Raw genomic sequence first — 72,089 nt, 5'->3', positions numbered from 1 at the left:
TAGTTTGGTGCATGTTTTCTCTTACATACATACATATATACACCAAGCTAGTACCACCAAGCTAGTAGTTTGGTGCATGTTTTCTCTTACATACATACATATATACACATGCTCATGCACTCACAAACACACATCCCTTACACTTTTTGTGTTACTGTTCCCAAAAGTGGGTTATATATCATGTATTGTTCTGAGATGATTGTTTTATCTTGCTTAGCAATATGCCGTATGGAGCTTTGTATGTCATGTATAGACATTATTCATACACCAAAATATACTAATTCATGCCTCTATTGATGAAGTTAAGTACTTTCAAATTTTTCAATGGACAGCCTTTAATATGTCTTTTTTCTCCTGTGTAACTATTTCTATAAGATTGATTCCTATCTTGCTGAGTTATAACATATGTGCACTGAAATATCTTATATATATCCTGCCCTATTATCTTCTAAAAGGATATTATGAATTTATATACTCCCATTGACAATTTATGAGTCTGTTTTTCTACACTTTTACTCTGATTGAATACTGTTGATATTTTAAAATCTGTAAATATGAGCAAAATGTGCTACTTTATTTTAACTTATAATTCTCTATTTATTTATTTATTTATTCATTGAAATTGACCCAGGCTTTTTGTAGACATTTACTGTGTTTTGCTTCCCCCAATCCAAACATTTATCTGAAAATGTTGCCAAAAAGTGTGAACAAGACACTGCACAATGCCCAAGAAGGGTATCTCCTTCCTTGTGTTAGAGCCAAGAAGATTGGAAAAAAAGAGAGAAGTTTTCCATTAGAGAAGTTACATCCTTATTCTCTTTATTTATAGCTTTTGCATTCTTTCAATAGTTTGACTTGGCAATCCAGCATTTGAAATTGGGACTATTCTAATACTATCTTTTGAACAGTTTGCTTAATTACATGGGGAAAATCAACATCCAAATGCTCTTACCATGGCAAATTTCCTTAACGATCTCATCATCAATGCTCAGTGCTCATGGGAACATGAAGAAAGGGATATTCTGATACCCTGCTGGTAGAAATCCGTTGTGCTGCAGTCTTTAGGGGAAGCAACCTGTTAAGGCATCTGTTAAAATTAAAAGTATATATACCCTTTGCCCCAGAATTTTACTCCTTGAAATCTAACTATAGAAATGATAACATTAATATGAAATGGCATATATACTAGGTCACTACTCAGTCTTCAATGTCAGTTTGAATTTCCTGGGGATTCAATTCAGTAGGCTGGGATAGAACTTAGATTCTGCTTATCGAAGAAGCTCCCAGGTGGTGGTAATGCTGCTGGTACATGGACCACACCCGACTGGCAAGGATGTTACCTGTGGTATTGTTCATTAACAAATTAAATTAAAAAGCAAAAACAATGAGTGAATACTCATCAGGAGGCCCAGGAAATTATCAAATATCCACATCATTGAGTATTATGCAGGGATTTAAGGTAATGAAGTAAAGGTTTATTGGTTGATTTGGAGGGAGTTTTGTGTGTGTGCATGCTTGTGTGTATGACTTTATTATACAGAAAATATGAGAAAATATTAGTCAGGTTGTTAGTCACTTGTGGAGGGGATAAAGGTAATATAGCAGGAAGAAGATAAGCAAAAAAAAAAAAGGGGGGGAAGGGAAAACTCCAAAAGTTTATTTACTGAAAATAGCATAGTTGTAATCATATATACATTTTTTTTTTTTTTTTGAGATGGAGTATTGCTCTTGTTTCCCATGCTGGAGTGCAGTGGCACAATCTCTGCACACTGAAACCTCCACCTCCCGGGTTCAAGTGATTCTCCTGCCTTAGCCTCCTGAGTGGCTGGGATTACAGGCATGCACCACCACACCCAGCTAATTTTGTATTTTTAGTAGAGACGGGGTTTCTTCATGTTGGTCAGGCTGGTCTCGAGCTCCCGCCCTCAGGTGATCCGCCTGCCTCCACCTCCCAAAGTGCTGGGATTACAGGTGTGAGCCACCACACCTGGCCTATAATCATATTTAATGGACACTAACATATATATGTAAGTATATGTGTCAATTTTAAATGCTTAATACAAAAAAGTTAAAGAAATAAAAAAAAAGTGATAAAATTAAACTAGATCAAAATCTAGGTTCTGATCCATGCTACAGGAAACCTTGAAAACATTTTACTAAGTAAAAGAAGCCAGTCACAAAGGACCACCAATTGGATGATGCCATTTACATGAAATGTCCAAAGTTAAGCAAATCTATATATAAAGTAAGTAGATTGTTCCTTGCCTAGGGCTGGGGCAGGCGAGAGTAGGGATGAGGAGGTTAGGGGATGAGGTGGTGGCTAAGAGGTACAGAATTTCTTTTGAGGGAGATGAAAATGTTCTAAAATTTATTGTGGTGATGGTTGCACATATCTGTGAATACTAAAAACCACTGAACTGTACATTTTAAGTGGCTGAATTGAACGATATGTGAATTATATCGCCATAAAACTATTTAAAACTTCTGTGGGTGAAAACTATTTTTCTAATGTGAAAGAGCAACTAACTCCTATTTCTTGAGATTTTTTTTCCTAATTGTTGACTTAATAATTTCTCTCCTTCGAAAGGCAAAAATCCTAACTTTATCAGGAATTTTTACTCATTTTTGACATAGTTTCTGGTGCACGTGCCAATCTAAAAAGTATATAATGCTTTCACTATAAACTTATGCTCACCAACCTTAACTGGACCCTGGAAACCACACTATGTCTCACTCACCCATTCTCCAGGAAACCCTCTCCAAGCCTTCTTCACTTCCCTCTATCCTTGTACCCCAATGCAATGGAAAAAAAGAACAACCATCAGTGGGCTATCATGTAACCTGTCTACATCTGTTTCTGTCCTACTTTTGTTTCTTCTGAACCAAAAATAATCCCCTCTTCTGTGCTTTGGGCCCCATTGTCTGCCATTTCTTAGATTCCTAACACTAACAATAATTGTTTCTTACTCCCACAGATTTTATTAATGCCCACTCTGCTTCATTTATATCTACCTGGTTTCCATAGTCATTGAAGCTTATGATGCTTGCCTTATGTTATAATAGTGTTGTATATAACTTTGCATACTTTTTTCCACTTACATAATATAAGTATATTTAACAGGAAGCTCTTCATATTGTGTTTTACAAAATAAAAGGGACTGTAGAGTTAAAATATTCTTTTAATCCATTCATCTGCTGATGGACACTTAATTTGTTTCCAAATCTTGGGTATTTGGAATACTGTTGCAATAAACATGGAAGTGCAGATACATCTTCTATATATTTACTTTTCTTTTGGGTATATCCCTAGCAGCAGGATTGCTGGATTATAAGGAAGCTCTGTTTTTAGCTTTTTGAGGAACCTCCAAACTGTTCTTCATGGTAGTTACACTAATTTACATTCCCACCAACAATGTATCAGGGTTCCCGTTTCTCTACATCCTTGCCAGCTTTTATTGCCTGTCTTTTTGATATGAGCCATTTTAACTGGGGTGAGACGATATTTCTTTGCAGTTTTGATGTGCAGTTCTCTGATGAAGGATGTTAAGCACTTTGTTACGTACCACTGACCTTTTGCACATCTTCTTTTGTGAAATGTCTATTCAGATCTTTTGCTCATTTTTAAATCAGATTATTAGGTTTTTTCCCTATAAAGTTGTTTGAGGTCCTTGTATTTTCTGTTTATTAATCCTTTGTCAGAAGGGTAGTTTGCAAATATTTTCTCCCATTCTGTGGGTTGTCTCTTCACTTTGTTGTTTGTTTCATTTCCTGTGCAAGAGCTTTTTAACTTGATGTGATCCCATTTGTCCATTTTTGCTTTGGTTGCCTATGCTTGTGGGGTATTCCTCAAGAAATCTTTGCCCAGGCCAATATCCTGGAGTGTCTGCCCAGTGTTTGTTTGTTTGTTTGTTTGTTTTTAGTAGTTTCACAGTTTCTGGTCTCAGACTTAAGTCCTCAAACCATTTTGATTTCATTTTTGTATATGGCAGGAAATAGGTGTTTAGCTTCATTCTTCTACCTATGGATGTCCAATTTTCCCAACACCACTTACTGAAGAGACTATCCTTTCCCCTCTGTATATTCTTGGCATATTTGTCAAAAATGAGTTCACCTGTAGATGTATGAAATTATTTCTGGGTTTTTTGTTCTCTTCCATTGGTCTACGTATCTGCTTTATTTGTCAGTACATTGCTGTTTTGGTTACTATAGCTCTGTAGTATAATTTGAAGTCAGGTAATATAATTCCTCCAGTTTTGTGTTGATATGCTTTGTTTTGGCGTTGGCTGTTCTTATTTTGTTTGTGTGTGTGTGTGTGTGTGTGGTTCCATATAATTTTTAGAATTTTTTATTCTATTTCTGTGAAGAATGTTCACTGGCATTTATTTACTTATTTTTCTGTGTCTAGCTTATTTCTTTTTTCTTTTTAATTTTTGTGGGCACACAGTAGGTGTATATATTTATGGGTTACATGAAATATTTTGGTACAGGTATGCAAAGCATAATAATGATATCAGGGTAGAGTATCCATCACTTCAAGCATTTATCTTTTGTGTTACAAACAATCCAATTATACTCTTTTAGTTATTTTTAAATGAAAAATTAGATTTTTTTTACTGTATTTTCCCTGTTGTGCTAGCAAATACTGGGCATTATTTATTCTTTCTAAATACTTTTTGTACCCATTAACCATTCCCCCTTCCCTCCCATCCTACCACACTACCCTTCCCAGCTTCTGGTAATCATCATTCTACTCTCTATCTCCATGACTTCAACTGTTTTAATTTTTAGCTCCCACAGATAAGTGAAACATGCAATGTTTGTCTTTCTGTGCCTGGTTTATTTCACTTAACATAATGATCTCTAGATCAACCCATGTTGTTGAAAATGACAAGATCTCATTCTTTTTTACGGCTGACTAGTATTCTATTGTGTATATGTATCACATTTCCTTTATTCAGTTGTCTGCTGATGGACACTTAGGTTGCTTCCAAAGTTTGGCTATTGTGAATACCACTGCAATAATCATGGAAGTGCAGGTACCTCCTTGATACGCTAATTTCCTTTCTTTTGAATGTATACCTAGGAGTAGAATTGGTGTATCATATGGTAGCTCTATTTTTTATTTTTTTGAGGAACCTCCAAACTTTTCTCCATAGCAGTTGTACTAATTTACATTCCCACCAACAGTATACAAGCACTCCCTTTTCTCCATATCCTTACCAGCATTTGTTATTGCCTGTCTTTTGGATAAAAGCCATTTTAACTGGGGTGAGATGATATCTCATTGTAGTTTTCTTTTGCATTTCTCTGATGATCAGTAATGTTGAGCACTTTTTCATATACCTGTCTGCCATTTGTATATCTTCTTTTGACAAATGTCTACTCAGATATTTTGCCCATTTTTAAATTGGATTATTAGACTTTTTTCCTATAGAGTTCTTTGAGTTCCTTATATATTCTGGCTATTAATTCCTTGTCAGATGGGTAGTTTACAAATACTTCCTCCCATTCTATGGGTTGTCTCATCACTTTGTTGATTGTTTCCTTTGCTGTGCAGAAGCATTTTTACTTGATGTGATCCCATTTGTTCATTTTTTGTTTTGGTTGTCTGTGTCCATGGGGCATTGCTCAAGAGATCTTTGCCCATTCCAATGTCCTGGAGAGTTTTACCCAGTGTTTTCTTTTATTAGTCTCATAGTTTGAGGTCTTAGATGGAAGTCTTGAATAGGAAAATTGGAAGTTCCTCTACACGCTATTAACACTGCACATATTGCCACTGTTACATATTTCTCGATCATTTGCATTTCATCCCCTGTGAATTGCCAGTTTGTATGTTTTTCCCACTTTTAAATTGGACTGATTTTTCTGTCATTTTATAAAAGGTTTTTGTACATTACAGATACAAACCCTTCTTCTAACAAATGAGTTCCAAATATATTTCCTTTTGGTCATGAAAGTTTTTATTTTTGTTATGGTATCTTCTCAACAGAAGTTTTTGAATATTTATGTTGTCAGATCAATAATTTACCTTCATTTTTCTGGGGTTCTTGTCTTGCTTAAGGAATTTTCTTTGATTTCAAAGTTATATAAATGTACCTCTGGATTATCTTCCAATATTGTAATGATGTTATAAAAACATCGTTTTATACATGCAGATTTTTAATTCATCTAGAATTTGTTTATGTATCATATAAACTAGGTAAAGACCTAATTTTATTGCCTGATTCAAATCTTAGCTCTACTATTTAATAGCTGTGTAACTTTGGACCAGTTACTAAATCTCCCTGTGTTTTAGTGTTCTCATTTGTAAATAGGAATAATAATAGTATCTATCTCAAAGGGCTGCTATGAAGATTGAATGCATGAAAAGCCCTTAGAATAGTACCTGGCATGTAGTAAGTGCTAATTAAATGCTAGCCATTAGCTGACCCAATCCTGATACCATTTATTAAATAATTTTTATATCAATAATGCCCCTTTTAGCAAAATAAAGTTAGCATATATACCTAGATCTGTTCCAGACTCTATTGTGTTCCATTGATGTATATCTGAATACCACACTGTTTTATTATTAGCTTTATAGCACACTTTAAAATCTAGGGGTAGAAATCCCTCTCCCTAATCCTTTTTCAAAACTTTCTTGGCAATTTCTCATCTATATAAGCTTTAAAATAATCTTATCCCATAATATTTATCTATATAAACTTTAAATAACTGAAAAATAATTTTGGATGGGGGAAGAGAAATAAATTATCAGCTCCACCTTGTCCAAAGGGAGCAAGTGCCAAACTTAGGACACTCTTCCATTATAAAAATCTAAAAGTTTACACTGTGAGAGGGCACACAGGCAAAACAAGCCACTGAGAGGCAACTATTTCACCAGATTGCTCTTAATCTGGAAAAGTGTTAGCTTCTTCCTACACTCTACCCATGGGGTACGACACAAGGATCCTTGTGTGTTTTCTTTAAACTGTGTTTGGCACATATGCTTTCTAGGATAAAATAGTTTATCTGGATTTGCAAAATCATTTCCTGTCGTTCCAAGATCAAGCACCATCTTGACTTGTAAACATGTACTCTTCTGTCCGCCCAAGCAGCTTAGAGGGCACCAATTCAGGTTTCCCTTCTGATCGTGACCAGGAAGAAGCCCAATAAATATTTCAAACATAAAAGGATTGTTATAACAAAGGGGTCTTAAAATCCTCCTGGGTTATCTGAACAGCTTTCCGTTTCATTTTGTTTTCACCTCTATCCCCTTGAAATTAGAAGAGATTTTTTTCTCAGAATGAAATACAAGTTTATGTACAAAATACCGAAATTATAAAAGAAAACAAACAACAACAGCAACCAAAAAAAATGTGGGGCTCTCATAAACGAAGGTATAGATATTAAGGGGGAGAGAAATGTTATGTCAGGAAGACAATCTGACCACAGGCCAGCCTTGGTAATCTTATTCAGGATGTTACTCCTGATAGCAAGCAATTCCTGCCTCAGTGACAACTCCATATATATGTGTTATAAACACAAACCCTATCAGAGCATGCATTACATACACCTTACCGTGACATGGCAGATGGTGCCTGGCTTCCAAGATAAGCTTTATGGAGAGTGAAGAAGAAGGGACAAAAGAAGGTGAAAGGTGAAGGAAAAAAACACTTGCCTTAATCTTTTGATGTTACCAAAGTGATTCTTGATGAAAGAAGCATCAGTCTTACTTTTCTCCCTTTCCATAGATTGAAATCGGAGGCTAAATATCATCAAAAGATGGCTCCCTTGGAGGATACAACTTCCTAGAGGCCTCAAGCCAAAACCCAAAGCAAACAACAGTGGATACATTGGCTAGACATAATTGCAAGGCATTTGTCCAGCTTTATTTCTTCAAAGTCACTCACAATGAATGCCACACCGAATGATCTCAAAGAGACTTTATTCTTTGACTCTTACATGGATTAAAAAAGGCAAGTGATAACCCCCTGGAAATTGTTACAGAAGCCTGGCAACCCAAGGTAATTTATAAGAAGTTTAAATTCACAGAAAGTACAACTCCACAGTGGAATATTTAGCTAACTTAGGTATCTGACCCAAATGCAGCAAATTACATTACAATGAAAGCAATGGAACAATTAATCAAGTCATCAAGTCAAAAGCATATATTATGAACAACTTTGGGCTCAGTTCTGTGAAAGGCACTGGGAGGAGAAGTGTAAGAATAAGCCCCACAACCTCACCCCTCTATGACTGTCTTTCCGGTTACAATAATACACAAGCAATAAATTCAAGTGATATGAGGCAATACATGATTACACTTTTACAAGTATGCAGAGACCATGCATGCAATTAGATTTCCAGTAAGGGAGAAAATGTTCTTTGAATTTCATTGTGATGAACTATAATGTAGAACTCAAGCTATAGGGTCAGTTCTTTAAATGTATGAATTACTCTGATTAAATACTTCTTTTTTGTTTTTTTGGAAATACAACTCTGGGCTTTTTCCTCCTCTTAGCTCTGTGATGTAGTTGTTTGGGGAGGAATTTTCTCTTTAGAGTTCTCAAGTTTATGTACATATTGAATATATTTAACTTTATTTAACTATTTGAAAATAATCTGACCTCAAATAAAGTAAATAATAAAATCAGATTTTCCCTGCTGAATAAAGTTAGTCTCACCTTGAACTATGAGACACCCTATTAAACTGTTTAATAATGTTTAATTACAGCTCTAAATAATAATGAATTAGGTGTGGGACATAACATGGAAACAAAGCCAATTCATCATAACACAGATGGCTTTTTCATCATAAAAAATGGAAGGTTGACAAGCAATCATGAAGAAAACGAAATGAACCACTGGAGATGTGTCAATAATATATCCCCAAACCTCTCAAAGCTGTTGATAAAATTAGATAGGAGGTTCATGTTATTCAGATCACTTGTCTACACTGATTACATCAGATAGACAACTCCTTGTGATAGGAATCATTCAATACATTATTAATGAAATTGCGCTAAATAATTATTCAACTCTCCATTTGGGATATACTATAAATTATGAGTAGGTGGAGGAATAAATTTGAAATTCGTTTAATAATTGCTAATGTTTATACCACATTTGATCATACATAAAGAACTTTCACTCATAAAAATTGCCTCATTTGGCCGGGTGAGGTGGTTCACCCCTGTATTCCTAACACTTTGGGAGGTTGAGGTGGGTGGATCACCTGAGGTCAGGAGTTCGAGACCACCCTGGCCAATATGGCAAAATTCCATCTCTACTAAAAACACAAAAATTAGCCAGGAGTGATGGTGCAGACCTGTAATCCCAGCTATTCGGGAAGTTGAGGCAGGAGTATCGCTTGAACCTGGGAAGTAGAGATTACAGTGAGCCAAGATCACACCATTGCACTCCAGCCTGGGAGACAGAGTGAGACCTTGTCTCAAAAAAAAAAAAAAAAAAGGAAAGGAAAAAAAATTGCCTCATTTGCCTCTAAACAAGATTCTGGGAGGTAGCTAAGGGGTTATTGTCATCCTTACTTTTTTTTTTTCTTTTCTTCTTTTTTTTTTTTTTTTCTGTGTACTCTTCTATAAGCATCTTCACTTTAAAGAGGAAGAAACTGTGTCTCAAAGAGATTAAACAACTCTACTCATCTGAGGGAACCCAACAACTGAGTCCAGCTGTCATGACACTACCAAGAACTCTGGCTAAGTGAGTCACAAAAGCAACCCTTAGATTTCACACGTTCTGCATGGGTAATGGTTGAGTGAAGGATCTCAGTGGATCCACAGTGCAGATACATGAAACGTTTGTCCTTCAAATAACTGCTACCAACTGCTTTGTAGACAGCCTCCCTCCACCTTTCCATCCGGAAAGAGCCTCCACTTAATCACTTCTCAGCCTGATTCTGTAACTTCTCATTACTTTTTGGTTAATAAAATCTAATTTCAGTTAGCTCCCTTCCTTCCTAAAACAGGCAGTCTGGGATGGCCCTGGGTTTGGAGTTGGGGCGCGAGGCCAGGTGGCGGTCTCCTTCTCTGGGCTGTCAGGGCTGCGGGCGGCTGTAACCTCCTGGAGGAGGTCTCGACAGAGGGGTCCCAGGCGCAGCGCCCCAGGGCTCCTCTTGCCTCAGCGGAGCGTACCACTGCAGGCCCGGACGCGCGCCTCTCCCGCCCGGCCCCGGCACGCCCAGCGAGCCTGCAGCCTGGGATCCTCCGCTCCAGCACCCCGACTTGGGATGGGTCCCGGCTCTCTACCTCACGCCGGCGGGGCTACCCTTTCACTCCGCCTCCATCTGCTCTCTGGTCTGCGCTCGCTCCTGGAGCTCCTGGAGTATACACTCCAACTGGGACAGAAGATGTCAGCCTCGCTTTCTCTCAGACGCCCGCGAAGTTGAGACTGCATTCTTCTGAAGATTCACTACTCCCTGGTTTAGGGAGAAGTACCAGCCAGTGCGCTCGCCTCCCACCGCCTTTCCTATCCTCCCTGCGTCCTTGACCCAGGCGGACATCTGTGTCATATCTGGGGCCCGCCCTGGGGCTCCACGTCTTACCTGCATCACTTTTGAACCCAGTGCTGATCTCTATTTCCCGCACACCCCAGCCCTACCGGGTAACCTCTGAGAGTAGAATAAAAAAAAGATCTCAAACTGTCTGCAGGACAACCATAAGGCAGCATACATGAATATGGACGTTGGCTTAGGTCGAGGGCTTACTTTTGCCATTTATTATTTTAGCTTTGTTTTTTTGGTCTAGCAATGTGCATTGCACAAAAGAGGCTCTCAAGAAATTGTTGCTTTTTTTCTTGTAAACCCAGGTCAGTTTTGTATAGCCTGTTTTAAAAGAATGTGACATAATTGCAATCTCTCTTTTTAATCCTACATTTTTTTAGACCTTTCACGGTGAATTTAAAGCAGCTCTTTAAATAGTAGGTAACTGTTTCCAACTTTCTAAAGTAAAAATTAATTGCATCAGATATTATTAAAGTTAAGGTGATGTAAACCACAAGTTTCAGGGTGTGGATACAGTTACTGCTGTTGTTGTTGTTTTAATTTTTTGTAGAGATAGGGTCTTGCTTACTATCTTGCCCAAGCTATTCTTGAATTCCTGGCCTCAAGTGATCCTCCCACCTCAGCCTCCCAAAGTGTTGGGATTACCAGCATGAGTCACCATGCCCTACTAGATACAGTCTTACTCAAGTGACAAAGTCATAAGAGCTATTAAAACATATTGCAATAATAGTATCATAACCTTACACCCACCCCCATAGTCCTTACTGTGTGCCAGGCTCTGTTCTAAATGCTGTAAGAATGTTAACTGAGTTCTACAGGTTTTCTCAAAGCAGGATTTGACTCCAGGATGAGTGCTCTTAACCACCGCACAATATTGTCTCTCTGACTTTATGTTTCTGGAGAATATGAAAATAATACCTTACATAAATTTCTGTGATTTCAATCACAGAATTACCAGCATTTTTTAAAGCATTACCTTTTATACAGCCACTATGTAACAGCTTTGAGAGTATTATGTCATTTTATCTCAAAGTCTACCCCTTCCCAGCCCACCCAAGAGGCAGACATGGAAACCACAGCTCCGTTTTACAGATGTGAACACTGCAACTCAAAGACATTAAGTTTTTTGGCCAAGGTCATGACATTAGTAAGTGGCAAAGCTAGGCTACAAATCCAGGTAAACCTGACACCAAAGTCTATGCTCTAAACCACAACACTCTGGGTTCTGTTCAAAGTGAACTAAATTAGGTCTAAACACAACCCCATATTTAGTCACCTGGCACAATCATGATGTTGCATCAAATCAGAGGTTGCAAACTGATGACTCCTACTCCTGGGCTTACAGCCTCTCTGCGAAGTGCTGAAGATCTGGCAGCACAGGGCCCATGCTGCACCAGCAGGCACAATTGCCTCAGCTGGGGCTGAATAGTGCCAGCTCATTTCAGACATGCAGGCACTCAGGTCCCAACCAGTCCACTTCACCGAACTGTGCCAGTGGCCCCCACAGGCATTTGAGTTTTTGCTCCCTGTCCTAGAAATGTTCAGACCAGTGCTGCATCTCCTCTAATCATTGCAAACTGGTGCAGATTTTGAAATAAATTTATGCCAGTTGAGCAGGGGTTTCCTACAGTGTAAAGCTAGACATCTGGAGTTTGGGAATTCCAATTTTAATGCCCTCCTGGCTTTAGGCCAACTTTAGATTTTACAATCCCACATCAAGGTCTATGATATGGCTCCCAGCGACAGATGTGTGCACTAGCTCTGCTCGCTGGGGAAAATAATCTGTCTGACATAGGGCTAAATTCAACCTCTGTTCGCCATTCACAGTCTCAGCAGTCTCATTTCTCTCTGTGTAGATTACCACTGCATATCTAAGTCTTTCAAGTTTTCTCTTTCCCTCAGAACCTAGAAGGTCCCTGGAGGGTAAAGACTGTCTGCAAAGTCAGTGTGAGTCATGTTTTAGTTTCTGAAAAGAGAAATTTGGCGTCCATAGAGCTGCAGATAAGAAACGGGATGTATAGTATGAAGACAAAAGAGGCAGAAGGGACACCTAGTCTTCACAAAACAGAGATACAGCTGTACATAATAAGGTTGGACAGATAGAGGATTTGCACAGAAACGTTGGCTATCTGAACACCATGTGGTTGTCAGAAATACATTTGGGAAGGAAGAGAAAGAATAATGTGATTTCTCTTCCTAACGTATGTTGGAGACCAATCAAATAAGGAAACAGTCTCATTGCTGAGATATTTTTCTTTCTTCAACACCATGAAAGTTAATGAAATATGATAACATTTTATTTATCTAGGCTATAAATTTGTGTATTGATAGAGTCTTCTTTTCTGGTGATATGATTTGAATTTTGTCCCCTCCGAATCTCATGTTGAAATGGGATTCCCGGTGGTGGAGGTGGGGCCTGGTGGGAGGTGATTGGATCATAAGGGTGGATTGCTCATGAATAGTTTAGCTCTGTCTCTTTGGTGATAAGTGAGTTCTCACTCGGTTAGCTCAAGCTAGATCTGGTTGTTTAAAAGGGTCTAGGACATCCCCATTCTCTCTCTCTCTTGCTCTGTCTCTTGTCATGCAATGCACTGACTTCCCCTTTGCCTTCCACCACGAATCTAAGCTTCCTGAGCCTCACTGGAAGCAGACACTGGCACCACACTTCCTGTACACCCTGCAGAACCATGAGCTAATTAAACCTCTTTTCTTTATAAATGACCCAGACTCAGATATTTCTTTAAAGCAATGCAAGAATGGACTGACACATCTGGGTATAAAATACTTAGATTTTAGATTACTGGAGATTAAAAAGCTCAAACTGGCTTGAACAAAAACAAATGAACTTATTTATTCATATAAGAGACATCCAATTTAGCTTCAGATGTGGCTGCATCCAGATATTAATATAGAGTCATCAGGAGTTAGTATCCATCTCCTGGCTCTTTTTTCCTATATATTGGCTTTGTTCTCTGGCAGGCTATCCTGTGGTGGCAAGATGGCCTCCAGCAGCCCTAGATATACATTCTGCCAGGTTATCAATCCCAACAGAAAGAAATGATCTCTCAGAAGAATTTGAGCAAAATCCCCAGGACTGTCTCTGTTTGATCTGGCATTGGTCATGGGCTCGCCCCAGAATTCGTTACTGTGGCCAGAGGGATGTGATGATGTGGTGTTCTCATTGACTGGTGCTGAGTCCCCACTAAAGGCAAGGGGTAGGGCCATCTCCATCCAAATCATAATATCAATGTCAGAGAGATGTGATTTTCAAGACAGAGAAAGGGTGGGGCAGGGATTCTGTGTGCAGAAGGGCAATGGGCAGGCCAAACCACAGATGGTCAATAACATTCTTCACTCAGACCTTGAGGCAGAGGGAAGGATGAGCTTTCATTAAATGAGTTTTTTCCTAGTCCTTTTGAAAAAGGACTCAGTATTGAGTTTCTCAGCTTCTAGGTCCAACCCACAAATAAACCAGAAGAGTAAAAATTATTATTTTCATTGGATCACTGCACCAGATACAATCAAACAGAAACCAATATATCAGCAAAGGAACTCTTTTCATGAAATATCCTGGCTATCCTTAGTGAACCAATAGTTACCTCCAGGTAATATTAAGCATCAAAATGTTATTCACCCAAACTCCTACATATTAATTCTGAGGCTCCCACATTATTGGCATAGAGCCAACTCTTAATTATTGGCAGACGTAGAATATAGAAATTATGGATCAAGCCTAAGGTCTCGTTTTGGCCAAGAGATTCAGACTCTTTTCCAGATAAACCTTTACCCCAGCTGCAGCAAGCAACAACACTGACTAATTTGACTTTCATATCTGGCAAAATGGCTCCCACACATACCCAGATACGGATGTGGGTCATACACTCCTCAACCCACTTCACAGTGTCTAATGAATTGATATCAACTCATACCAAATGCAAAAGGGGAGCATTTTCATGATTTTGGCAACAAGATTTAATTAACCAAGAACTCAAAAAGCCAATGGTGAAAATCAAATCCAAAGCTGATATTTTCAACTTAATTCCTTCCTGCCCTACCCCCATCTAAAAGGTAGAGAAGACCCTCAACCATCTTCCCCACCAAAACATAAAATTTCTTCTTTCTCTTATATTCTTAATTATTCTACAAGTTTCTATAATTACCTAAGCATAAATCTTCAGGGAGAAACTGTAGATGAGAAACAGAAAAAGTTGAAGATAGAACCTTGAAGGCAGGAGGGGTAAAGGAATCAGCTCAGAAAAACAAGGAGTGATCAGAGAAGCCATGGGAGACATGGAGGGGTTTTTACAATGGAGGCCAACTTAGAAGGAGCTGGCCAGTGGTGTCCTGCTTAGGGGTCAGTTTTATTTCATCTTAAACTCTTCTCACTCCACCCACCCCAACTGCTGAATAACTTTCTTTTATTCACTAGAAGCTTGCTCCATGCTCTTTGAAAATCTTCATATGGACCACACCTTGGACCTGGCTTGATCACTAGCTACATGTCCAGTCTTGAAGGTGGCTTGTGCCACTGCCAACACTATCCGCTGATGTGTATCCAGGCCTCCTGTGTGCCAGGTATTGTATCAAATGCCATGCATGAATTATTTGGTTTAATTTTAAAAATAATTCCACAGAATAGGACACTTTTATTATCCCCATTTTCCAGATGAGGAAATTTGGCTTAAAAATGATAAAGTATCTTGCCCAAGGTTAACCCATTAGTAAGTATCAGAGCAATAGTATGTCATAAAAAATGGAGGGAAGAAAGAAGAAACCTGGGAAATCTACACATTTGTCTATTCTATTATTACATGGCCATACTGTGTTTATATTTAAGTAAGGCTATGATTCTTTTTTTAGAATATTCACCAAGCAAATTCTTGATGAGAAGATATAGATTGTATTCTTTAACATAAAGCATGCTAAAACATGAGAAATAATTAAAATTATGGAAATCATTTTTCAGGATCAACACATTCTAGTAACACAGAGCTCCAAGGAATACTTGGGTTTTGTTTTGTTTTGTTTTCCCTAGGAGCATAAATCCCTCTTTGATGAGAGAGAGCCCTATGGTGGTGACTTTCTTGGTGGTTTACTCTTAATTCTGACTCCCAGGAATAAAACACACAAAAGAAAACCCATTCTGATTACAGAACTAATAGCTAGTATGCAGTAAAATTCACACAGGACATGGAGTCAGGCTGAGTTGGGATTTTATGTACTGATTAGCTGTGGGATTCAAGACAGGTCCTTAACCTCCACAGGTTATGAGGACGATCACAATACATATGCTCACAGGAGTATCCTCTCTACATAAATGTGTAGGAATTTTAGTTAAACTAATTTCTAGGATAATATTTGAGGAGCCATGAAAGTTAAATATGATGATAAATGGGAATGGGAATATAGATCTGACACCTAGGAGATACTAAAAAAGGAAATTTAATTGAAATTTTAAATACACCTATTCTTTGACCCAGCAATCCCACTTCTAGGAAATAACTACTCAGAAAGGAAACCACAAGCAAAGAAAGGTACACGTACAAAGATATTCATTAGGTATTGAAATAGCAAAGAAGGAAAAATTAGAACGGCTGACCAAACAGTGGTCCACACATGGCAGTGGCTGCGAGTGTGGGTGATGGCAACCAATTGTGTGGGCAGTGGAGCTAAACTGTGTGAGCAACAGAGCCAAATGACCTCAGCTGGGATCCTGGCTGCATTAATGTTGTATGATTCTGGGCTAATTACTTAACCTCTCAAGGTGTCAGTCTCTTACCTCTGTAAAATGAAAATGATAAAAGTGATTACCACACAGGTCATTGTGAAGATTAAAATGAGTTCATACTTGTAAGGTATTTAGAAAAATAAGTAGTACATAATAAACTTTGCTGAATGTCAGCAATCTTGTAACCATTTTAATTTTAATTCTTAAGTTTTTAACTTAAGTTTTTGTTTCATCAAGGTATAATTTATATATTCGCCAACTCTAGGTATACAGTTTGACGAATTTTGGTAAATTCTACAACCAGTACGATCAAGAATTTTTTCACGGTCAAGAAAAGTTACCCGTGCCCTTTTGCAGAATATTTCCTCCTCCATTCTCAAGGAACCATTGATCTGCTTGTAGTTTTGGCTTTTCTTTTCTTTCTTTCCTTTTTTTCTTTTTTATTATACTTTAAGTTCCAGGGTACATGTGCACAATGTGCAGGTTTGTTACATAGGCATACATGTGCCATGTTGGTTTGCTGCACCCATCAACTTGTCATTTACATTAGGTATTTCTCCTAACGCTATCCCTCCCCCAGCCCCCAACCCCCTGACACATCCCATTGTGTGATGTTCCCCACCCTGTGTCCATGTGTTCTCATTGTTCAACTCCCACCTATGAGTGACAACATGTGGTGTTTAGTTTTCTGTCCTTGTGATAGTTTAGTGAGAATGATGGCTTCCAGTTTCATCCATGTCCCTAGAAAGAACATGAACTCATCTTTTTTATGGTTGCATAGTATTCCATGGTATATATGTGCCACATTTTCTTAATCCAGTCTATCACTGATGGACATTTGGGTTGGTTCCAAGTCTTCGCTATTGTGAATAGTGCTGCAATAAACATACATGTGCATGTGTCTTTATGGAAGCATGATTTATAATCCTTTGGGTATACACCCAGTAATGGGATCGCTGGGTCAAATGGTATTTCTAGCTCCAGATCCTTGAGGAATTGCCACACTGTCTTCCACAATGGTTGAACTAATTTACACTCCCAGTAACAGTATAAAGGCATTCCTATTTCTCCACATGCTCTCCAGCACCTGTTGTTTCCTGACTTCCTGATTGCCATTCTAACTGCTGTGAGATGGTATCTCATTACAGTTTTGATTTGCATTTCTCTGATGACCAGTGATGATGAGCATTTTTTCACATGTTTGCTGGCTGCATAAATGTCTTCTTTTGAGAAGTGTTTGTTCATATCCTTTGCCTGCTTTTTGATGGGGTTGTTTGTATTTTTCTTGTGAATTTGTTTAAGTTCTTTGTAGAGTCTGGATATTAGCCCTTTGTCAGATGGGTACATTGCAAAGATTTTCTCCCATTCTCCCAGAGTGAACGTTGCCTCTTCACTCTGATGATAGCTTCTTTTGCTGTGCAGAAGCTCCTTAGTTTAATTAGACCCCATTTCTCTATTTTGGCTTTTGTTGCCATTGCTTTTGGTATTTTAGTCATGAAGTCTCTGCCCGTGCTTATTTCCTGAATGGTATTGCCTAGGATTTCTCCTACAGTTTTTATGGTGGGTTTTATGGTAGGGTTTTCGGTCTTACATTTAAGTCTTTAATCCATCCTGAGTTAATTTTTGTATAAGGTGTAAGTAAGGGATCCAGTTTCAGCTTTCTACATATGGCTAGCCAGTTTTCCCATCATCATTTATTAAATAGGGAATCCTTTCCCCATTTCTTGTTTTTGTCAGGTTAGTTAAAGATAAGATGGTTGTAGATGTGTGGTGTTATTTGTGAGGCCTCTGTTCTGTTCTGTTCCATTAGTCTATATATCTGTTTTGGTAGCAGTACCATGCTGTTTTGATTACTGTAGCCTTGTAGTATAGTTTGAAGTCAGGTAGTGTGACACCTCCAGCTTTGTTCTTTTTGCTTAGGATTGTCTTTGCTGTGCAGATTATTTTGGTTCCACATGAACTTTAAAGTAGTTTTTTCCAATTCTGTGAGGAAAGTCAGTAGAAGATTGATGGGGATAGCGTTGAATCTATAAATTACCTTGGGCAGTATGGCCATTTTCATTATATCGATTCTTTTTTTTTTTTATTATTATACTTTAAGTTCTAGGGTACATGTGCATAACAGGCAGGTTTGTTACATATGTATATCTGTGCCATGTTGGTGTGCTGCACCCATCAACTTGTCAGCACCCATCAATTCATCATTTATATCAGGTATAACTCCCCAATGCAATCCCTCCCCCCTCCCCCCTCCCCATGATAGGCCCCAGTGTGTGATGTTCCCCTTCCCGAGTCCAAGTGATCTCATTGTTCAGTTCCCACCTATGAGTGAGAACATGCGGTGTTTGGTTTTCTCTTCTTGTGATAGTTTGCTAAGAATGATGGTTTCCAGCTGCGTCCATGTCCCTACAAAGGATGCAAACTCATCCTTTTTTATGGCTGCATAGTATTCCATGGTGTATATGTGCCACATTTTCTTAATCCAGTCTGTCACTGATGGACATTTGGGTTGATTCCAAGTCTTTGCTATTGTGAATAGTGCCGCAATAAACATACGTGTGCATGTGTCTTTGTAGTAGAATAATTTATAATCCTTTGGGTATATACCCAGCAGTGGGATGGCTCGGTCATATGGTACATCTAGTATCAATTCTTCCTATTCATGAGCATGGAATGTTCTTCCATTGTTTGTGTCCTCTTTTATTTCGTTGAGCAGTGGTTTGTAGTTCTCCTTGTAGAGCTCCTTCACATCCCTTGTAAGTTGTATTCCCAGGTATTTTATCCTCTTTGTAGTAATTGTGAATGGGAGTTCACTCATGATTTGGCTCTCTATTTGTCTATTATTGGTGTATCAGAATGCTTGTGATTTTTGCACATTGATTTTGTATCCTGAGACTTTGTTGAAGTTGCTTATCAGCTTAAGGAGATGTTCGGCTGAGATGGCGGGATTTTCTTTTTTTTTTTTTTTTTTTGAGACGGAGTCTCGCTCTGTCGCCGGGGCTGGAGTGCAGTGGCCAGATCTTGGTTCACTGCAAGCTCCCCCTCCCAGGTTTACGCCATTCTGCTGCCTCAGCCTCCCGAGTAGCTGGGACTATAGGCGCCCACCACCTCGCCCAGCTAGTTTTTTTGCATTTTTTAGTAGAGACGGGGTTTCACCGTGTTAGCCAGGACGGTCTTTATCTCCTGACCTCGTGATCTGCCCGGAGATGATGGGATTTTCTAAATATACAATAATGTCATCTGCAAACAGAGAAAATTTGACATCCTCTTTTCCTAATTGAATACCCTTTATTTCTTTCACTTACCTGATTGCCCTAGCCAGAACTTCCAACACTATGTTGAATAGGAGCGGTGAGAGAAAGCATCTTTGTTTTCTGCCGGTTTTCTAAGGGAATGCTTGCAGTTTTTGCCCATTCAGTGTGATATTGCTGTGGATTTGTCATAAATAGCTCTTACTATTTTGAGATACATTCCATCAATACCTAGTTTGTTGAGAGTTTTTAGCAAGAAGGGCTGTTGAATTTTGTCAAAGGCCTTTTCTGCATCTATTGAGGTAATCATGTGGTTTTTTTCTTTGGTTCTGTTTATGTGATGGATTATATTTATTAATTTGCATATGTTGAACCAGGTTTGCATCCCAGGGATGATGCCCACTTGATCGTGGTGGACAAGCTTTTTGATGTGCTGCTGGATTTGGTTTGCCAGCACTTTATTGAGGATTTTTGCGTCGATGGTCATCAGAGATATTGGCCTAAAAGTCTCTTTTTTTTATTGTGTCTATACCATGTTTTAGTATCAGGATGCGGCTAGCCTCATAAAGTGAGTTAGGGAAAATTCCCTCTTTTTCTATTGATTGAAATAGTTTCAGAAGGAATGGTACCAGCTCCTCTTTGTATCTCTGGTAGAATTCAGCTGTGAATCTTTCTGGTCCTGGGGTTTTGTTGTTGTTGTTGTTGTTGGTATGTTATTAATTATTGCCTCAATTTCAGAACTTGTTATTGGTCTATTCAGGGATTCCACTTTTTCCTGGTTTAGTCTTGGGAGGGTGAATGTATTCATGAATTTATCCATCTCTTCTAGATTTTCTAGTTTATTTGCATAGAGGTGTTTATAGTATTCTCTGATGGTAGTTTTTATTTCTGTGGGATTGATGGTGATATCCCCTTTATCATTTTTTATTGCATCGATTTGATTCTTCTCTCTTTTCTTCTTTATTAGTCTTGCCAGTGGTCTATCTATTTTGTTGATCTTTTCAAAAAATCAGCTCCTGGATTCACTGATTTTTGGAAGGGTTTTTCGTGTCTCTATCCCCTTCAGATCTGCTCTGATCTTAGTTATTTCTTGCCTTCTGCAAGCTTTTGAATATGTTTGCTCTTGCTTCTCTAGTTATTTTACTCGTGATGTTAGGGTGTCGATTTTAGATCTTTCCTGCTTTCTCTTGTGGGTATTTAGTGCTATAAATTTCCCTCTACACACTGTTTTAAGTGTTTCTCAGAGATTCTGATACATTGTGTCTTTGTTCTCATTGGTTTCAAAGAACATCTTTATTTCTGCCTTCATTTCATTATGTACCTAGTAGTCATTCAAGAGCAGGTTGTTCAGTTCCCGTGTAGTTGAGCGGTTTTAAGTGAATTTCTTAATCCTGAGTTCTAATTTGATTGCACTGTGTTCTGAGAGACAGTTTGTTATAATTTCTGTTCTTTCACATTTGCTGAGGAGTGCTTTACTTCCAACTATGTGGTCAATTTTGGAATAAGTGCGAAGTGGTGCTGACAAGAATGTATATTCTGTTGATTTGGGGTGGAGAGTTCTGTAGATGTCTATTAGGTCTGCTTGGTGCAGAGTTGAGTTCAATTCCTGGATATTCTTGTTAACTTTCTGTCTCCCTGATCTGTCTAATGTTGACAGTGGGGTGTTGAAGTCTCCCATTATTATTGTATGGGAGTCTAAGTCTCTTTGTAGGTCTCTAAGGACTTGTTTTATGAATCTGGGTGCTCCTGTATTGGGTGCATATATATTTAGGATAGTTAGCTCTTCCTGGTGAATTGATCCCTTCACCATTATGTAGTGGCCTTCTTTGTCTCTTTCGATCTTTGTTGGTTTAAAGTCTATTTTATCAGAGACTAGGATTGCAACCCCTGCTTTTTTTGCCATCCATTTGCTTGGTAGATCTTCATCCATCCCTTTATTTTGAGCCTATGTCCATCTTTGCACATGAGATGGGTCTCCTGAATACAGCACACCAATGAGTCTTGACTCTACACAATTTGCCAGTCTGTGTCTTTTAATTGGGACATTTAGTCCATTTGCATTTAAGGTTAATATAGTTATGTTTGAATTTGATGCTGTCATTATGATGTTAGCAGGTTATTTTGCCCATTAATTGATGCATTTCTTCACCGTGTCAGTGCTCTTTACCATTTGGCATGTTTTTGCAGTGGCTGGTACTGGTTGTTCCTTTCCATGTTTAGTGCTTCCTTCAGGAGCTCTTGTAGGGCAGCACTGGTGGTGACAAAATCTCTCAGCATTTGCTTTTCTGTAAAGGATTTTATTTGTCCTTCACTTATGAAGCTTAGTTTGGCTAGATATGAGATTCTGTGTTGAAAATTCTTTTATTTAAGAATGTTGAATATTGTCTCCCACTCTCTTCTGGCTTGTAGGGTTTCTGCCAAGAGATCTGCGTTAGTATGATGGGCTTTCCTTTGTGAGCAACTCGAACTTTCTCTCTGGCTGCCCTTAATATTTTTGCCTTCATTTCAACCTTGGTGAATCTGACAATTTTGTGTGTTGGGGTTGCTCTTCTCGAGGAGTATCTTTGTGGTGTTCTCTGTATTTCCTGAATTTGAATGTTGGCCTGCCTTGCTAGATTAGGGAAGTTCTCCTAGATAATATCCTGAAGAGTGTTTTCTAACTTGGTTCCATCAAGTTTCAAAGAACATCTGAAACTTTCTTCCCATCACTTTCCAGTGCATCAGTGTAGATTTGGTCTTTTCACATAGTCCCATATTTCTTGGAGGCTTTGTTCATTTCTTTTTTACTCTTTTTTCTCTAATCTTGTTTTCTCACTTTATTTCATTAATTTGATCTTCAGTCACTGATATCCTTTCTTCCACTTGATTGAATCGACTATTGAACCTTGTGCATGCGTCACGAAGTTCTCAGGCCATGGTTTTCAGCTCCATCAGGTCATTTAAGGTCTTCTCTACACTGTTGATTCTAGTTAGTCATTCATCTAATCTTTTTTCAAGGTTTTTAGCTTACTTGTGATGGATTAGAACATGCTCCTTTAGCTCAGAGAAGTTTGTTATTACTCATGTTCTGAAGCCTACTTCTGTCAACTCATCAAACTCATTGTCTGTCCAGTTTTGTTCCCTTGCTGGCGAGGAACTGTGATCCTTTGGAGCAGAAGAGGTGCTCTGTTTTTTGGAATTTTCAGCTTTTCTGCTCTGGTTTCTCCCCATCTTTGTAGTTTTATCTACCTTTGGTCTTTGATGTTGGCGACTTACAGATGGGGTTTTGGTGTGGATGTCCTTTTTGTTGATGTTGATGCTATTCCTTTCTGTTTGTTGGTTTTCCTTCTAATAGTCAGATCCCCGAGCTGCAGGTCTGCTGGAATTTGCTGGAGGTCTATTCCAGACCCTGTTTGCCTGGTTATCACCAGCAGAGGCTGCAGAACAGCAAATATTGCTGCCTGATCCTTCCTCTGGAAGCTTCATCCCAGAGTGGCACCCACCTGTTTGAGGTGTTTGTTGGCCTCTACTGGGAGGTGTTTCCCAGTCAGACTACACGGGGGTCAGGGACTCACTTGAGGAGGCAGTGTGTCGTTTCTTGGAGCTTGGACGCTGTGCTGAGAGATCCACTGCTCTCTTCAGAACTGTCAGACAGGGACTTTTAAGTCTGCAGAAGTTATCTGCTCCCTTTTGTTCTACTATGCCCTGCCTCAGAGGTGGAATCTATAGAGGCAGTAGGCCTTGCTGAGCTGTGGTGGGCTCCGCCCAGTTCATACTTTCCAGCCTCTTGTTTACACTGTGAGCTACTCAAGACTCAGCAATGGTGGATGCCCCTTCCCCCATCAAGATGCAGCATCATAGGTTGATCTCAGACTGCAGTGCCAGCAGTGAGGAAGGCTCCATGGTCGTGGGACCTGCTGAGCCAGGCATGCAAGGGTATCTCCTGGTTGCTAAAACTGCAGGTAAAGTGCAATATTTGGTCAGCAGTGTACCATTTCTCCAGGTACAGTCTATCACAGCTTCCCTTAGCTAGGAAAGGGAAATCCCCTGATCTCTTGTGCTTCCCAGGTGAGGCGACGCCCTGCCCTGCTTCAGCTCTCCTTGTGTGGGCTGCACCCACTGTCCAACCAGTCCCAGAGAGATGAACCAGGTACCTCAGTTGGAAATGTAGAAATCATCCATCTTCTGCATCGATCTCTTTGGGAGCTGCAGAGTGGAGCTGTTCCTATTTGGCCATCTTGGAAGTGACCCCGAGTTTTGGCTTTTCTAGGTACAGATGGAATCATACATACGTAGACTTTTGTGTTTGAGTTCCATTGCACATAGTTTTTTGTTTGTTTGGCTGTTTCTTTTTTTTTTTTTTTTTTTTTTTTTGAGATAGAGTCTCACTTTGTTGCTCAAGCTGGAGTGCAATGGCATGATCTTGGCTCACTGCAACCTCATCCTCCTGGGTTTAAAGGATTCTCGTGCCTCAGCCTCCCAAGTAACCGGGAATATAGGTGAGTGCCACCATGCCCAGCTTCTGCACACAGCTTTTGAGTCATTGATGTCATTATGCGTATTTATGTTTTGTTCCTTTTAATTGCTGAGTAGTATGCCATCATATGAATATACCACAATTTGTTTTTCCATTCATGAGTTCATGAACATTCAAGTTGTTTTCATTTTTTTGCTCTGAATATTCACATACATGGCTTTTGTATGGACATGTTTTCATTTCTTTGGGATAAACAGCTAGAAGTGGGATTGGTGGGTCATATGTTAAGTGTCTGTTTAATCTTATAGTAAACTGCTTATGTTTTCCAAAGTGGCTGTACCATTTCACATTTGCATATATTTCATAACTATTTTTAAAAAGGAAAAACTGGCCGGGCACGGTGGATCACGCCTGTAATCCCAGCACTTTGGGAGGCTGAGGTGGGCAGATCACAAGGTCAGGAGATCAAGAGCATCTTGGCTAATATGGTGAAACCCCATCTCCACTAAAAAATAGGAAAAAAAAAAAAAATTAGCCAGGCGTGGTGGCGGGCACCTAGAGTCCCAGCTACTCGGGAGGCTGAGGCAGGAGAATGGCGTGAACCCAGGAGGCGGAGCTTGTAGTGAGCTGAGATCGCACCACTGCACTCCAGACTGGGTGACTGAGTGAGACTCCATCTCAAAAAATAAATAAATAAATGAAAATAAAAAGGAAAAACTGGGGGCCAGGTGCAGTGGCTTATACCTGTAATCCTAGCACTTTGGGAGGCCAAGGGGGATGTATGGATTGAGCTCAGCAATTTGAGACCAGCATGGGAAACATGGTGAAACCCTGTCGCTATAAAAAATACAAAAGAATTAGCATGGTGGCACCCAGCCTGTGGTCCCAGCTATTCAGGAGGCTGAAGTGGGAGGATCACTTGAGCCCAGGAGGTGAAGGTTGCAGTGAGCAGAGATCATGCCACTATACTCCAGCATGGGTAACAGAGACCCTGTCTCAAAAAAAATAAAGCAAATTTCGCCCCATTTGAATAAAGTAGGTGTAAATATAATTGCATAGCTAAGGAAAGAAATGGGAGTCGGGCACGGTGGCCCATGCCTATAATCCCAGCAATTTGGGAGGCCAAGGCCAGTGGATCATGAGTTCAGGAGTTCAAGACCAGCCTGACCAACATAGTGAAACCCCATCTCTACTAGAAATTTTACAAAAAGTAGACAGGCGTGATGGTACATGCCTGTAATCACAGATTCTCAGGAGGCTGAGGCAGGAGAATCACTTGAACCCAGGAGGTGGAGGTTGCAGTGAGCCGAGATCATGCCATTGTACTCTAGCATGGGGACAAAGCGAGACACTATCTCAAAAAAAGAAAAAGAAAAGAAATGAGAAGAATACACACTTTTTTTTTTTTTTAATAGCAGTTACCTCTGCAGCATGGCATGAGAGGGACCAACAGAGGCACTCTTCTCATATCTGTCTACATGGCTAGAATTATAAATCTTGTTCTTCTCATTTTTAAGTGATTTTCAAATAAATTAAAACATTAATTTTACTTGAATCTGATGCTTTATTGGAAAGGGACTTCCTTCTTTCCTAGGGCCCCCTACAAAACAGATGTTGAGGCTCCAAGTTCCCTGAAGAGTCTGGAGAGACATTACTGGTGCTGCAGAAGGACTTTTCAACATTCCACAAAGCCTAGGAGAAATGATGGGTTCGCTGGTAATAAGGTTGCTTAGAAGAGCTAAGGCAACGTGTGTTCCACTTGTGGCTAGAATTACATCAATTCAGTGTGGTAACCTTGATTACCTCAGGCTGATAAGACATTCAGAAGAGTAGTTTTATTTTTCTACAAATTATGAGTAATAATTTTTAAAGAAAGAAAACAACTCTTAGCTTAATAATTGTGCTTTGGCATACAAAGCCTTTCAAAACAGAAACACAGATTTCAATGGATTAATAAAACAGGGACCAACAGGTTGACAAGCGGTCACTGTCTGGTGGCAGTGCTGCCATTTTTAAGATTTCAAAAACTCCTAGGATGTTCCCTTTATCAAAGGAAATGAAGGCAGCTCCTCTTGGCTGTTCCCACCTGACACTACAAACTTTTTAAAGGCTTCAAGTCAGGTAGCAGTTTTTGCCAATTAACAACTTGATAATCTCCAGGTCTAATGTAACCTTGCCATAATCTCTCTTTTACTTTCACCAGACAGGGAGTAATAAATAATACATGTAACCTAACTTATTGGCTTTGTCCACTCTCATAAGTCATCCTGGTCCCTTCTCCCCACTGCGGCCCCGGTCTTGGCCCCTGCCTATTCAGCCCAGCATGTCTGAACATTTAGTCATCTCTTCAGAGCCACTCTTCCAGGAAAAGGCTATTGTTCCTGCACTTCCTGATCGCTTACTTCCTGTCATTTTTTTCAAAAGAGAATCAAAACTATTCTAAAATCACACAAAGGTTCTTCTTCACAGTTGTAGTTTATTATATTGTCATCATTTACTTGATTTGGGGGCCATTTAAATACACCATGACCTGCCGGACCTGATCAGCAGTGTCCCTGAGTCACAGGTAGTTTCCACATGAGCCCCAGGATGAATGCTGCCTTGTTTTCAATCACACGTGCATGCGGCTTAAACTTGTTTTTCTCCAAGACCTCAAAGAAATGTCCAAGGGTACCTACATTATTGACACCACACCAATGACCCATCTGATGAAGAAAAAGATCAGGCACAGAGAGGGTGAGCATCTTCCTAAGCTGGGGAGGAAGAGGCAGGCAATGAAGACATGGAAATGTCTCCTCTCTTCTCCAGCCCTTCCTCAACTCACACAAAGATAAGAACTGATCAAAATGAGTTTTGCTGCCCAGAAGAGACTGAGTCACTAGAAGGGGGAAAATGACAGGGAGGGAGCTCAGGAAATCAAAACCCTGGATTTTGACTGGCACACACATGTACAATACACACACACATGTGAATATACATGTACACATATACATACATACATATGCACATACATACAGACACACCACACACACATACACATTTAAGAGCTTCCTTTGGCCAAGACATTGTGCTAAGTATTTATATACACTATCCTGATTAATTTTGACACCTTCCCATGGGGCAGGTAACTTTATTCTCCACGTATTACATGTCAATATTACATGTGAATGAACTCATCCAAGTTCACACAGCTAGTACAACAGCTGAGCCACAGTTAACTCATGCTTTATCTAACAGCAAAGTTGCATAACTAACACCTCTGTTTGTTAGCTGTGTGATTTCTGGTGAGTCACTTAACTGTTCTGAAGTTCAGTGTCCTCATCTATAAAATGGCAATAACAAAGCCTACAAAATCTGTTTCCATATTGTGTTGAGAATTAAACGAATTTATGTGTATATTTACCACACACAAAGATGTATTTCCCCTCTTTACCACAGTTTTGGTTTGCTTTTGGTAAAATGCTTATTATGGCTGAGTTATTGTAAAAATTAAAAGACGAAACATGAAAACACTTTGGAAACCATAATTAATAATTGTTATTCTCAGATACGGTTTTTCAATTTTTTTTGTGTTATTTGTGTGTGTGTGTGTGTGTGTGTGTGTGTGTGTGTGTGTGTGATGGAGTCTCACTCTGTTGCCCACGCTGGGCACAATCTTGACTTACTGCAACCTCCACCTTCCAGGTTCAAGCGATTCTCCTGCCTTTCCCTCCTAAGTAGCTGTGATTACAGGTACCTGCCACCCGCCCAGCTAATTTTTGTATTTTTAGTAGAGATAGGGTTTCACCTTATTAGCCAGACTGACTCAAACTCTTGACCTCAAGTGATCCATCCACCTCAGCCTCCCAAAGTGCTGGAATTACAGGCGTGACTCACCATGCCCAGCCTCAGATATGTTTTAAACAAAGATATATGACCAGGTAGTCTAGATTAACCATGTATCATAATTTACCAGTTGTCAGATGGGCAAAGATAAAAATGTTTGAGAATACACTGTGTTAGAAGATGGAAGGGAAATGAGAACACTCATACATTGCTTATGGGTGTGCAAATTGTCGCATCCTCTAAGGAGAGAAACTGGATTAATTTCTCAAGGTTAACCACGTAAATGAACATTTTTTTTTTTCTTTTTTTTTTTTTTTAGATGGAATCTCACTCTGTCGCCAGGCTGGAGTGCAGTGGTGTGGTATGAGCTCACTGCAACCTCCAACTCCCTGGTTCAAGTGATTCTCCTGCCTCAGGCTCCTGAGTAGCTGGGATTACAGTCACGTACCACCACGCCCAACTAATGTTTGCATTTCTGGTAGAGCCAGGGTTTCACCATGTCAGCCAGGATGGTCTCTGACCTCATGATCCCCCCACCTCAGCCTCCCAAAGTGCTGGGATTATAGGCATGAGCCACCACACCTGGCCTTAAATATTATTTAACCCAGTTTTTCCAACTGCTTAAGTGTGAAAAAGACAAGTTAATTTATTATAGTATTGAGAGGTGACAACGTGCTAGCAGCCCTTGTTCTCGGGACCTCCTCAGCCTCAGTGTCCACTCTGGCTGCACTTGAGGAGCCCTTCAGCCCACCACTGCACTGTGGGAGCCCCTCTCTGGGCTGGCCAAGGCTGGAGCCAGCTCCCTCTGCTTGCAGGGAGGTGTGGAGGGAGAGGCGCAGGTGCGGGCCAGGGCGAATTCCGGGAGGGCACAGGCTTGGTGGGCCCTGCACTCTGGGCAGCCAGCCAGCAATGCAGGCCCTGGTCAATGAGGGGCTTAGCACCCAGGTCAGCAGCTGCAGAGAGTGCGCCAGGTCCCCCCAGCACTGCCAGCCCGCCTGCACTGTGCTAGAAGTCTCACCAGGCCTCAGCTGCCTCCTCGAGGGGCAGGGCTCAGGACCTGCAGCCCACCATGCCTGAGTCCCCTCATGGTAGGTTCCCGCACAGTGGGAGTGAAGCTGCAGACCTTGGCAGTGAGTGTTGTGGAGGTGGGAGCCTCCCCAAGGGATGCCACCCCTGCTCCATGGCGCCGGTCCCATCCACCTCCCATGGGCTGAAGAGTGCAGGCCTGCTGCGGGGTACTGGCAGGCAGTTTCCCCAGCCCCCGTGTGGGATCGACTAGGCAAAGCCAGCTGGGTTCCTGAGTCAGGTGGGGACTTGGAGAACTTTTATGTCTAGCCAGAGGATTGTATATGCACCAATCAGCACTCTGTGTCTAGCTCAGGGTTCGTGGATGCACCAATCAGCACTCTGTATCTAGCTAATCTGGTGAGGACTTGGAGAACCTTTATGTCTAGCTAAAGGATTGTAAATACACCAATCAGCACCGTGTGTCTAGTTCAAGGTTTTTAAATGCACCAATCAGTGCTCTGTGTCTAGTTAATCTGGTGAGGACTTGGAGAACTTTTGTGTCTAGCTAGAGGATTATAAATGCACCAATCAGCACCCTGTCAAAATGAACCAATCAGTACTCTGTAAAATGGACCAATCAGCAGGATGTGGGTGGGGCCAGATAAGGGAATAAAAGCAGGCTGCGAGCGTCAGCCTGCACAACCCCTGGGGTCACCTTCCACGCGGTGGAAGGGTTGTTCTTTCACTTTTTACAATAAATCTTGCTGCTGCTCACTTTTTGGGTCCACGCCACATTTGTGAGCTGTAACACTCACCATGAAAGGCTGCAGCTTCTCTCCTGAAGCCTGAGACCACAAACCCACCTGGGAAAACGAACAACCCCAGAGGCGCTGCCTTTAAGAGCTCTAAGACTCACCGCGAAGGTCTGCAGCTTCACTCCTGAAGTCAACCAGATCACAAACCCACCAGAAGGAAAACACTGCAGACACATCTGAACATTTGAAGGAGCAAACTCCGGACCCACCATCTTTAAGAACTGTAACACTTACGGCGAGGGTCCGCGGCTTCATTCTTTAAGTCAACGAGATCAAGAATCCACCAATTCTGAACACAGTATCATCTGTAAAGATTTGGAGGGAAAAGTTGGAAACAATCTGAAAGTCCATCAACAAGAGCTGGTTCTGTAAATGAAGCTTTTTACAACAAAATACCATAAATCATTATTTTTAAAAATCTCTTTATGTAGTGATGTAAAACAATTGCAAAGACACATTGCTACGTGGAAAAAGAAAGATGCAGAACAGCATTTCTATTATGCTATGGCACACGCCTGTGTGCACGTGCACACACCTCTGTATGTGTATTCTTATTCATGTATAGACCAGGACTGTGTGATAGAAATATAATATAAGCAACAAATGTAAGCCACATGTGTAATTTTAAATGCCCTAGTAGTCACAAAGAAATTAAACAGATAAAATGCGTTTAATGATACCCAAACTATTATCAACATGTAATCAATGTAAGAATTATTTATGAGATGTTTTACAGTCTTTCTTTCATAAGACTAATACGGTATGTGTTTTACACTTGTAGCACATCTCAGTTCAGATTAGCCACATTTCAGGTGTTATATGGCTACACACAAATCCGCACACATGGCCACAGCTACCTTATGTTAAAGGCATAGTCATCTCCACAAGAAAATGGTAACAGCAGTAACCTCTGGAGAGAAGAACCTCTCTGGGGATACGGGTAAGAGGGAGAACTACTCTTCACTCTATGCCTCTTTGAGCTTTTCAAATTTCATGCCTTGTGCATGTTTGCCTTTTCGGAATAAAATGAGTTAAACAGTTTTATAACAATTCTTTACAGTAATTTCTTATTCATTTTGCCATACAAATAGGAACGGATGATTCATGCAATGTGAGGACGATTATCAGTAACGAATGACTCTTTCTTATTCCCTGGAGTCTTGTCATTGCTTAGTAATTTAAGGAGTCAGTCTCAGAGACAAGCAATGGTATGCCACTAAGAGACTGGAGTCAGGCTGGGGACATATTCCGAAACTGGAAGTTCATCAAATTAGAAACAGGGTTTTGTAACTAATTTATAGCTGAGAAAATGAAATACGAAAGGATCCAAGCTGGTGGAGATCCTTTCACACATCCCTACCATGAGCTCAGAAAAGCCTCCATGTCAGGACACAACCGGAAACCGCAGGGGGCACATGAAGGCAAAGACAGGAAGAAGAGGACAGGAAGGCGAGGTGAGGAAAGGGGAGGTTTCCATAAACAGGAAACCACCAGGTGGCCTCTTCACCTCTTAAATCTTGGAGACAAGCGGAGAACCCTACTTCCAACTGAGACACAGGACCCACCATTTCTCAATCAGCTGAATGTGGAAATGCTCAACAGGACTGAAGTGAGGTTAAATTCTCTTCCTCTAATTCTTGCCTGAGAGGCAAGGTGGGTTATCAGGAGGGAGAAAGAGCAGGGTGGGTGGGTGGGTTGAGGGGAAGGGACATGGGATGCATCCGTGGGATTTCACAGATGCTGGCAGGACATAGGATGGAGCGGGGCAGTAGTCAAGGCAAGAGCTGTGGCTGTGTAGAAAGATTAGTGATCAGGACACTCATCAAGGCATTGTTCATGACCTGATTACACTGAAGACTGCCCCGATGTTTTCATTTGGAGGGTATTTGTGATGTAATTCAGGGGTAAAAGCAAATTTTAATACAATAGGACACTGTAATTTCACTCGTAGAAATACACACACACACATGACACCTACACTCACATGACTGGACAGATATTTATTAAAACAAAAAGGGAAGTGGTGGGACTAGAAATGTTTGCGAATTTTCCTTTTAGCTTTCCTATATTTTCCAGAGTTTTCACCCGTGAGCTCATATTCATTAGCAATAATGTAGACGGGGTCACAAATTTCTCTCACAACCGTTGGACATACAGAAAAGAGGGAGTTTCCTTATTTGAACTGTAAGTAACCCATTCTTCTTTACAACCCCCAGTTGTTAGAGGAGAAACATTAACTTTTCATCCTATCTACTTTAAAATATAGCTCAATCTGGTACACCAAATAGTCCATCTAGAATATGCAGTGTCCAGTTTCACAGCCACGAATGCCTCTTTAATTTTAAATGTGAACACCTAAAATTCAGTTTCCCACACACTTATCCTATTAGACTTCCCTTTTATTTCTTAAAATAATTATTTTAAAAATGAGGTTTATTTTCACTGCTCTTTACTCAGAAATAGTTTAGCTGTCTTCCTAGATGTCCCTAGAAGTTAAATAATTAGAAGTTGATTTTTACCTTGTATGTGTTCTACAATTTTTAAAATGTAAAAATAGATATACAAGGGAGTTGTAACTCAGAGAATATACAAATAACTTTGTGTTAGCTGTAGGGATTAGGAGGGATACTGTTTTTCTATTTTAAATTCTCTTTTAAGGTTATATTATTTTTACAATTAAAAATAATGTTTAAAATAAAAAATAATAATAATTCCTATCACTGGCTACAGGTCTAGCATTTCGTAGCTACACGCGACTCATGGCTACATATTATATATTCAGAACGTTTGTATCATCCCAGAATGCCCTATTGGACACAGCTGCTCCAAACGGTGCTGGATCTCAGATTTCTCCACCGTCACCCTTCCCTGGCTCGCTAGGTCTGGGTAAGGTCTGGATGTGTGGAGAATGAATGTAGCTCTCCTTCCTCCCTTCCTTCTGGCTTTGGCGGGCAGGAACCCTGTGGTCTGATGCTGGTCTTTAGTGAGGCCAGGTGCCTCAACCTTGGAGCCCTTTAGTGGTCTTTGCTAGCATACAAATATCCCTGTCTCAACTTCCTGACTTCAGGGACCTTACAGAGGCACAGTCTGCATGTGTCCCATTGACATAGCTCCCTAGTCCCCATAAGAAGGCCTGGGGCTTGCAGAAGGAAGTGAGCCAGGCTTGCTCACCTGACCACCTTCTGGGACCTATGCAATGGTCTAGGCCTGTGGGCTTCTCTGGACTCCCTGTCACCCCAGCCTCAGCATCTCCAGACACTGGGAACTCGATTCCCCCAGAAGCCTACCACAACCATCTCTGATCTTACATCTGCATACTACTACATTTTTCCCGAGTCTGATGCATTGAAGGACTCTAAAGAGACTACAGTTTTCCCAGGCTGTGCCCAAGAAGTAAGGGCAAGATCCCAGCCCTCAGACCCCCTGAGACTTCTCTGGCTGGTGATGGGCATCTCCTCTTCCAGAAGTTTCAGCACAGCAGGGGACAGGCCCAGGTGCCTGCTTCTCACCTCTCTCCCTCTCCCTTTTTTTTTTCTCTTAACTACTTTTCTTCTTCCCATAGCTCCTCAAGGATGAAACAGGATGGGATATTCATTGACTATCCAGTGTCGTATGGCAGAGCAACAAGCCTGGTGACCAGGCTTTCTCATACCTAGTTGAAAAAGCAAGGCCTTTTCCTTTGTGTATTTTAGAGGGAAATCAAGGAATTTTAAAAATTCCTCCTCAAAACAATGGCTGGCTTGTAAGGCCATTGTCTTCCCTCAGAATGCCGTTTTATTTTCAGTGGAGGCGGGGATTACTACTTGCACCTTTGTCTTTGCATTCTATATGTAAGATTTCTAATCTCCACATCCTCCCCTTGTGTTTTCCCACCCCACCCATGCAGGCAGATGGACGCCCTGGTCCCATGAAGGCACAGGTCATTTCCTCAGAAAGATGAACCAGAAACAGCACATGAGCAAGTTTCAAATCATCACACCCATTACAATAAGGAAGACACAATTTTCATTTTTACATTTTTTATGACAGTTGTTGGCTTAGGCTAGTCAGAAACTGTCTTTAGAGAGGAGGTATTTCCCAAGGTCACATGTTTTATATAATTAGCGTGGGATCAAATAGATGTTAAGGAGTTGGCATCCAAAATCTCTTCCACACTACTGGCCTTGTGACAAAAAAAATCCAAATTCCAAAACACTTTTGGTCCAAACAATTTCAGATAAGGGATACTCAGCCCTTAGTGACTCAGGAAATAATCCATGATAATAATATTACTATACTACTACTTACCAATAACAATGACAACATAAACAGAAGTCTTAAATTAGAGGATAACAGTAATAATAATAGCCTAGTTTTTGTTTCTAGGCCCAGGATTATGGTTTAAAATGGACATAAATAGTACCATTACGTGGTTTTATTTCATAGAATCTCTAAATGCAGTAGAATCACAGGGATGACAGAAGCCTTAGAGCCCACTTCCCCAACTCCCCACGAAACATTCATATGTCCTGACAGCAGTAACAAGCTCTTCTCCAAACTCTGCTTGAATATCTCCACAGAAAAGAAGCTCACCACTCCCAAAGGTGATTTTTTTTCTTCTGAGTTTTGATGGTTCTAATTCTCTTCCTTACATTACTTACTTTCTCTCATTATAACTTTTTCCCATTTACTCATTTTTTAAAAACTTGTTCATGACTAATCAAACACAGCAGTTTGTAAAGTATTACAAAGGTTTATAAAGTAAAAATTAAGATTCCCCCACTACATCCCACCAAATTCTATTCCCCAGAGGTGATCAGATTCTTTATATAATTCGTTTTTTGGGTTTTTTTGGTTTTTTGTTGGTTCTTGAGTTTTTGTTTCTTTGAGACAGAGTCTCACTCTTTTGCCCAGGCTGGAGTGCAGTGGCATAATCTCGGCTCACTGCAACCTCCTCCTCCTCCATGGTTCAAGTGAGCATGTCCGGCTAATTTTTGTATTTTTGGTAGAGATGGGGTTTCACCATGTCGGCAAGGCTGGTCTCGAACTCCTGACCTCAAGTGATCTGCCCACTTCAGTCTCTCAAAGTGCTGAGATTACAGATGTGAGCCGCCACCCCCAGCCGGATACTTTATGTACTTCTGACAACAGGGCTTGTTTCCTTTAGTATTACATTGTGGACATAGTTCCATATCCCAGATTGATAGCTCTGAACAGGCAGGCTACAATTCATCTAACACATTCCCCATCAATGGGTCTCCCCTGGCCCCTGTTTGTCCTTCTGCTGTCACTTGGAAGAGTCTTAGTTTTTATAAAGTCAGCTATCATGTCGTCACTGAACTTTCTCCAGGCCAAACATCCTGCGTTCCTAACATCATTTCTTATATGATGTGGTTCTAGATTCCTCCACATATACTGCACCTTTTCTGGGTCCTGAGACCCCAACAGCAGACTCCAGGGCAGCCGCTTTGGCCGTTGCAGAATGAGAGAGGCCGTGCCTCAGTTTCTGCTGGAGGACCTAAGGGACTACTCATTTGCTAGACAGCTGGGTTCCCTCATCATTTGCAGTTGGGTGACCAAATCATTTCTTTTCTAAACCTCAACACTTTTGAGAGTGGGAGGTACACTAGTTGAATGGGACATGGAGAACCCAGGACCTTTCAGGGTGAAATAGGTATTTTTCATGCAAAAGTTGAAGTCAGTTAAAACTTGAAGGAGTTTCTTTTTTACACCAACTGCTTTTAAACTAAGCTCTCAGGTTAGTTTAGCAGCACATGCTCAATAGAGGCAAAAATGGCCTAATTTGAAGGTAGATTTGGTTTTTGAAAACAGTCAATCTTTATCACATAGAGGAAACATGAGAGATCAATTGCTCTAGCTTCCTTTATGGATGAAGAACAAGACCCAGAGAGGTAAAAGGTCTTGGTTTAAGGTCATTCCATTGATTAGTGACATCTTTATTTAAGAGGGAAAAATGTATTGGAGATGTAGAACCAAAATTCAAACCAGCACCTATGATGTGCCTGTCATAATGCTAGTGTTTTTAAACATATTTTTATTAAGTCAGTATTAATTGAGCACTTACTATATGCAAGCCACTGTGTAATATGCTTGGGAGGAAATCCCTGTCCTCAAACAGTTCACCAATTTATTGACCCATGGAATCCATCAATAAACCAGCAGGGTCAATATTCACATTTCATTTTGGGATATATGTGAACGGATAGGGGGAAGGCACATGCATAAGAAGAAATGGAGATTCAGTAAAGTGAATTTATTTGCTAAGAGTCACAAAACAAATAAGTGGGAGAGCAGAATCCTGACTCCCTGCCTTACACCAGAAATCGTGCCACAGCCTGCTCTGTGCTAGCATCGAGTTTGGCCTTGGGAAACCTGGGGAAGTCTTAGGATTGCACCTTGATCAGTGCTTGGGGTCTGTGAGTCACAGCAGAGGGGGTGATGACCTCTACAAATTCTTACTCCAGTGACTACACCCCTCAGACAGGGATTGTCTACTAGTGAGAAAAAACATAGTCTACTTTAGATTCCTGATGTTACTGTAAGTAGGGCAAACCATTACACAGTGTACGAAGACATATTTAACATAACAGCCAGCATTTGTAAGGATCTTTGCAGATTTCTAAGTGCTTTCACATGCCTCATCGCGTTGAATCTTTACTACCCTAACACATGGGCAGCCATCATCATTTTCCCCTACAGACCAGCCAGCGAGGCTGGAGCGTGAGGCAACCTGCCCACAATTTCAGAAGCAGCGGACAAGAGCCAGTATACCAACCCAGACCTTTTTCTCTATTGTAATTAATTAACTATCTCCAGCTATTTCATTAGCAACACAGTATGGAAGGTCCTTATAGAGGGACAGCACGGAATACCCTCATGTTATTTGGTTGACTGTGGTTTATGGGAGTAATGCTATTCCTTCTTAAGATGCCTTCAGGATCATTTCAACTGTAAGGGCATATTCAATCCTCCCATCCCAGGCTGAGTCGTCATCAGAGCGCACAAGCAGCCTGGCTCAAGTTTCCTTCCTTGGTGTTTTCTTATCTATCTCCCACCAATGGCTTAGCCTTTATGGGTGAATGGGGTCAGGAAGTGGCATACAGTCTCTGTTTTTATTCTCTGTTTGGAAATTTTCTAATTATAGGTCACACCAAGAGTTTCCATTCCTCCCCCCACAACCCCCCATGACACTTCACCCTGTTTATGTAACTTAATAAGCAAAGACCCAAGGCTTTTTTTTTTTTTTTTTAAAGACTTAAACCATGAAGCTTTTAATGAGGAATCAAACTCATTCCCTTATCTTTCTGGCTAGTAAATAGCTGCCTGTTATCTGCTTAGTCTGTAGCTGAACTTACGATCTCCTTTCTGGTCAGAGGTTTTATAGTCTGATTACGCCTTAGGCTTCCTGTGCAAGCCATCAAAAGAAGGACCATTCACACACACACACTACAAAAAAAGTAGATTTAAGTTAAAGTCCTTTAAAACTCCAGACTTCACAGAATAAAGAGATGATATATCAGAGAAGCAAGAAACAAGAGTCACAGATTCGAGGTAGATCTATAATGGCACCCGACACAATGAAGGTGCCTAATTAGGGTGTAAATGAGAGCAAGATTTTAGTCGATTGTCACACTTTGGAGACTGCAAGCTAAGGGCCAACACTTAAACAATTTTATTCCAATTCTGTCAAGATTTTTTTCCCCTAACTTAACTGCCTAAAAAAATTATAGAAGTTATGTCACCTTAGCCTAGGATCCTTTGGAAATATATTCAATAATAGTAACTTTTAGATAAAACTTGACCAGTAGCCATAAACCAAATCCATAGAACAAAAAATGAAAAAGATCCTACTTTTAAGAGGCAAAAACACATTCTTAAGCCAAATGTTATTAAAACAAAAAACAACTATGTAGGAAATATTCTGTGCTTCTCCCTACCAGCAGTGTTCAAGCAGAAATGACTTCTGCAGAACCACTGAACAATGAAGGCTGGAAAGGAAATATAAAAGAAGAGGCATTTTGGTAAAAAGATCCTGACCCTGAGGATCTGCACTAATATTAAATGTTATAAAATTAACCTTTCAGCTATCATCTGGGGTCTGAAGAACACACCTAAATGAAGGAAAACTAATTCATGAAACAGGCTGCCAAGTAGGATCAAGGAAGGGGCTTGCTATTCAGGAAGCTCAAGAAATAGCACCCAAGCAGGGATGCAGGGCCCAGAAAGAAAAGATTTAACTGATTCCAGAAAAGTCATTGAGCTTTGCTAAAGAACCAGCCGTGGCAGCCTCACCACCAAACATTTGTCCCTACCTCCTCCTCCATGTGGTAGGGAGGAGATGAGGCCTGGCACAAAAGCAAGGCCATCACCATCATCATTATCACTATTATCTGGGAATCCCCAGGCAATGTCCATTCAAGAGATGTCTGAAGCCTTACGCAGACATTTTCCAGCCTTTGAGTTTTTTGACCTCTTTTTTTCTTTAACGTTTGTTCCATTTTGATACGTGGAAAAATCTTACTCCACTGTCTCAACTAGATTTCAGTAGGTTTATCTGTGTGGGAATGTCTCTAAGTATCTTTGAGAAGTCTGTCTTCTGTTAGGTGCACCAGCAGCAAGAATCTGTTTATCTTTACTATTGTAAAATAAATATATATTTTTATTATTCAGTATAATACAGAATATTTTATGTATATAATATTATGTTGCTTTATATTTTATTGCTTAATATATTATTGTATTGAGTACCTTTTTCCCAAGCATACACAACTTTCTCCTCTCCCCAAAACTCTTTACCAAGCCCTTTATAAAATCATACGTTAGGACTTAGTCTAGGAGAATTATCTCATTTGTGATATACATTGTAGGGTGATTTTCTAAAGGAAGCAGGACTTTGTAAGCTTGCTGAATTCCTGTGAAAAGAAGTAAAATAGAAACGTAAGGCTAATGTGGAGGAAAGGCTAATGAGATTAATTAAATAGATAGATAGATAGATAGATATAGATAGATAGATAGATAGATTTATTTTAAACATAAATAAACATCATGCTCTTTAGTCCCTCAATACATAAAAGTGGTCACTTGAGCCACCAGAGCTACAATGAAGGAATCCAATACACTTTAATGTAATCACCATGTCCACCAACAGCCCACACAATGCTTTTAGACAAATTAGCAAAGGGCATCCCCTTGCTCAAGGCACTTTACTTTCATCTTCTGGATATCATTGTAATATACTGATATTTTTTAAGAACAAGAAACTCCCATCTGCTTTAAAACTTGCATGTAAATCTGTACAAATCTATATTTATGATGAGAATCATGCTCTGTAGAAAGTCCTCTGTTCAGTCTACAACTTGCTCAGGGACACCCAGCTCCCCTGGCATCGCTTGTGTAATGCCCTTCACCACAAACATGAGGAGCTGTGTTTGTTTTATGCAAGGCTTCATCTAACTCAGTTCCTGGTACGCAGTATGTTTTCCAGATAGCAACTGAATGATGGAATGAATGTGTGAATGAACAAACGAATGAATGAATGGCCCCTCTTTAACACAAAAATCCATTACAAAAGTGAAAAATCGGTACAGCAAATGTTTGCTGAGCACCTACTACGCATCAGGCCCTGTGCTAAGCATATATGTGCATTCTCATTAAAACCCTGTGAGGTACAGATTTTTACTCTTCACAGAGAAGTTAAGTAACTTGCTACAGTCATTCAGCTGGTGACTCACAAACCACGGGACCACGTAATCACATTCCTAACCACTACACTGGCAAGTCAGCCTGTATCCTGTCCTACTCCACGGGGGAGCTACACCTTTTGGAAACACAGAGTTCCTTTGTGTGGCCAGACCAAGGAAAAGAAAGTATCCGAGATCCCATGGCCGCGATGACTTCCTTTCCTGTCTGTAGAGACAAAGTTACTGTCTTCATGCAACTTAACCAGTAACGAGGTCAGATCACACAATATTCCTAGTCCTGGCCTGCATGCCCAGCACTCACCTTTGAAATCAGTTAGGAGCAATTCATTAAGCTACAGAATAAGAGCCCTCACATCACCTGTGGGTGCAACACCTGGGCTTATAGCACCTTCTGAAATATCCTGGCCACTAGATGGCACTGAAGCTCAAATGTCACAGAACTACAGGAAACACCTCCCGCCATGTTTTAGGTAAGACAGTAACAACAATAACCAGAACAGCAACATTATTAAATACTTACTATAAGCTAGGTACTCTTCCAAGGTCTCTATTTGCATTATCACATTGAATCCTCACAACCCTATGGGGTGGATTCATTATTATCGCCATTTTGCAGATACAGAAACAGATTTAGAAAGTCAAATATCTTGGCTTCGGTCACATCATTAGTAAGAGGCAGAGCAGAGATTTTAGCTCAGGCAACCTGACTCCAAAGCTCAACATTCCTAACACTCCACTGCCGTTTCCTGCTACACTATCATTGTCCTTTCACTTAGCTGCTGAGCACATGTTTAGTATCCACCACAGATTATTTTTGAAACTCTTTTTGGAAAATCCTCTCTCATGGGGGAAAAAGAAAACCTGCATTCAGGCCACATAAGCACATCAGGCGCGAGCCAAGATTCAGATATACTGGAGCTATTTGCTCAAGGGCGCAACCTCAAAAGAATATCATCTTGGTGGTGAAGAAATGGGTCACAACCTGTGGTGAGCAAAGCAAAGTCAGCTGGATCCAGCTGCAAGGTCTCACATGTTAGAAAGAGCCCCCAGGAAGATGGCCAAGGGCAAGCCCTGGCTCCTCCTTACTCACCATGGTATCTAGAGCATGACACTTAAATATCTGGAGCCTCTGGTATTGTATCTGTTAAAAGGGGGAACAATGCATGCCTTGTCCTCTCTATTGGGTAAAAACAAAATGTGTTCGCTGTGGTCATTTTAGAGTTTTAGAGTTAAGTAAAGCATGATATCATTAAAAGCCTTCATTCCCCCTTTTCACCTAAGCAAAATCCTTTACCTTCTTGCCCCATGTTTCCTTTTATAACCCAAGTCTGTTTCCAGAGAACTGTTCTCAAAGCATAGATCTTACCAGATCTGCTCCTCCCAGCCCTGCCAATGACTCTATCATCAATTCCAAACATAGTAGCTAAGGCCTTCCATAACCCACTTGCAACCTGCCTCTTCTTCCTCATTTCTCCCAACTTCACCCTTCCTTCACTTTATGCACAACTGGACCTGATGCTTTGCTGTACCCAAACATTCTTATTTCTCTGCCTCTGCCTCACTGCTCAGATATTCCTTCCACCTGTCCATGGTTTGTACTGCCCAATGCCAGAGCTATTGGGCTTTTAATTAGAGCTTATGTTCTTCCTTTAAGGAATGACTCCCCTGGCATTGCATTGGCCAGAGATGGGTATGTGGCCCATCCCTCTTACCTTGAAATTGTACCTTAAAAGAAGTGACCCAACCCAAAAGCACTGGAGTTGACTCATCCTTATAGGCCATACTCTGGAAAAAAAAATTTCCATCAATCCCTAGTACATCAATCTATAACATGTTTCCTTAAAGGTACAGCTTTTTATGTCAATTCAGGAGCTACTTCCACAATCCCCAACAGATTCCCCCTCGTGAATTTTTTTTATTTGTTTTTCCAATTAGCCAGAGTTCATATTTACTTCTTGCAGCCACTAAATAATACTTCAACGTTCAGTTCAAATGGCAATTCCTTCATGAAGCTTCATTTAAGCACATTTTATAGCAGTTATTTATATACATTTTTGTTTTCCCTCTACATTATTAGCTCCTTAAAGACAGGGCTTAGGGCTTGTTCATCTTCGTACCCCAACTGCCCCCAGTAGACCAGATACATGGTAATTTTTTGATAAATATTTGTTGACTTGAATGGCAAGCCAGTTAAGAAGGAGAATTTAAAGTACTTTGTAGGATTCAGTGGTACTTTAATTCTGTGTTTTATAGTGTTCTTGCATGCTGTTATCTAATAAAATTTGTTTTTCTAGAGAAATCATCTATCTAAATTCTACAACCATTATCACATTTTCAAGACAGCCTGAGGCTTACAGTGAATTTGAGAGTTCTCCTCAGATCCAGAGACTTCTAACTTTTGCCCTGTTCCCCTCTCTGCTGAAATGTCAGGGCTCTGGCAGCTGCCACTGTCAGATCCCAAACAAGCGTGTGAATAACAATGGGAAGTGTGACAATTCCCCAGGTTGTTTTTTTCTTTAAGCCTTCACAGGAAGAGCTTGACTATGGTGAATTCTATGTTTAGACTGTAGTCTTTTGTATTTAGTTTAGTAAACTGCATTTCAAGGCCGCTAGGATGCAAGTTATACTCATTATAATGCACGAATAATTTCCCCTTCAACATGATTTTCACATCAGAATGATGAAGGATAACCAAAAGATGAGAACAAACTGTTGCAGTATGAAACTGACTCACAGCTTATGTAAAACTGTAAATGAGCACAATTGAATTGTTTATTAAAGCATATTTACAAATACTGTCAAACCAAACATGATTCCTGTTATCTCTAATGAAAAAAATGATACTTTTCCTTTTTCCTGACAAGGAATCAGGGGAAGGGAAAGGGAGAAGGGAAGCTGACAGCAAGGTTTGCCCTACTGCTCCCTCTCCTCCTAATTAAGAAGTCTGTTGATTGGGGCAGTCCCCATGGCAGCAGCCACCTAGCAGAAGTGCAGGGGAAGCCTTAGATCTGCTGATTACCCACTGCATTAGGCACCCCTGCTTTACATTCTATGAGTTGTCCACTCCCAATAATTACTTCTTCCTGAACACCCATCTTGATAAGAATTAAAAGTCATCACAAAAGGCTGTTTCCCAAAAGAAAAAGTTCAAATATCTTCTGTCTTCACGTCCCATACTTCCAAACATTGTCTTTTAACGCAGCAGATGATAAGGTTAGACTTGGCCTATGCTCCAAGTATAAAAGCCAAGGACATTACCTACACATAAAAATAAAATGAACAGTCTGGGAAGATGAAGTAGATGTACTTTTCCCTATTCCTCCCACTAGCTACAACTAAAAACCCCAGACATTATGTATAAAGCAAATACAAAAAGACTGAAAGGTGGAGAGAAGGCAGACTGGCTGGGGATCTTAGGACCCAAGGAAAGACATGGTGGTGAGTTGCCTTATATATCCCAGACATGGAGCTAAAGAGTTCAGCAACCCAGAAATGCAAATGGATTCTGATTTTTTTAAATGTCTCAACAAAAGCCTGTTCTCACTAGCCAGAAGACCAGGAAAGGGACACCCTAGCAAAACAGAAAACCTTTAGACAATAACCATTCTACTTCAACCAAACACCACAAACAAAGCTGTGACCCTACTCCCGCCCACACCAGCAAACGCTGAGAGGGTAGCCTAGACTTCACCCTTAAGAGGCTGTAACACAGTGGCTGCTATGGTTTGAATGTTTGTGTCCCCTCCAAAATTCATATTGAAACTTAATCCACAAGGCAAAGTATTAAGAGATGGGACTTTTGAAAGGTAATTAAGCCCTAAGGGCTCTACTGTTTTTTTTTTAATCCCTTATAAAAGGGCCAGAGAGAGGTAGGTAGGCCCTTTTTGCTCTTCCATCTTTCTGCCATGTGAGGACATAGCATTTGTCCCTTCCATAGATGCAGCAATAAGATGCCATCTTGGAAGCACAGATGGACCTCTCATGAGACATCAAACAGGCCAGCATCTTGAACTTGGACTTTCAGCCTCCAGAACTGTGAAAAATAAATTTCTGTTCCCTATAAATTAGCCTATTTGTGGTATTTTGTTATAGCTGCACAAGCAGACTGAGACATTGGCCCAATACCCACTAGGGTAGTATCACAGAAAGCCAATCAGGAAGCCAGATTTCTATCCCTGCTGATGGATAGCAAGCCTCTGCCCCAACAGGGTCAGTGGAGGCCATGTGGGAGCTTGGATTTCCACCTCAATCCTCTTTGCTATGTGGTATCAGAGAATGCCTAAAAAAGGGTCAAGACTTCAACCATCACCAAACAGCAATAAGCCAGTTGCAGTGCATTGTCAGTGGAGACCATATACAAAGGCAAAATTTCTACCCGTACCCAGCAGTAATGAGGAGCCTCCACCTCAGGTGTCAAAAGAGGCCAAGTGGGAAACTTAGACGTCTACCTCCACCTGGCAGTAACAAAGCAATTCCTCTCCTTTCCTGCTGGACTTGTACCAGAAAAATCCAGGTAAAGCAGAAAACTTAAATAAGATCCAGAGTCTCATAATACAATATAAAAATACCTAAGTAACATGTTATAATTAAACTTTGGAAAACTAGAGACAAAGAAAAAAAATGAAAGTAGTCAGAGAAAAACCATACGCATAGTGAAAAAAAAAATTAGATTGACAGTGAACTTATCATCAGAAACTATAGAGGCCAAAAGTAATTGGCACAATATTTTTCATGTGCTGAAATAAAAGAACAGTTGACTGAGAATTGTATACTCAGAAAAAGTATCTTAGGGAATGAAAAAGAAAGAAAGACATTCTCAGATTCTCAAATGAAAGAAACCAAGAGAATTTGTCACCAGCAGACCCATTCTAAAAAATTAGCCAAAGGAAGTTATTCTAAATAGAAAGGAAACAATGAAAAAAGAAATCTTGGAGCATCAGACAGGAATAAAGAACACGATAAGGGAAAACATGCATAAATACAGTAGGCCTTTCTTCCTCTCCTGAGTTCTCTAAATTATGCTTGTTAAATTAACACAAGATGGATTAAAGACTTAAAAGTAGAACCCCAAATCATAAAAACCCTGGAGTACAACATAGGCAATACCTAAGTCGTCATAAGCATGGGCAGAAATTTCATGGACATAAGCATGGGCAAAGATTCCATGATGAAGAAGCCAAAAGCAATTTCAACCCCCCCAAAAAAATTGACAAATGGGATCTAATTAAACTAAAGAGCTTCTGCAGAGCAAAAAACAAACAAATTATCAGAAGGTAAACAGGTGACCTACATTGTGGGAGAAAATGTCTGCAAACTATACATCTAACAAATGTCTAATATTCCATATCTATGAAGAACTTAAACAAATTTACAAGCAGAAAACAAACAACCCTATTAAAGTGGGCAAGGGACATGAACACTTTTTAAAAGAAGACATAAATGCAGCCAACAAACATATGGAAAAAAACTCAACATCATTGATCATTAGAGAAATTCAAATCAAAAACACAATGAGATACCGTCTCATACCAGTCAGAATGGCTTTTACTAAAAAGTCAAAAAATAACAGATGCTGGTGAGTTTACAGAGAAAAAGAACACTTATACACTATTGGTGGGTGTATAAATTAGCTCAAACATTGCGGAAAACAGTGTGGCAATTCCCCAAAGACCTAAAAACAGAACTACTATTCTACTCAGCAATCCCATTACTGGGTATCTACCCAACAGAATATAAATCATTCTATCTTAAAGACAAATTCATGTGTATGTTCAATGCAGCACCGTTCACAACAGCAAAGACATGGAATCAACCTTAATGCCCATCAATGGTAGACTGGACAAAGAAAATGTAGTATATATGGACCATGGAACACTATGCAGCCATAAAAAATAATGAGATCATGTCTTTGGCAGGAATATGAATGGAGCTGGAGGCCATTATTCTTAGCAAACTAACATAGAAACAGAAAACCAAATACCTCATGTTTTCACTTATAAGTGGGGGATAAATAATGAGAACACATGGACACATAGGGGAGAACAACAGACACTGGGGCCTACCAGAGGATGGAAAGTGGAAGAAAGGAGAGGATCAGGAAAAATAACTAATGACTACTAGACTTAATACCTGGGTGATGACATAATCTGTACAACAAATCCTGAGTTCTAATTTGATTGCACTGTGGTCTGAGAGACTGTTATTATTTCCATTATTTTGTATTTGCTGAGGAGTATGCCTGTATAACAAATCTGCACACATATCCCTGAACTTAAAATAAAAGTTAAAAAAACAATTTAAGGGATAAATCAGCTGGTTCTATTGTCAATAAAAATGTTTTAAATGTATTATGTTTGTTGAAGCAAAAAATTATAAAACTATCTGATATTTTCCTAAATGTATATAGAGAAAATATTTAAGACAATAATATAAATATGGGAGGATAAAAGGAGATAAGATTTCTGTACTAGAATTGGTAAAATGATAATACCTGTAAACCTGGATAAGTCTTGTATATATAAAGTAATACCTAGAGCAACCACTTAAAGAAAAAAGAATGAAACAGAACAAACAAAGCCTCCAAGACATATGAGACCACGTGAAAAGACCAAAGCTATGACCAATTGGTGTACCTGAAAGTGACAGGAAGGATGGAACCAAGATGGAAAACACACTTCAGGATATAATCCAGGAGAACTTTCCCAACAGAGCAAGACATGCCAACATTCAAATTCAGGAAATACAGAGAACACCACAAAGATATTCCTCAGGAAGAGCAACCCTAAGACACATAAGTGTCAGATTCTCCAAGGTTGAAACAAAGGAAAAAATGTTAAGGGCAGCCAGAGAAAAAGGTCAGGTTACCTAAAAGGGAAGTCCACCAGACTAACAGTGGATATCTCTGCAGAAACCCTACAAGCCAGAAGAGACTGGGGGCCAATATTCCACATTCTTCGAGAAAATAATTTTCAACCCAGAATTTCATATCCATCCAAACTAAGCTTCATGAGCAGAGAAATAAAATCCTTCCCAGACAAGCAAAAGTTGAGGGATTTTGTCACCACTAGGCCTGCCTTACAAGAGCCCCTGAAGGAAGCACTAAATATGGAAAGGAAAAACTGGTACCAGCCACTGCAAAAACATGCCAAAATATAAACACCAATGACACTATGAAGAAACTGCAACAACTAATGTGCAAAATAACCGGCTAGCATCATGATGACAGGATCAAATTCACACATAACAATATTAACCTTAAATGTAAAAGGGAGCCATGCTCCAATTAAAAAACGCAGACTTGCAAATTGGATAAAGAGTCAAGACCCATTGGTGTGTTGTATTCAGGAGACCCATCTCACATGCAAAGGCACACACAGGCTCAAAATAAAGGAATGGAAGTGTATCTACCAAGCAAATGGAAAGTAAAAAAAAGCAAGGGTTGCAATCCTCATCTGTGATAAAACAGACTTTAAATCAACAAAGATCCAAAAAGACAAAGAAGGGCATTAGATAATGGTAAAGGGATCAATGCAATAAGAAGAGTTAACTACTCTAAATATATATGCACCCAGTACAGGAGCACCCAGATTCATAAAACAAATTCTTAGAGACCTACAAAGAGACTTAGACTCCCACACATAATAGTGGGAGACTTTAACACCCCACTGACAATATTAGACAGATCAATGAGACAGAAAATTTACAAGGACATTCAGGACTTGAACTCAGCTCTGGACCAAGTGGACCTAATAGACATCTACAGAACTCTCCACCCCAAATCAACAGAGTACACATTCTTCTTAGCACCAAATAGCATGTATTCTAAAATCAGCCACATAACTGGAAGTAAAACACTCCTTAGCAAATGCAAAATAATGGAAATAATAACAGTCTCTCAGACCACAGTGCAATCAAATTAGAACTCAGGATTAAGAAACTCACTCAAAAGCACACAACTACATGGAAATTGAACAACCTGCTCCTGAAAGACTACTGGGTAAATAACAAAATTAAGACAGAAATAAAGAAGTTCTTTGAAACCAATGAGAACAAAGAGACAATGTACCAGAATCTCTGGGACACAGCTAAAGCAGTGTTGAGAGGGAAATTTATAGCACTAAATGCCCACCTGAGACATCTGGAAAGATCTCAAATTGATACCCTAACCTCACAATTAAAAGAGCTAGAGAAGCAAGAGCAAACAATTTCAAAAGCTAGCAGAAGACAAGAAATAACTAAGATTAGAGCAGAACTGAAGGGGATAGAGACACGAAAAACCCTTCAAAAAAGTCAATGGATCTAGGAGGTGATTTTCTGAAAAGATTAACAAAATAGATAGACTGCTAGCCAGACTAATAAAGAAGACAAGAGAGAAGAATCAAAGAGATACAATAAAAAATGATAAGGGGATATCACCATTGATCCCACAGAAATACAAACTACCATCAGAGAATACTATAAACACCTCTATGCAAATAAATTAGAAAATGTAGAAGAAGTGGATAAATTCCTGGACACATGCACCCTCCCAAGACTACACCAGGAAGAAGTGGAGTCCCTGAATAGACCAATAACAAGCTCTGAAATTGAGGCAATAATTAATAGCATACCAATCAAAAAAAGAGCAAGACTAGATGGATTCACAGCTGAATTCTACCAGAGGTTCAAACAGGAGCTGGTAGCATTCCTTCTGAAACTATTCCAAACAATAGAAAAAGAGAGACTCCTCCCTAACTCATTTTATGAGGCCAGTATCATCCTGATACAAAATCCTGGCAGAGACACAACAAAAAAAGAAAATTTCAGGCCAATATCCCTGATGAACATCGATGCAAAAATCCTCAATAAAATACTCACAAGCAGCACATCAAAAAGCTTATCCACAACCATCAAATTGGCTTCATCCCTGGGATGCAAGGTTGGTTCAACATACACAAATCAATAAACGTAGTCCATCACATAAACCGAACCAATGACAAAAACCACATGATTATCTCAACAGATGCAGAAAAGGCATTTGATAAATTCTAACACCCCTTCATGCTAAAATCTCTCAATAAACTAGATATCGATGGAACATATCTCAAAATACTAAGAGCTATTCATGACAAACCCATAGCCAATATCACACTGAATGGGCAAAAGCTGGAAGCATTTCCTTTGAAAACCAGCACAAGACAAGGATACCCTCTCTCACCACTCCTATTCAACATAGTACTGGAAATTCTGGCCAGGGCAATCAAGCAAGGGAAAGAAATAAAGGGTATTCAAATAGGAAAAAAGGAAGTCAAATTGTCTCTGTTTGCAGATGACATGACTGTATATTTAGAAAGCCCCATCATCTCAGCCCCAAAATTCCTTAAACTGATGAACAACTTCAGCAAAATCTCAGGATATTGCACAAAATCAATGTGCAAAATCACAAGCATTTCTATACACCAATAATAGACAAATAGAGAGCCAAATTATGAGTGAAACCCCATTCACAATTGCTACAAAGAGAATAAAATACCTAGGAATACAACTTATAAGGGATGTGAAGGACCTCTTCAAGGAGAACTACAAACCTGTGCTCGAAGAAATAAGAGAGGACACAAACAAATGGAAAAACATTCCACGCTCCTGGATAGGAAGAATCAGTATCGTGAAAATGGCCATACTGCCCAAAGTAATTTATAGATTCAATGCTATTCCCATCAAGCTACCATTGACTTCACAGAATTAGAAAAAACTACTTTGAATTTCATATGGAACCAAAAAAGGGCCTGTATAACCAAGACAATCCTAGGCAAAAGAACAAAGCTGGAGGCATCATGCTACTTGACATCAAACTATACTATCAGGTTAAAGTAACCAAAACAGCATGGTGCTTGTACCAAAACAGATATACAGACCAATGGAACAGAATATACACCACAAAAATAACACCACACATCTACAACCATCTGATTTTTGACAAACCTGACAAAAACAAGCAATGGGGAAAGGATTCCCTATTCAATAAATGGTGCTGGGAAAACTGGCTAGCCATATGCAGAAAACAGAAACTGGACCCCTTCCTTACACCTTATACAAAAATTAACTCAAGGTAGATTAAAGACTTAAATGTAAAACCCAAAACCATAAAAACTCTAGAAGAAAACCTAGGCAACACCATTTAGGACATAGGCATGGGCAAAGACTTCATGACTAAAAACACCAAAGGTAATGGCAACAAAAGTCAAAATTGACAAATGGGATCTAATGAAACTAAAGAGCTTCTGCACAGTAAAAGAAACTATCATCAGAGTGAAGAGGCAGCCTACAGAATGGGAGAAAATTTTTGCAATCTACCCATCTGACAGCGGTCAAATATCCAGAATCTACCAGGAACTTAAACAAATTTACAAGAAAAAGCAAACAACATCATCAAAAAGTGAGAAAAGGATATGAACAGACACTTCTCGAAGAAGACATTTATGTGGCCAACAAACATATGAAAAAAGCTCATCATGACTGGTCATTAGAGAAATGCAAATCAAAATCACAATGAGATACCATCTCACGCCAGTTAGAATGGTGATTTTTTAAATTATTATTAGACTTTAAGTTCTAGGTTACATGTGCACAACGTGCAGGTTCGTTACATAGGTATACATGTGCCATGTTGGTTTGCTGTACCCATCAACTCGTCATTTACATTAGATATTTCTCCTAAAGCTATCCCTCTCCCAGCCCCCCACACCCTGACAGGCCCAATGTGTGATGTTCCCCACCCTGTGTCCATGTGTTCTTGCTGTTCAACTCCCAACTATGAGTGAGAACATCCATTCTTTTTTCAAGGTTTTTAGTTTCTTTGCACTGGTTACATAGTTCCTCCTTTAGTTCTAAGTTTGATTGACTGAATTCTTCTTCTCTCAACTCGTCAAAGTCATTCTCCATTCAGCTTTGTTCCATTGCTGGCAATGAGCTGTGTTCCTTTGGAGGGGAAGATGTGCTCTGATTTTTTGAATTTCCAGCTTTTCTGCACTGCTTTTCCCCCATCTTTGTAGTTTTATCTGCCTTTGGTCTTTGATGATGGTGATGTATGGATAGTGTTTTGGTGTGGGTGTCCTTTCTGTTTGTTAGTTTTCCTTCTAACAGTCAGGACCCTCAGCTGTAGGTCTGTTGGAATTTGCTTGAGGTCCACTCCAGACCCTGTTTGCCTGGGTATCAGCAGCGGAGGCTACAAAGATAGAATATTTCTGCACAGCGAGTGTTGCTGTCTGATTCTTGCTCTGGAAGCTTCGTCTTAGGGGTGTACCCCACTGTATGAGGTGTGAGGTTTAGGTCTGCACCTAGTGGGAGATGTCTCCCAGTTAAGCTACTCAGAGTTCAGGGACCCACTTAAGCAGGCAGTCTGTCCATTCTCAGATCTCAACCTCCATGCTGGGAGATCCACTGCTCTATTCAAAGCTATCAGACAGGGGCACTTATCTCTGCTGAGGTTTCTGCTGCTTTTTGTTTAGCTATGCCCTGTCCCCAGAGGAGGAGTCTACAAAGGCAGGCTGACCTCCTTGAGCTGCTGTGAGCTCCACACAGTTCGAGCTTCCTGGTGGCTTTGTTTACCTACTTAAGCCTCAGCAATGGCAGGCACCCCTCCCCCAGCCTCGCTGCCACCTTGCCGTTAGATCTCTGACTGCTGTGCTAGCAATAATGGAGCCTCCATGGGTGTGGGACCCTCCGGGCCAGGTGTGGGGTATAATCCCCTGGTGTACCGTTTGCTAAGACCCTTGGTAAAGCGCTGTATTAGGGTGGGAGTTACCCGATTTTCCAGGTGTTGTGTGTCTCAGTTTCCCTTGGCTAGGAAATGGGATTCCCTTCCCCCTTGCACTTCCCAGGTGAGGCGATGCCTCGCCCTGCTTCAGCTCTCACTGGTCAGGCTGCACCAGCTGACCAGCACCAATTGTCCGGCACTGTCCAGTGAGATGAACCCGGTACCTCAGTTGAAAATGCAGAAATCACCCGTCTTCTGTGTCACTCACACTGGGAGCTAGAGGCTGGAGCTGCTCCTGTTTGGTCGTCTTGTGCACCAGTCTTAAATAGTAGTTTTACAACTAAATTTTACAATTATTGAAATGAAGAACTCCATAGATGATTTAAGAGCACATTAGACAGAGCCAAGGATAAGATTAAGGAAATGGAAGAGAGATCAAAAGAAAATATCCAAACTGAAGCATTGAGAGGAAAGTATGCAAAATATAAAAGAGAATATAATAGACACAGGGACATAATAAAAAGACCTAATGTGTGTGATTAGATTAGGAGAGGAAAGAAAGAATAATGCAAAGCAACATTTAAATAATGACCAAGAATTCTGAAATTGATGAAAATATATGAAGCCACATCTACAAAAAGTGCTATGGACCCCAAGCAGGATAAATATAAAGATTTTCTCTGGGGCTTGGTTTATCAGGATTAGTTACTTTGGCAGACAGTTAATTTACCTAACTAAAATATTGCAATTTTCAGGCTATTTGACAATAAGAAGTGTCCACTGAGATGTAAGCAGAAGTTGTCAATTAGGATTTTCAGGAAAATTCCTCAGGAGAGAAATAGACACTGTCATACACCCTTTATCTCTGCCCACTACCTTCTTCCTGATTCTTGAAATAGGCATGATGGCCAAGTTTTCAGCAGCTATATTGGTGTATTGGGCCATTGTGATAGTCAATTTTATGTGTCAACTTGGCTAAGTCATATTACCCAAATATTTGGTTAAACACTAGTCTAGATGTTGCTGTTAAGGTATTTTTAAAAGATGAGATTAACATTTTAATTAGTAGAATTTGAGTAAAGCAGATTACCACCTACAGTCTGCTTTGGTTATGATTTGGCCCTATCTAATCAGTTGAAATTCTTGAGAGAAAAAAGATGTTCCTTGAGGAACGTTCCTTGAGGAAGAGAGAATTCTGCCAGCAGTCTGCCTTTGGACTTAAGCTGCAATGTCAGCTCTTCCCTGGGTCTACAGCCCACTGGCTTACCCTGCAGATTTTGAACTTACCAGCTTTTGGAATCAAGTGAGCCAATTTCTCAAAATAAATCAGTCTGTCCTCTGCCCCACCCTCTTTACAGCCCACTGGCTTACCCTGCAGATTTTGAACTTACCAGCTTTTGGAATCAAGTGAGCCAATTTCTCAAAATAAATCAGTCTGTCCTCTGCCCCACCCTCTTTGCCCACTGTGTGTGACACACATCCTATTGGTTCAGTTTCTCTGGAGATCTCTGATTAGTACAGCCATGAAAGTCATGTGCAAGGGACAGTGGAGCAGAAAGTTGTAAGAAATCAGGATCTATGATATCTGTAGTACTTCCACACCAGCTTTAAACTGCTTATCTTTGGACTTCTTTTATGTGGGAGACAAGAAGATTTGTACTTTTTATATGTTTTTCACTAGATTTTTTGGTTACATACAGTCCCAAATAACACTAACTGAGAAAATGACATTTAAAAAATTACCTGAATCGTGGCTGACTTTTCTTTTTACTCATACAATAGCCATGCACTGAAGAAGGCCAAGTGGATTCCATTCTCTTCACCTGTTCATTAGTCTCTATTTATTTTAAAATGTGTGAAGGGACATGGAACTCTGGGTTCTTTAGTATCGGTTATAATCAATGACCATGAATCAGGCCAACAGAGTCTTTCAGGTTTATCTGGTACTACCACATGAAAAGAAATTTCTCCTCATTGATATTAAATGCTTTATTCATGTAAGAAATCTAAACTGATCCACATATATGACAAATGAAGTAAGGTATTAAAAACACATACAATATCATAGATAGCATTTATAGAACAATTATTTTAAGACTAAGACTCAGGTACTTATTTTAAAATTCATTTGAAATAGAAAAATCAGACTTGTTAAACATCATAAAATGAAACAGAAATACAATTCTGACAAAGCCTAAAGCAAACAAAGATTGATTAAAATTATTTGCTTTATTCAGAGATTACATTAAGGTTAGGAATTAAACTGTTGTATGCTAGGCTGTCTCATCTCTATAAACTCAAAATAACATCACTGAATATTCTTTTCCTTTTTCCATTTATCTTGTCTTCCTACTATGGCTGAGTTCTTAACTGTATTATTTATGACAGGGAACATTTTTGTTGCTTTTAAGGAAAATATTTGCTTTTTTTAGTAATAATTTTTCATGAAGTTTGTTGGAAACAATTTGTAGATGCTGTTGTTAACAGCTTTTGTTTGGATTCCCAGAGAAAATCCCACTACATGAATTGTGATGTGAAAGAATACTGGACCAATGGCCTAAGGGAAATCATGTTAAACTACCAAAACTCATGAATAAATAAATAAGTCACCTTTCTTTGTGATGAAGGATTTATAAGCTGTTTAAGCTACACTTTTTCAGATGTCTCACATTTGAAATGAGATTACTGGGAAAGAGTTGGTGACTTTTTTATAAAACAGACTGTATTAGTCAGGGTTCTCTAGAGGGACCGAACTAATAGGATAGATCTGTATATAAAGGGGAATTTATTAAGTATTAACTCACATGATCACAAGGTCCCACAATAGGCCACCTGCAAGCTGAGGAGCAAGGAGCAGTCCCAGCCCCAAAACTGAAGAACTTGGAGTCCAGTGTTCACAGGCAGGAAGCATCCAGGGTGAGAGAAAGATGTAGGCTGGGAGGCTAGGCCAGTCCAGTCTTTTTACATTTTTTTCTGTCTGCTTTATAATTTAGCTGCACTGGTAGCTAATTAGATGGTGCCCACCTGGATTAAAGGTGGGTCTGCCTTTCCCAGCCCACTGACTCAAATGTTAATCTCCTTTGGCAACACCCTCACAGACACATCCAGGATCAATACTTTGCATCATTCAATCCAAACAAGTTCACACACAGTATTAACCATCACATAGACCAACAGTATTTTTTTCTCCCAGGCTGACTGTAAAAAATTTTAAATATTTATTTGAAAGCAACAAGTTTTCTGAAGTTGGAGCCAGTTACTTTTGTCTGCCATAATCTTGAGAATTAACTGAGATGTTCAAATCACAAAATCATAATCTTCAACAGAGTGTAAAGGCCAAGAATAGAAAAGACTCTGAAAATCACATGCCAATCTGAAATTTGGTTTCTCTGTTCTGTCTCCATTTTAATCTCTTAATTGAAAATATTTGTTTTCTGTTTTTTTTGGTCTGTGATAACTATCCCTCACAGGCCTTGTAGGCTCACTGGCCAAATGTAACCGGTGAAGTGAGGTGTCCCCCCTTCCACTGACTTTGTGGAATATTTTTTCTCACCTTTGTCTATATCCTATCCTACTATAACTTTCAACTTTCTTCATGTTACAATTAACCAATTAGTCTGAAACTCTCTTCCAAAATCTTCCTTTTACTGTGCTTTGTAGTGTTATCCTGAAGAAAAAAGTTTAAGTAGTTTGAAAATAGAGTAGGAACCATATAGTATAGTTAGCAGAAACTACATTTAATCTGTGATAGCTTCTTTTGTTTTTCTTCAATTCTCTTTATTTATTTACTTAAAAACATTTTTAACTGAACTTTTTATTTTGAGATCATTGTAGATTCACATACAGCTGTAAGAAATAATATGGAATGATTCTGGGCCGGATGTGGTGGCTCACACCTGTAATCCCAGCACTTTGGGAGGCCGAGGCAGGCAGATCACAAGGTGAGGAGTTTGAGACCAGCCTGGCCAATATGGTGAAAGTCCATCTCTACTAAAAATACAAAAATTAGCCCAGTGTGGTGGCAGGTGCCTGTAGTCCCAGCTACTCAGGAGGCTGAGGCGGAAGAATTGTTTGAACCCAGGAGGCAGAGGTTGCATTGAGCTGAGATCATGCCACTGTACTCCAGCCTGGGCAACAGAGTGAGACTCTGTCTCAAAATAATAATAATAATATTAATGATTCTGTGTATGCTTTACCCAGTTTCTCCCAATGATAATATCTAGCAAAATCATAGCACAATATTATTATCAGATATTGACATTAATACAGTCGAGATATAGAAGATTTCCATCAGCACAAAAATTCCTCATGTTGCCTTTTTAGTGCTACAACTGATTCCCTCCTGCCTCCATTTCCTCATTAACTCTTGGCAGTCACTAATCTGTTCCACATTTCTATAATTTTGTCTTTTTTTTTTTTTTTTTTTTTTTGAGATGGAGTCTCGCTCTGTCGCCAGGGCTGGAGTGCAGTGGCCGGATCTCAGCTCACTGCAAGCTCCGCCTCCCGGGTTTACGCCATTCTCCTGCCTCAGCCTCCCGAGTAGCTGGGACTACAGGAGCCAGCCACCTCGCCCGGCTAGCTTTTTGTATTTTTTAGTAGAGACGGGGTTTCACCGTGTTAGCCAGGATGGTCTCGAACTCCTGACGTCGTGATCCGCCCGTCTCGGCCTCCCAAAGTGCTGGAATTACAGGCTTGAGCCACCGCGCCCGGCGTCATTTCAAGAATGTTATATAAATGGAACTATATAGTGTCTAACATTTTGGAATTGTCTTTTTCCACTCAGCGTAATTTTCTATGGTGAACATCTTTTCATGTATTTAGTGCCATCTATGTATATTTTTAAGTGAAGTGTCTCTTGAATAGTGGATTAAAATTTTTTTTTGTTTACTGTTGAGTTTGGAGGTTCTTTATATAGTCCAGATTCAAGTTTTTTTTTTTTTTTTTTTTTTTTTTTTTTAATAAATTCGTGATTTGCAAACATTTTTTCCTGGTCTGTAGCTACTCTTTTCATGCTCTTAACAGGATCTTTTATAGAACAAACATTTTTAATTTTTATAAAGTCCGATTTATCACTTTTTTCTTTCATGGCTCATGCTTTTTGTGTTAAGTCTAAGAACTCTTTGCGAGATGCCAATTGTAATCCCAAAAGACTCAGTTTTGAATGCCATAATCCTGAATGTTGAAATCTCTAAAAATCAAAATTCCAAAAGTCGAAACCTCTAACATCTAAAATCCCTAAAATTTTAAATCCTGAAAATCACAGTTAGTGCATTTTAGATTGTCTGCAGGATAGTTGCATCATTTTAGTTGCATTATGTTATGCAGAACGATTACTTTGTTATTGTCTTTATTTGGAAGTCATGGTTTGAGGAGATGCAATTGAGTGCCAAACTGACAAGGGGTGAATTCATGGCCTTAATTTTAGTTGCCAACTTGACTGGACTAAGAATCACCTATACACTTGGTAAAGCATATTTTGGGTGTGTTTCCAGAAGAGATTAGTGTGTGAGTCTCAGTGGACTAGGTGAGGAAGATCCGCCCTCAACCTCGGCAAGCACTACTCAATCAGCAAGGGGGCTGAAGATAACAAATACAGAAGGTGAACTGATCTCTCTCTCAGAGCTGGGAGAGACTTTTCTTCTGTTTTTCTTTTTCTTTCTTTTTTTTTTTTTTTTTTTTGTCTGCCACAGTATTTCACATGACCACAGTTATATAAGTGATTACTTTATGAATATATTCTATCTGCTCATAACTGTTATATATGTGCAACTGTCTTTTTAGTATGCTGAGTGTATATGTTTGCAAAACATGCATGTTATTATTGTGTAAAGTGACCTATGAAGTGTTCTGTTGTGTTTTTAAATATTTCTCAAATAAATCCCCCTTTAAAAATGTAAATAAATATATTTTAAAGAATTTTTAAAATTATTTTTTCCAGAATTATATTTTTAGGATTTTGATCTTTCAGGATTGTGATTTTGGGTATTTTAGACTTTATAAATTTTAATCTTCAGGGATTTCAGCATTCAGGATCATGGCATTCTGGATTGAGTCTTTTGGGATTATAGCCCACGTCCCTCTTAGAGTAACTGTAGATCCCAAAGGTTCATCCTAACTTTTTGTTTTGAAGTTTTATAGTGTTATATTTTATGTGTAAGTCTATGATCCATTTTAAGTTAATTTTTATGTAACATATTAGACTTCAGTGAAGGTATTTTCTTCTTTTTTTTGTCTCTGTATATCCAATTTATCAAACATTATTTCTTAAAAAGGCTATTTATCTTTCATTGAACTGTTTTGCACTTTTGTCAAAAACAAATTGGACGTATTTGTGGGTCTGTTTATGGGTTTGCTGTTCTGTTCCCTTGAGTTATGTGTCTATTCCTATCCAATACCTCTCAATCTTTATTATTGTAGCTATGTAATGCCTTGAAATTGGGTAGACTGAGCCTTCTACTTTATTCTTCTTTGTGAAAAATTATTTTGGTTATTCTAATGCTTTTTGCCTTTCTATATAAATTTTAAAATAGTCTTTTATCTACAGAACAATCTTGGGGTTTTGCTAGGAATTTCTTTAAGCCATTATGTCAATTTGGGAAAATTGGCATCTTTACCATATTCAGTCTTCTGATCCATGAGCATGTTATTTCTATCCTTTTATTTAAATTTTCTTTGATTTCTTTCATCAGTATTGTGTAGTTTTCATCACATACATATTGTACATAAGTTTTGTTATCAAGAAAGTCTCTCTCTATTCTTATTTTTTTAGGAAAGTGTTTAACACAAATGTGTTGAATTTTGTCAAATGCTTTTTCTCTATTGGTTGATATGATCATGTAAACTTTTATCCTTAACTTGTAATATGGTAGATTACACTGATGAATTTTAAAATATTGAACCAGATTATATCACTGGAATAAACCTCACTTGGTCATGATGTACAAATTTTTTAATGTATTTCTGAATTCTATTTGCTAATATTTTGTTGAGAATTTTTACATTTATCCATGGAAGATACTGGCCTATGGTTTTCTTTTAATGTACTGTCTTTTTCTCATTTTGATGTCAGATATCAGAGCTTTATAAAATGAATTGAAAAATATTCCCTTCTTATATTTTGCTGGAAGAGATTGTGTAGAATTGCTCTTAATTCTTTAAATGTCTTGTAGAATTCTCCAGTGAAACCATCTGTGCCTGGAGAGGTGGGAGTGTTGGGATTTCCAGGATTTGTGAACTCAGTTTCCTTAAATAGTAATATGGCTATTCAAATCATCTCTTTCTTATTGTGTGAATTGTGATAGTTTGTGTTTTACAAGGGATTGATGCATTTTGTTTAAGTTGTTAAACATGTGTGTAGCGTTTTGAGTAGTATCCTTTTATTATTTCTTTAGCATCTGCAGGGTCTGTAGTGATATTATTCCTTTATCATTTCTAATACTTATATTGGCAATTTGTGTCTTCCATCTTTTCTGTCTGTCAGTCTTGCTAGAGGTTTGTTAATTTTATTGATCTTTTCAAAGCACCAACTCTTTGTTTTGTTGATTTTCTTTATCATTTTTCTATATTCAATTTCATTGATTTCTAATATTATCTTTATTATATTTTTCCTTCTTGCTTTGGATTTATTTTTGCACTACTACTCCTAGTTTTTTAAAGGTAGAAGCTTAGTATATTGATGTGAGATATTTTCTTTATTCTAATATGTACATTTAGTGCTATATATTTCCCTCCTAGCACTTCTTTAGTTTATGTCCCACAAATTTTGATATGTTGTGTTTTCATTTCCATTCAGTTCAGTTTTGATTTCCTCTGAGACTTCCTCTTTGACCCATGGATTATTTTTTAGATATATGGTGCTAAGTTTCGAAGTGTTTGGAGGTTTTCCTGTTATCTTTATGTTATTGGTTTCCAGTTTGATTCTATTGTGGTAAGATAACATACACCATATGATTGCATTTCTTTTAATTTGTTGCATTTTTTTAAAAAAATGATCAAATATATGGTCTAAGTAATGTTTTGCAGACATTTGTAAAGCATATGCATCCTGCTATTGTTAGAGTGTTCTATAAATGTTGAGTACATCTTGTTGGCTAATAGTGTTGATTTCTTCTATATTCTTGATGATTTGCTGTGCAATTGTTGTATTAGTTGTTGAGAGAGTGTTGAATTCTCAAACTGTAATTGTGAACTTGTCATTTGCTCTTTTCATTTCTATTAGGTTTTGCTTCATATATTTTGCAGTTTTATTGTTTTCTTCAGACACATTTACAATTGCTATATCTTCTTGGTGGACTGACCCTTTTATCATTATATAATGTCCTTGTCTGCTGATGTTCTGAAATCTATTTTATCTGATATTAATATAGATACTTCTGATTTCCTTTAGTCACCATTCATAATACACTTTTTTCCATCTTTCTACTTTTAACCTGCCTATATCATTGTATTTGAAGTGAATTTCTGGTCAACAACATATAGTTGAAACATGCTTATTAATCCATTCTGCTATCACTTTTAATTGGTGTATTCAGATCATTTACATTTAATGGAACTATTGATCTGACAGGGCTCAGTCTTCCATTTTAGTTTTTGTTTTCTGTGTTTTTTAAAATATTTTTTGTTCCTCTGTATTTTTTTTCTCATCTTCTTAAGGGCTACTTAAAGATTTTTGAATTCCATTTTCATTTATCTATGACATTTTAGAGTATATCTGTTCCTACAGCTTTGTTTTGTTTTGTTTTGTTTTTTTTTTTCAGACGGAGTCTCCCTCTGTCGCCCGGGCTGGAGTGCAGTGGCCGGTTCTCAGCTCACTGCAAGCTCCGCCTCCCAGGTTTATGCCATTCTCCTGCCTCAGCCTCCGAGTAGCTGGGACTACAGGCGCCCGCCACCTCGCCCGGCTAGTTTTTTGTATTTTTTAGTAGAGACGGGGTTTCACCGTGTTAGCCAGGATGGTCTCGATCTCCTGACCTCGTGATCCGCCCGTCTCGGCCTCCCAAAGTGCTGGGATTACAGGCTTGAGCCACCGCGCCCGGCCCTGTTTGTTTGTTTTACTTTAAGTTCTGGGATACATGTGCAGAACATGCAGGTTTGTCACACAGGTATTTTTGGTGCTTTGCTGCACCTACCAACCCATAATCTAGGTTTTAAGTCCCGCAGGCATTAGGTATTTGTCCTAATGCTCTCCCTCCCCTTGTCCCCACCCCCTGACAGGTCCAGGTATGATGTTCCCCTCCCTTAGTCCATGTATTCTCATTGTTCAGTTCACATTGATGAGTGAGAACATGCAGTGTCTGGTTTTCTTTTCCTGTGTTAGTTTGCTGAGAATGATGGCTTCCAGCTTCATCCATGTCCCTGCAAAGGACATGAACTCATTCTTTTTATGGCTGCATAGTATTCCATGGTGTATATGTGCCACCTTTTCTTTATCTTGTCTATCATTGATGGGCATTTGGGTTGGTTCCAAGTGTTTGCTATTGTGAATAGTGCTGCAGTAAACATACCTGTGCATGTGTCTTTATAGTAGAATGATTTATAATTCTTTGGGTATATACCCAGTAATGGGATTGCTGAGTCAAATGGTATTTCTTGTTCTACATCTTTGAGAAATTGCCACATTCTCTTCCACAATGGTTGAACTAATTTATACTCCCAGCAACAGTGTAAAAGCATGCCTATTTCTGCACATCTTCTCCAGCATCTGTTGTTTCCAGACTTTTTAATAATCACCATTCTACAATCATTAAAAAGTCAGGAAACAACAGATGTTGGAGAGAATGTGGAGAAATAGGAATGCTTTTACACTATTGGTGGGAGTGTAAATTAGTTCAACCGTTGTGGAAGACAGTGTAGTGATTCCTCAAGGATCTAGAACCAGTATTACCATTTGACCCAGCAATCCCATTACTACTGGGATTATTAACCATACTACTATAAAGGATTATTAACCATACTACTATAAAGATACATGCACATGTATGTTTATTGCAGCACTATTCACAATAGCAAAGACTTGGAACCAACCCAAATGTCCATCAGTGATAGACTGGATAAAGAAAATGTGGCACATATATACCATGGAATACTATGCAGCCATTAAAAAGATGAGTTCTTGTCCTTTGCAGGGACACGGATGAAGCTGGAAACTGTCATTCTGAGCAAACTATTGCAAGGACAGAAAACCAAACATCACATGTTCTGACTCATAGGTGGGAATTGAACAATGAGAACACTTGGACACAGGATGGGGAACGTCCCACACCGGGGCCTGTGGTAGGGTGGGAAGAGAGGGGAGGGAAAGCATTAGGAGACATACTTTATGTAAATGACAAGTTAATGGGTGCAGCACACCAACATGGCACATGTATACAAATGTAACAAACCTGCACGTTGTGCACATGTACCCTAGAACTTAAAGTATAGTAAAAATAAAAATTTAAAAATTAAAAAAAAAAAACTTAAAAAAAAAGATCTTTATCTTATCTCTCTGCTGTCTTCCACTATGGACCCAAAGGTTTGAAAGACTTTATTAAATAAAATGTACTTGTGAATGATGGTTTATGTGATCCTAACATAAGAAAAGAATAATTTTTCTACCAGGCTTTTAAAAATAATTAACATAACTCAAAAGAAGACACATTATTATATTCAAGAAATTAGGAGTATTAGAAATTATCCCCCCTCACCAGAAGTTTACAATTTCTTCATAGAAAAACATAAATGAATGATCATACTCTAAGGTAGTATATGTTATATTAGGTATATGATATATGATACACGTAAACCATATGTAGTTTTTTGACATATTCATGTATGTGATATATATTATTAAGGTCATCCTGAACATCTGCCTCCTCCAATAAATTAGGAGCTCTTCATGAGCAAAAAATTATAGCTTGGTGTTTACAATATTAACAAACCGTTAAATGAATGAGATCCTTTCAATCTATGTAACTGGTCAAGATAATAAATGCATCAGGAATTCCCAGAGGATAGGCAGTTTGGGACTGAGATCACTGAGTAAACATGAAGATGCAGGGTGAAGTAGACTTCTATTAAAATTTGAGCTAAAGTGGATAAGGTTCAGATCGACTACAGTATGGGGTGGGATATTGTATTAGTTTCCTGTGGTTTCTATAAGAAACTACTACACATTTATCAGCTTAAAAAAACAGAAATTTATTATCTTATACCTCTGGAAGTCAGAAACTGAAATCAATCTCATGGTGCTAAAATCAATGCGTTGGTAGAGCTGTGCTCTTTTTGGAGGCTCCCAGAGAGAATTCATTTCTTTGTCTTTTCCATCTTCTCAAGACTGCCTGAATTTCTTGGTTTATGACCCCTTCCTTCATCTTCAAAGTGCATCACTCCAACCACTGCTACTGTCATCACATCTCCTTTTCCTGCCTTTGAGCCACAGATTTCCCTCTCATAAGAACCCTTGTGATTATACTGGGCCTATCCACATAATACAGAATAATCTCCCCATCTCAAGATCCTTCACTCAATCACATCTGCAATGTTCCTTTTCCCATATTAGATAACATATACACACGTTCTGGGGATTGAGATGTAGGCATATCAGGAGGGCCATTATTCTGCTTACCACAAATGTTTCAAGCAAAGGTCTCATGCAGTGATCCTTAAAGTGTGGTCCCTGGACCAGCTGAATCTGCATAACTTGGTCATTCCTTAGAAATGGAAGTTCTCAGACCTCATGCCATATCTACTGAATCAGAAGCTGTGGTGAGGCCCAGCAATCTGCATTGTAACAAGCCCTCCAGGTGATTCTGATACACACTAAAGTTTGAGAATCACTGCCCTACAGTTTGGGAAAATGACAGAGCAAGGTCAGAGGTCTGTGAGTCTATAGATTTCACAGGGACAGAGAGTTTCAAAGAGCATCAGAACACAGAACACAGAGAACATGCAGCGTCAGAGCATGGAGAGTCTGGAATCTCAGGTTAAGGGTCACATCACAGTTAAATGTCTGGCTCTAAATGTGAATTTGGTAATCTTCTTACACATTTCACAAAATCAATGCTTAACTGAAAATCCTCACTGATTTTATGAGGCATAAAATTAATCTGTTCAAATTCACAAATTTAACAGATTGACCTAGAAAAATTATTTCTGTTACTTTTAAAACTGTAAATCAAAAATTTATTATAAGGATTTCCAAATTAAAGACATGATCTTTTACATACTCAAAGTATTCATTAATATTTTAATTTCTAAAAGTCTTCCTCAAAATAGCTACAGTAATAGCTGTAATTCATCAGCAATTTTACTATTTTCATTTTTTCATCTAACAAGCAGCACAGTAAGGAATTCTTAACTGTTATCTCTAGAAGGCAAGGCATTATGAAGAAAAGAATTGCAGGTGACTTCCCATGAGGGTTGATTTAGAGCAGAGGACAATTGCCTTTCCAAGGCAGAAAAGTGGGGTCATTTAGAATTGTGCTCTCCTAGAGGCAAACAGGAAACCGGAAGCTCTCTGTCAGCCATTCTTACCCTGCCCCCAGGGCAGGAAAGGCAGGAGGATGAGCCATATCAGTTACTTTGACCCAGTCTAGGAAATAAGATGGCTTATTCAGCCTGTAGACCTGGGCTGATGCGGGGGGGGCACAGACAGCATCCACAGCCCACCGTAAACTCTCCCTGACAACCAGATAACATCCAGTCAGCTTAACACTGAACACTGAGGAAATGAAAAGGAATGTATACCCAAAACACATTAATTAACTTTTAAACAAAAGGGAGATAACAGTTTTGTCAGGAAGCGGTAAACAAGCAGAGGACAAGCTACCTTCCATCTCTAAGAGACTTTTATTGGGTCCAAAACTCCTCTGGGTGAACATCACCCTAAGTTACCATAGCACTCAACTACAATAACTCAAAATGGACATAAACAGTAAGATGAATTACAGCAACCCCCAGCAAATTTAAGCAGATAAGAGCTAACCTATGCCCCTATACATACCGTTGTACCTAGCCTCCTGAATTTGATAGAAGACTGTAATCACAGCTTGGAAATTTGCATTAGCATTTCTTCACAAAATTAACAATACTCCAGAGTAAATCTGAGTTTGTAAAAGAAGATTCAAGTGCAGAATATGCCAAAATATATAAATGTATAAATATCATCACAATTAAACATTTTGAAACTTCTCTTCAGGGCACTGAAAAAGATCTACATAGGATCTACATCAAACAGACATAGCATAAGGGCTCTATGCTGTAAGATTGTATTTGTAAAACAAAATCAACCAGAATTGAAGTCATGTATGAAGTGCTGTTAGTTAATGTAAATGCTGGTTCTGACTGCTGCCAAGTCAAGCCAACTGATCATGTGATTTAAGAAGGTTCCAAATGTGTTCTTCCTTCAACCTTCTCTATTAGCAACATCAGCAACCCAGTCACCCAAAGAAGAACACGTAGAGCCATTGTCTTTATCCTCAACCTTTCCTCTATCCCACCCTCCACACACACACACACACACACACACACACAGTTTCAATCACTTGAGACTCTTACTCATTCTACCTCTGAAAAGCCCTTACTTCTGTCTCTCTCCCTTCCCACTGTCCTACTTTTGGCCCCAAACAACTCTTTAGACTGCCTCTTGACTCATGTCCAAATCCTCCAAATCTTGACCAGATGGCTCAAACCCCTTCAGCACATTAGGTCAGATGTCCCTCGTGTATGTATCTCATTCTCCCAGAAAAAAATCTATGGTTACTTCATCAGAGTTACCGTATCACTATTTTATTTTATTTTATTTTACTTTTTTTTTAGAGATGGAGTCTTGCTATATTGCCTAGTCTGGAGCACAGTGGTTATTCACAGGCTCAATCCCACTACTGATGAACAGAAGAGTTTTGACCTGCTCTATTTCTGACCTGGGCCAGTTCACCTCTCCTTAGGCAACCTGGTGGTCCCCCGCTCCCCAGAGGTCACCATATCAATGCTGAACTTAGTGTGGACACCCAATCAGCATAGTGCACTACATCCCAGAACTCCTGGACTCAAGCCATCCTCCCACCTCAGCCTCCCAAGTAGCTGGGACTATAGACACTCCCACTGAATTGAGCCAGTTTATTTCATTTTTAATGTAATCATTGTATACAATTATTTTATGAAAATATGTCTTACATATTGTAAAAGGTACAAATCTTAAGTGCTAGAGCTTGATTAATTTTCATATGTAACCACCACCCAGATCAAGATATAAAACACTCCCAGCATCTCACCAGACTTGTAATCAATACTTGGGCACCTAAAGGTAACCACTATTATAACTTCCATCACGATAGATTAATTTGCCTGTTTTTAGGCTTTATATAAATGGAATTATACAGTATGTGCTCTTTTGTGTAGTATTCCATTTGATGAATATGCCACAATTTAGTTTTCTATTCTCCTGTGAATAGACATTTGTGTTGTTCCCATTTGAAGATTATTATGAATAAAGCTGCTATGCACATTCCCGTAAATCTCTTTTTTGTGAACATGTGCACTGAGTTCTGTTGGGGGTATATCCAGAAGAGGAACTGCTGGGTCACAGGACTGATGTATGTTTTATGTTAGCACATACTGCTAAACGTTTTCCAAAGTGGTTTTACCACTTTCTAAGTATCTGAATTATTCTAATAGTTATGCTTTTTTTTTTTTTTTTTTTTTTTGAGATGATATCTCATTCTTTCGCCTAGGCTGGAATACAGTGGTGCCATCATAGCTCACTGCAGCCGTGAACTACTGGGCTCAAGCCATCCCCCTGCCTCAGCCTTCTGATTAGCTGGGACTACAGGTGCATGCAGCCATGCCTGGCTTCTTTTTTTTTTTTTTTTTTTTGGAAACATGGGGTTCTCACTATAATTCCCAGGCTGGTCTCAAACTCCTGATGTCAAGCAATTCTCCCACCGTGGTCTCCCAAAGTGCTGGAATTACAGGCATGAGTCTACGCATGCACACAGTCAGTTTTGCTTTTTTATTGTTCATTTTTGTATGTGCCCATTCCACAACCACACTTGAGCTCCTGAAACACAGGTCCCTATGTTGTCTTACTCCACACACCCAATATATGGATTATAATTACAATTAAATGTTGATATTACATACAAGTAGAAGAGTAAATGCATTCATAGAGCATGGTAGGACAGGGGCTTAGGAATGTCATGTTTACTCAAAGGAAATCTATCACCTCTCTTCTGGACCAAGTCCAGGGATGACTCATGCTTACCCCAGCCCTGCCAACACTTCAGTAGTCATCCAAAGTGTGGTGGAATATTCATATCAGCTGTCTACATTCCCCAGTCCCCACTGAGTTGCTCAAAAGCCCGGTTAGGTCTATCTGCCCAGTGTTCCTGGGTTTTAAACTTGCTAATATGTATTTAGTCAATCATTAAACTGCTGGAAAATTTAGCAAGCCAGAAAACCTTCAAAGTTACACTCTTTTTTTTTTTCTGTAATTTTGTGCAGCTTCATATTGAAATGCGCTAAGGAAACTGCACTCGTTAACTATCCCATTCAGCCTTGTAAGGTGGAATCAATTAGTGCCAGTCATCCACGTCAACACAGAGATAGACACCATCTCCCAGAGAAACACCCCAAAGATGCGTGTCCCTTGATCTGTTTGCGCAGATGGTGGGGATTAGTTACACAAATACGGGGAGAGAAGATAGGATTACGGAGGAAGTCCTCCAAAGTCCTCCAGCTCTCCCTGAAAGTGAATTTCTTGTCCTTCCTGTTTTTGCTTCTGAGTACTAAATTTTTCACTGCTCTTATATTTCTGCAAGTGCCATGGCATGAACTACTTTCTACTCCTTTTGCAGGGACTATTTTCTGTTTTTTAATGTCGCTTTTAATAAAACACAGGCTCCAGACAGTTTCAGCAAGTACATCCAACAGAAGCCCTCTCTGCAACCCTGAAACCATAACCCTCCCTGGGCTGGAAGTAAAGTAAAACTCCCAGAGATAAAGTTTCATAAAAACAGTGTGGAAAGGAAAATATATATTACTATTATTTTCTTTTACCCAAGAGGTAAAATTAAATTAAAATGTCCTTTTGGTTTTAAATAAGGGTTTCTTTCTAATTGAGAAAAGTTCCATGCTTCCAAGTTACTTGCTATTGCTACCCTCCTCAACAAGAGAGGTCTTATGGGGAAAATTCGGATCTGGCAGCAGGCAGTCATTCTGTGAAATAGAGGCACCTCAGCCTTCCATTTTAAGAGATGCTTCTAAAATGATTCCAACAAATAAATGTTTCTGAACAACTTAAGGCTTTTCACCAGCCTGTACCTCCAGTCTCCTTCTCTCAAAATCAGTTAGTGAAATTACTGCTCTTGGAATTCATTGAAACCTGGCAAATATTGTTACTCACCTGGGCCAGGGTCAAGTTACCATTGGCAGGGCAGGATGCACAGAGTAATAATCTGGCTGCTTCATTAAGAAAACCTTTGGCAGTTTAAATGGTTATTTGTCCTGTGACATTTTTACAGGTTTTACAAATGTCGTCCTCAATCTCCCCTGCCAAGTCACTATGCCACTCACCCCTCAGGCTTGCCAGTGGAGATGGCATTTAATCTCTAGCTGAAATACTCCTTTTTATTTAAATAGCAAGAAATGGTGGCAAAGGAAATATAGATATTTGTATTTTAAAACAGTATATTCATAGCTGTCTAAATGTTTGCTACACTTTATGGTTCAAGGAAACTTGCCCTCCTGAATGTCTCTTGTCTTAGATCTTGCATCCTCCACCTCTTCCTTTTGACCCTACCTGTATCTTTTCCTCTTCCTCCTTCCCCTCAACACACATTCAACCCTTTCCTGCCAATGGAATGCTAGTCACCGGGTGCCACGACACCACATCTAACTGATATTACTGAACCGCACAACCTCAGGATATATACCACCATAGCTCCATTTGCTCAAACTAACCCAACACTAAGCTTGTGAGTACAAGGCTGTACCAAGTGCATAGCACCTTTGCAGTTCTTCACATCTTCCTTCCAGGCCCATGGTACGCGGGGATAGCAGAGTTCACACTGTCATCAGCCATGGAACAATTACGACTCAACTAGGCACCACATTTTTAAAAATAAATTTGACGTAGGAAGGTTAAAATAACAATAACAACATTAATAATAGGGCTAATAATAATAATTATAATAAATTATACACAATCCTACCCCACTAATAGTAACTTTATTTTGCACATTTAATTTTACATAATTGTACACATAGCATACACATGTTAATTTTACATTCTGCCTTTTTCACTTAACACTATCTTAAACGTTTTTCCATGTTTCCAGTCTGAATGTTATTTTTATGATTGCCAAATGTTTTTACCAAAATTTGTCAACTGCATATCTTATCAATTCTAAGACTACACTACTAAGTTGGATAGCTTAAGATATACAATTATTAAACCATTATAAAATATGAAAACAGTTTCAGCCCTAGCAAAGGTGCACCATTAAACCCTGTGAGCCCACACTTTTTTAAAAAATGAAGAAATTAAGGCTTAAAGGCCTACAGTGTCAGCTGCAATAAATGGATGGATTCAAATAGCCAGGTTACTTCTAGAATAGAACCCGGCCAGGGTGTATATTTAAGCCTGTGTGCTCTATACAATCCACTCCACATGGGATGACATTGAAATTAAAGTGTTTGCAGATCTAGAACATGGTGGTAGGTTGCTCAGCATCCCAGCTACCACGGTAGGAGCAGGGTTGTGATTGTATTGGACGTAGATGAAGATGCATTGAAAATGTTTAATAGGAATGTGGAAGAGTTTGACTTAGTAAATGTTGTCACAGTCTACTGTGATACGTGCTCATAATTTAAGAGAATGTCCAAGTCATTAGATACAGTAATCATGAATCCTCACTTTGGGACCAAAAATAATAAAAGTTATATTCAAAGATATAACTTCTCTGAAGACTGCTTGGAAATGGCAAGGACAGTCGTATATATTTTGGACAAATCCTCAACTACAAAACATGCTCAACAGTAAGTTGCAGAATAGAAAACCGAGATAGATGTTATTACAGAGTTGAGATACGACCTGCCAGCATCACTCAACTGTCATAAAAAGAGATCAGTGGATGTTGAAGTGAACTAATTCAGTTTTCTTTTCCTACAAAAACAAAAGCAGCTTAAAACACAATTTAAATGAATTTTTAAAATTGTTTATTTTAAAAGCTGTGAAAACAATAAAGGTAAATATATCAAAATATTAACAAGTGGTTGCTCTGGAAGATGGAACACTGGGTGATATTCTTTTTTTCTGTTTTTGTACTTCTTTTTTTTTTTTTTTTTTTTTGAGACAGAGTCTTGCTCTGTCGCCCCGGGCTGGAGTGCAGTGGCCGGATCTCAGCTCACTGCAAGCTCCGCCTCCCGGGTTCACGCCATTCTCCTGCCTCAGCCTCCTGAGTAGCTGGGACTACAGGCGCCCGCCACCTCGCCCGACTAGTTTTTTTTTTGTATTTTTCAGTAGAGACGGGGTTTCACCATGTTAGCCAGGATGGTCTCAAACTCCTGACCTTGTGATCCGCCCGTCTCGGCCTCCCAAAGTGCTGGGATTACAGGCTTGAGCCACCGCGCCCGGCCCCTGTTTTTGTACTTCTTAAATTTTCTATAATGAGCATGTACTTTTTATTTTAAAACTTTATTTAATAATAAGAATAATAGCTCCATTTATCAACTATTTACTGTGTAGCAGAAACCCTTCTAAGTCCATTATATAACTGCCAACCATTTAATCTGTATAACAGCCCTTAAAAGTAGATACTACTACTGCCTCCATTTTACAGATGAGGAAATCGAGGCATGGAGCAATTAAAGTACTTGCACAAGGTTTCAGAATTAATAAATGGAATAGCAAAAATTTTTAATTTAGGCACTCTAGCTCCAGAGTCTCTACACTCTTACCCTATACGCTTAAAAAGATACAAGCTACATTTAAGCTATAACCATTTTTAAATAGTCCACTGCCTGGCTTCATAGTGCAATGGATGCCATTATGTTTTTGGTAATCTGAAAGTGCTATATGGCCCAGTGTAGCACCATCGCTATCATTCATCACCATCAATCCTAACAGCACCATCATTTAAAAACTTCCATTAAGTTTTTAGTGTGGCCGGGCGCGGTGGCTCATGCCTGTAATCCCGGCACTCTTGGAGGCGGAGGCGGGCAGATCACTTGAGGTCAGGAGTTGGGTATCAGCCTGGTGAAACCCCGTCTCTACTAAAAAAAAAAAAAAACAAAAATTAGCCAGGCATGGTGGCCCAAACCTATAATCCCAGCTACTCAGAAGGCTGAGGCAGAAAAATCGCTTGAACCCAGGAGGCGGAGGTTGCAGTGAGCCGAGATCGCGTCACTGCACTCTAGCCTGGGCGACAGAGGGTGACTCCACTTAAAAAAAAAAAAAAAAAAAAAAAAAGTTTTTATTGTGTACAGAACACTGTACCAGATACCTGAAGAGATACAAAGTATGTAAAACACATGCTCTTTACTCGTGAGAACACCAGAGCTAGTCTGAGAACACCTTCAAAAGGAAAAGACTGTAAGCATCCATGAGATGTGAATTGAGAATTTACATAAATGTCTAGAAATTATGGGCGAAAAAGAAAAACTACTTCTAGCTGAACTACAAAGAAAATGGAAGGTAATGCATAATGGAGAGCTTTGATTTATGTAGGATAATAGCTTCAGATTCCCTTTCCACCCTAAATATATAGACATAAAGTTTTACAGGGGAAAAAAAAGTGAATATTGAAATCAGCTGTATATTCTATACTGCTTTCTTTATGATATTTTCAGCATGAGTCACATAATCCCCTAGTTCTTATGTCAAATTTAATTTAACTATTCTCATATGTAATATATAATTGTGCTCAATGACTTTAATGAAATAAGATTCTGAGGTTTTATCTTTCAAAATATTCTGAACTATATTAGCAAAAGGAAGTTTCTAGTTCTAATCAGCAGATACTAATTGCAAATAAATGAAGCAGGTGGCAAGTTTAAAAATCAAGTAATGACTGCCAATTTATGCATATGAATGTGCTTTGCTCTTATAACCTTCTTTCATCTTTGAAATGTATCTAATTTACTTGGTATAATATACTAAAATATACATATATTTGAAGTTTATATACATACATATAAAAATCTACTACTTTGTTACTAATTGAGAATATTTTGAAAGATTTCATATACATAAATTTACCTTAAAATGTATGCTAAAACCAAACTAATAAAATGAAGCTTCGTAGATGTCCTTAGGAAAGTTTTGCAGATAATAAAAATCATCTGTAGGCTGGACACTGAGACTCACACCTATAATTCCAGCATTTTGGGAGGCTGAGGCAGGCAGATCACTTGAGGACAGGAGTTCAAGACCAGCCTGGCCAACATGGCAAGACTCCATCTTTACTAAAAATTAGCCGGGCATAGTTGTGCATGACTGTAATCCCAGCTACTTGAGAGGCTGAGGCACAAGAATCTCTTGAACCAGGTAGGTAGAGGTTGCAGTGAGCCGAGATCATGCCACTGCACTCCAGCCTGGGCAACAGAGTGAGACTCTGTCTCAAAAAAAAAAAGAGTCATCTGTAGAGAGTATATAAATTATATATAAGGTGTTTTTCTGAAACACATGGAGGCACTCAATTACGATTTGTGCTCCCAAGCACTTTAAATGTCTCCACAACATCTTTTTCAGACTATTAAATTATTTGGCAGTCTTTTTTTCATAGAAAATCAAAAGTAAACTTCCGGGAATGTGGAACTCACAGTGTCCAAATCGGTGAAAATGACTTGAGATTAAAGTAAAATCCCAATTATATAAGGCTTTTCCATCATTTACAGCTATGACTTTGTAGGTATCCTTGACCTTGGTTCTACTGAATCCTCCCTAAGGGGGGCCTTCCTTGGAGCTGATACATTTTCCTTTTATATTGAGTCAGTATTTGAGTCAAAAACTAGCATCGTTGTTTTTGCTGTGACTTTAATTATCACAAATCCATATAGCCAGCTTCTCATTTATTTGACTCATAAATCTCACCAA

Source organism: Piliocolobus tephrosceles, chromosome 3, assembly GCF_002776525.5.
Source record: "Piliocolobus tephrosceles isolate RC106 chromosome 3, ASM277652v3, whole genome shotgun sequence".
In the NCBI taxonomy this organism is placed as follows: domain Eukaryota; kingdom Metazoa; phylum Chordata; class Mammalia; order Primates; family Cercopithecidae; genus Piliocolobus; species Piliocolobus tephrosceles.
This window is presented reverse-complemented; position numbering follows the sequence as displayed.